The sequence below is a fragment of the Rhipicephalus microplus genome, chromosome 7 (genome assembly GCF_043290135.1).
Source record: "Rhipicephalus microplus isolate Deutch F79 chromosome 7, USDA_Rmic, whole genome shotgun sequence".
Classification (NCBI taxonomy): domain Eukaryota; kingdom Metazoa; phylum Arthropoda; class Arachnida; order Ixodida; family Ixodidae; genus Rhipicephalus; species Rhipicephalus microplus.
This window is the reverse complement of record NC_134706.1, coordinates 104,275,442-104,347,352: the sequence shown is the minus strand read 5'-3', so window position 1 is coordinate 104,347,352 and position 71,911 is coordinate 104,275,442. Positions and strand designations below refer to the sequence as shown.

Genomic DNA, 71,911 nt, shown 5'->3' with positions numbered 1-71,911 from the left:
GTTTTTCTGCTCCTTCAACTTTCAGCAAACGGTTATGGGAGCCAAAAACCACATTTCCACATAACGAGCCTCGTCAAGACAAGCATGAAACGCTGTGTGGGGCCTTTAAGTCATTAAAACTTCATCCATCAGAAGGGACGTACTTCTTCTGTCTACATTTTCCACCTCATTAGTATTATTTACCACGCGCCACACTGCACAGTTCGCCGTCGTTCAGCACCTTCATTATTCAGAGACACGCACCACCCGGGAAATCAACTACCCATCCCCGTTTCTGAAACGATTGTCCTTGTTTCCTATGAACACTAAAAACAACCCACGTCTTACAATCGCACTCTTCATTTACCTGCAAATCTCCATGCAAACGAACACAGCTTGCATGGGCGTTCACTAAAGTATAAAATAGAGTATCAGTACGCGCTAAGCAGTATTCCATATTGTACTTACTAAGAGCACAGACAAGGAACCCACACATTCATTTGTTCGTTTGTTTGTTTCCTTCCATAAATGGCATGTACCCACTTTGTGTGTTGGCAAAGATTGAGACGTTGAGATTTTAATTGTTATTTTAGGTGAGGTATGTGAATAAAAACTAAAAATAAAGAAATGAAATGGCAATAAGACGTGAAATATCCAATTTAAACAACGAGTAGTTTGCTTTTTAACTTGTACTCCAGACGGGCGTATAAACCTGATGAGGAAAAATTTCAAAAATTAGTTAGGTTTTATTTTACTGAAATGACAAATAATAAAAATACCGGATCAAATAGAGTTTCTCCAGTAGTTTTGTTAAAATTACAAACGGCATCAAAGGCATTCGTGTGTCTCTATCCCAAATTATAGGCAACGGAGCTTATAACAATTTCCTCCACTAAGGACAAATCATTTCTTACGAAAGGAGTATTTAGAAGTCAAGTTTTAATACGAGAATATTTTGAACATGACAAAAAGTAATCTGCATTATTTTCCAGTTCTCTGCATAATTGGCAGGGAAGTGATATCGTCAGACCAGCCCTGTACAAGTAAAAGTTTATTGGGGGGACAGGACTTCAAAATTTGGTGATCGTCAGTTCTTATTATCGGGATTGGGCATTTTGTTCGACAGGTGTCACGACGAAAACGAGCTCATTCGGCGATAATAGCGCGCGCTGGTCCAATCTACTGCGTCCCTGTTTGTGTGCGTGCGTGTGTATGTAACAAAACATAATAATAAGTACGCACTTAGCATTTGCAAAGTGCACTAGGGGATGAATATCACTATCGCATTCAACTCCTGCAGGCAAAGCTTAAGGGTCCCTCAATTATTTCATATAATGTTAACCCACAGTGACCTGGCACAAATACTCATTTCAGGTACTTCAGCTGAGACGAAACTAAAGATCGTGACGTCGTGATGACACGAGAGGTATGAGAAGTTGTAAGAGTTTTGCAGGCCGGGAGCGAATCAGTGATTATTACTGCCCTGTTCTCATTCATCGGAAGTTTTCACCGTGGCATGATGAGCGGCACGACCTCCGTTTCAAAAACTGGAGCGAAATCGGGTAACTTTATGACAAACGACCAGCAAAATGATTAGGAGACTATTCCTACGCCTGCGCTTTTCTCATTGATGGAAGCATCTGTACCTAGTATGTAGCGTGTCTGTGTAAGCTGCAGAAAATCACCAACCGTTTAATCAAACCAAATGAAACGAAATGTTATTTCAACATTTGAACAATGTTCAGCACCATGAACCAGCAGGTTCGAGGAAGCTCATAGCCCCCATTTTTCAGGCAGAAGCAAACTACAAATGACAGGAGTAGTTTAACACTGAAACAGAACTTATAAATTATAAGGTAGTGACACAACTCATAATACACAATATACAAACCTATAAACTTTACTCGTCTATATACAAAATAAACGCTCATAAGTAAGAGATGTAAAATTTCATATTGATGACATTGCAAAAGTCGATGAACGGAATACACAACGAAAGTGGAAAAAAGTTTTAGACAAAAATATATACCGCATTTTGGGAAGTACCACTTAGGTATTTGCATAGACAGCATGTGTTCACTCTTTGACACAAGCAAACAAATTGTTATAAGACGTTAATCATGTATAAGTGGTATAGAAACTCATACCATAATATTGGGTAAGTATAATTTGTTCTGAACCTTGGTAGTTCCCACATATAAGAGATCATTGTGTTGATTGTTTGCAAAGTTCCTTGTGTGCACGAGATGGTCTCGCTATATTTCTGCATTTCATATTTCTGGTCAAGCTCTCCTTCACCTTGCTTCAATTGTGTTGTGTTGAGAGTCTAATTATTGCGTTTGTTCAATACACGAACAATTCTTAGTTCAGTGGTCACATCATCACTTGTTCTGTATGACTTCTCATTTTCTTACGCGGGCGTGCACTTTTCAATAAGTGACACCAACTTGCGCAACGTCGTACCCTTTTAGAGAGGATGCTATTACAGATGACTAAGTATGATTTTCTTGTAAGGCTAGAAAAAGTACTCTTTCTTGTTGGGTAAACATGCGCTTCTGAAAAGAAAAAGAAATTCAGATAAGGCGGCCTCAAGCTTACTGTGAGTGCCTTATAAAAGTACACTGCCAGCGTTGTTATTGGCGAAAACAAGATAAGGGTTACCCAACTCATGTATAAATGGTTGAAAATCGTGCTAGCGTGGCTGGTAGTACGGTAGTATATATAATGAGCATATAGCAGCGAGTTTAATTTTAACTACTCTCGAATACTGCCTCCTGTACCGTTCCGGGTATAAAGTACTGGCATCCTACGTCTATGTGAAGTATGATTGCAACACCGCCAGATGAGGTCAGAGCATCCTAGTTGTATTTGCGGCAGAAGGCTTACTGACGAAAAAAATTTGTGTGTTTATGAGTCACCTGTGTCTCCTGACCACGCAATATCATTGGAAAAATTTAATAAGCTTTTCTAGTATTCTACCTCTGTTGTGAACCGTAATCAAACGTACCATTGTGGTATTGTGTCCATGTTGAAATTGTTCGTGTGCTAGTAGTCCCAAAGAAGAAAAGATACCTTTTTTACACCACCATTTTCAGAGTCTGTTATCGAGGCTCTCTATTTTTTGAGACAAAATCCCAACTGCAGGCACCAGCACGACGAAACTTTGTCACAAGAAGAATACCACTAGCACCACGTAGAAGCTACAGAACAAGCTATCGTGGAACCAGGGCCGTGACCTAACGGCAGCGACAGACAATAAACTAGCATGCTAGTCAATGTCATCGACAGCAAATATAGTCATCACTCCCGTCTACACCAAGGCCAACTATTGCGTGATCTATGGGCCATTCCCCGCCCATTTAAAAAAAATAAAGACCGCTTGAAATCAACCTTACAAAGGGACACCTGAAGACCAGCTGATAAGGGCAACTAGATTCTGCACGCTAGAGTCATGATTGACTGCCAGATTTATCCGGCGTGTGGTACTGCAGCATTTGTCGACGGTCATCAGTCTAGTCATAGGTTATCTACATCAACACGGCGCTGTCATTAACCCACGATCCCAGTTGATAACGCTTTCCGCCGACTATGTGATTCTGCTGGACAGAGAAATTGGTCACCACACGTTTAATGAGATTGAAGAGCATCCCACCAGTCTGACTCTCTTCAGCGTCGTAATTTCCGTCGGTACCAAAGAACCCGCACATTTTGAAGGTGTCAATGAAGGCCACCAGCGCTTGCTTCTGAACAGTCAGGTATGTGTAAAAGGAGGCATCGTCGAGCTTCATAATAACAAAGATAGAGGAATGCATCGAAAGCTTCAGCCACGATTACAGGCACCTCAATATTGGTACGATGATCACCAACGTAGATGCTTTCGGGGACGTCATCAATGTTTTCACCCTAATTGACTCTACGAATCCTGCCTCCATGACTTGAGATTCCAAACCACATTTCGATGTGATTCCAAGTTTTCCGAAGCAAAAGCAACATCAGCTCGAAGCCTCTGCTCCTGCGATTCAAGGAATAAAGGAATACTTTTTGTCCTTATCAAAAATTTGACATACCCGTGTCGCAAAAATGCCATCATAACAAAAAAAAAGTGTCTGGCCAATACGCCAGCACCTGTATCGAGCGTTGACACAAGAAAGCGAAGCAGTAAAAAAACGCAAAATGATCCGTGACGATATAATTAAGCCATTCAAAAGTCCTTGGTGTTGGTGAACGAGGACCAAATCTTTAGTGTTAAGTAGCAGTTCATTTGCAGGTAATCGTTTAAGTCCACGTTTAGAAACAAATCATGAGGCAAGTAATATTACGCATTTCATAAGTTTCCCTTCTGAAGTTCACTACTCCGCCACTAAATCAGTGCACAGAAGCAACTTTTCCATAGTAAAAACAGAGTGTCAGGCCTGGGAGGAACGCTCAGCACAGTAACGGCGGAAGCTGCTAGGGCGTCCTTTCAGAACTTTTTTTAAACAGTCAATGGGCAATTGCTACAAGCACACTTGCAGGGTATCCACTACGCCAGTAACCATTATGTTGGAAGATATTCACTCTGCGAACCTTAGTCATTCTTTGGAGAAGCGTGGTACCCACTACACACTTGGAAGAAATTTCGTTTAGTATGTTTATGCTATGACTGACGACGATAAAAAACATGCCTGATGTTTTTGTAAGAGATGGAACACTTCACAACCCCCTCCTAGGCAATCCACATTGTGTAACACCTGGTTGTTCTTTCGGTTGTTTGAAAACGCTCATTTAATCGTATTGACATGATTATTTTCCTGAACATGGGCGTGCCTATAGGCCAGTTTGTAACGGAGTTGTAAGCAACGGCATGGCTTCATTTTCTCTATTTCTGGTTTGAAGTCACACATAAGGGGACCAGATAAATCTAATAGAACACTCAAAAAACAAGCCAGAAGAAACCCTACTACGTCTGCAAGAGATTCTAAAGGACATCACACCCTAATATTTCTTCATAGAGAGCAGGGCGTCTACCCTTTCTAACCATAAAGAAACACACTTCGTTCTTACTACCCCGCCAAACTTTCATACACTTTCCTTAAGGAAGTATGGTAGGGAACCCCTCAGCCCCAAAAGTGTCGAATTCGCAAGTCTGAGAATGAAAAGTTTACAGCACTTTGAGGAACAAACTTGTGGAAGTGGCACGTCGAGAGGCCACTTTACGTGGTTTGAATGCCGCGCCACTGGTTCCGCCATTGGGAACGTGACGACCATGGTGATCGTCACGTGCCCTTTGATGGAAGCAGTAGCGCACACTAAACTTGCTTATTTTCAAACTGTGTTTTTATTACATTCTTGAAGTTCTATGTGCTTTTCAAAAAGTGCCTAGTCAATCCTGATAAAACTATGCATACTGATAAAACGCGTACTTTGCCCCGCGGCGAGAACAGGAGTGGACGCTCACTCGCACTCACTTATCTCGCGGTGTACTTTCACCAGAACAATTATGTTGCAGTTTCTGGGCACAAAAAGGTTACTGCAAGTGTTGCACAGTCTCCGTATCCGAAAAAGGCATGTTTTTTCAACACAGCGAAGTAATAACTAAGGCGATTGTTCGCGTTCATCTGTACTTGTGAGTACGTTTCGTGCGTCATTTGTGCTTGAAAAACGTGGGGCACGTTTTGTTCTTCTTGTCCTTCTGCGTGTGACCTTCCAACTGGTTGCCATTTCATTCATTGCTTAAGCCCCGCCATGGTGGTCTAGTGGCTCAGGTACTCGGCTGCTGACCCGCAGGTCAGAGGATGAAATCCTGGCTGCGGCGGCTGCATTTCCGGTGGAGGCGGAAATGTTGTAGGCCCGTGTGCTCAGAATTGGGTGCATGTTAAAGAACCCCAGGTGGTCCAAATTTCCGGAGCCCTCTACTACGGCGTCTCTCATAATCATATGGTGATTTTGGGAAGTTAAATCCAAGATATTGTTACGGGGAAGATTTATTCACCAACAGCAGGTCTTGCTAACGGCTTAAAGAGCGCAAAGTCATGCAGGCCAATGGGGGAAGCTCGAGAGACCAACCCAAAATAACCACGTTGTCTTCTTCTTCCTTTCGGGTGTCATTTTAGCTATGCCGAAGTGACAGTTCCATACACGTATCATTACCCCGGCCGGTAAGTCACCGTCTCGGTGCCTGTTATATGAGCGAGTCCGCGTTGTAGGGCTTAAGACGGGAAACATGGATTATTTACGTTCTCGGTGCAGCAGCCGATAAGTTTGTGGTAGTGGTAATCTCATAGGTCACAGGTGTGACCTGACGAAGGACTCGGTAAGGCGCAGCGTATCGCAATAGTAGTTTCTCGTAGAGGCCGACACATCGAGATGGGAGCCACAGGAGAACAAGACATCCCGCAGAAAAGACGGCATCCCTATGTCGACTTTCGTAAGGGGGCTTTTGTGCTGTCTGCGACGTTGATAACCGAGCGCGGGCTACCGTGCGTGCCATGAGAGCATGGGTGATCGCATCCTGAGCGTGCGAAGTGGAGGATGGTTGGTCTGATCAAAGCAATGTGTCAAAGGGCAGTAAGAGATGACGTCCGAGGAAAAGATAAAATGAAGAGTAGCCTGTTGTTTCATGACGCGATGAGTTATTGGCGAAGGTGAGAAATGGCAGAGCTATGTCCCAATCAGTGTGATCGGTAGATACGTACACGGAAAGCATGTCTGTCAATGTGCGGCTTAGGCACTCTGTAAGACCGTCAGTCTGAGGGTGGTAAAATGTGGGGAAGTTGTGACGGGTAGCATAAGTTCGAAGTAGATTAGCAACCACACGAGATAGAAAGTAGCGACCACAGTCCGTGAGCAGGTAAGACGGAGCGCCATGCTGCAGAATAATGTCGTAGAGCAGGAAGTCGGCAACGTCTGTTGTGCAGCTGGTTGGTAGCGCTCGAGTGATTGCATACCGAGTGGCATAACCTTTGGCCACTGCAATCCATTTATTTCCAGTTGCACAAGTAGGAAAGGGACCTAGCAAGTCCAACCCCCCTCGATAAAACGGCTCGACTGGAACTTCAATAGGTTGAAGAAGGCCGGCAGGGAGAGTCGTAGGCTTCTTTCGGCGCTGGAAGAGGTCGCAAGGGATGACGTAACGGCAAACTGTGCGAGAGAGACCCTTCCAGAATACTCGTCATCGAACGCGGTCGTAAGTTCCGGAGACTACTAGATGTCCAGAAGTTGGAGCGTCGTAGGATTGTCGCAGAACATCCTTTCGCAGGTGATGTGGTACTACGAGTAACACTTCCGTGCCGTCGGGGTGTAAGTTGCGGTGGTACAAAACGTTGTCTTAGAGCTGGAGTATGCTAAGGGAAGGGTCAGTATGACGCGATTAAGGGCGATCAATGATGGTGAGCAGCGATGGATCTCAGCGCTGTTCATAGGCCACGATGAGAAAGTCAGTAATTGAAAAACGCACGCACCAGATTCCAAGTCAGTGGAGTTAGGTGAATCAACAGGATTCCAGGATAAGCAGTCAGCATCGCTCTGCAGCTTTCTCGATTTGTACACAACCGAGAACGTGTACTCCTGTAATCTAAGTGCCCATTGGCCGAGTCTTCCTTTAGGGTCCTTCAGCGTAGAGAGCCAGCAAAACGCATGATGGTCTGTGATGACTGTGAACGGACGTCCGTATAAGTACGGACGGAATTTTGCAATGGCCCAAACGAAGGCTAAGCATTCCCGCTCAGTGATAAAATAATTTTTTTCCGCTTGTGACAGAAGGCGACTAGCGTAGGCTATCACACGGTTGGTGCCATTCTGTATCTGAGCGAGTATAGCACCAATGCCATGGCCGCTTGCATCGGTGCGAAGCTCTGTTCGAGCGGCTGGATCAAAACGAGCCAACACAGGTGTTGATGTGAGGGTGGTAATCAACGATGCGATGGAATGTTCTTAGTCCTTCCCCCAAGAAAAAGCCACGCTCTTTATGAGGAGATCCTTGATGGGCCTAGCAATATCCGCGAAGTTGAAGACAAAGTGGCGGATGTATGAGCAGAACCCAATAAAACTGGAAACTTCTTCTGTGGAACGCAGAACCGGGAATTCTCGGACTGCCAGACATTGTCAGGGTGCGGTTGAACACCAGTGGTGTCAACAAGGTGCCGGAGCAGTTCAATCTGCCGGTGTCCAAATGATCGTTTCAACGAATTCAGAGACCAGCGTTATGAAAAACATCAAGAATTGCCGAGAGACGAGTCAAGTGGCTTTCGAATGAGGGCGAGAAAACGATTACATCGTCCAGATAGCATAGGCAGGTTTACCATTTGAAACCGTGGAAAAGAGCATCCATCATACGTTCAAAAGTAGACCGAGCATTGTACAACCCAAAAGGCATGACCTTGGATTGGTAAAAGCTGTCGGGTGTATTCGATGCTGTCTTCTTGCGGTCGTGGTCGTCGACCGAAATTTGCCCGTATCCGGATCGAGGATCAAGGGTCGAGAAATAGTTGGCGCCATGGAGGCAGTCGAGCGCATCATCGATTCGGGCTAGAGAATAAACGTCCTTCTTGGTGATCCGATTCTGGTGGCGATAGTTTACGCAAAAGCGCCAGGTATAGTCCTCTTTACCTAAGACCACAGGAGATGCCCAACGACTCGATGAAGGCTCAATGACGTCTTTCCTCAGCATTTTCTCGACCTCCGTCTGTATAACTTGGCGCTCAGCATGTGACACGCAATAAGGGCATTTGTGAAGTGGACTGGCGTCGCCGGTGTCGATGCGGTGGGTTACAGCACTTGTGCGGCCCAGGCGACAGTTGCCGACGTCAAAGACATCCAGGTAAGAAATTAGAACATTCAGGAGTGCTGCAAATTGGGAAGGTAAGAGGTCGCTGGATATCATTTTGTCGAGGAACGCCTTATATTGCGAGGTGATGACAGGATTCGCCACGGTCTTAGTGTCAGGGTTAAAAGAACAAATCGAACAATCATCAAGGGTAGAAAGATTGGGAACATTGATGCCTTGGGGAAGAACTTGGATCGACATAGAGTAGTTCAGAACTGGAAGTAGCACCTTGTTGTTAGCAACAACTACTGTAGTATGTGGCAGTGCGATGTGGTACTTAAGGGTCAAATCAATGAGGGGAGCCACCAGATTGTCTCCATCAGGAACGGACAGAAAGGGCGACCCAGGAATGTACATAGCAGCCTAGAGCGGTAGCCGTAGAGACTCCACGGATCGCCGCCGAGTGCGACTTGGAGGAGGGAAATTGGTGCACAAAGGCAATTCGAGCCGTAAGATACCTGTCGAACAATTGATGAGGGCGGAGTGGGCGATAAAGAAATCAATTCCAAGGATGATGTTGTGTGGGCACGCCTCAACGACTGCGAAGAGAACGGAAGTGTGGTGGCCGGAAACAGTAACGCGGGCAGTGCACATGCCAAGCACCGATGTTTGACGTCCGTTGGCCACTTGAACAGTAGAGAACATAGCAGGTGTGAAAACCTTTTTCAGGCAAGATTGAAGTGTTGAACTCATAACAATTACTTGTCACCAGTGTCAAGTAGAGCAGTAATGGCGTGGTCATCAACGAACACTCGAAGTGAATTGCGTCTTGAATTTGTAGCCGTTTGAGTGTTCTCGTTTTGAGTCGTCAACGCAGCACCACCTTCAGGAGCTGCACTCGTCGGCTTCCTGGGGGATGACCAGAATAAACCGGTGACGGAGAGCGGCGGTATTTAAGGGAGCGTGACGGCTGACGATGAGGTGACGGCGAGCGGCTAGACCGGTTTTTTTACGCGACGACGTCAGCATAGGACGGTTCGGAGCGTGAAGATGAACGGCGAGGTGAAGGGTCCAGAAGATGGTCATCCAGAAAACCGGGTTGCGAATGTTGTCCACGGTCCTCACGGCGGTTGACATTAGGAAAGCTTGGCCAGAAATACCAACTGTTGCGGCAATGGCGGGAGATGTGCCTAACTCGAGAGCAAGAAAAGCAGATGGGTAGATCATCGTGCGTACGCCACTCAGATGGATTCCGGTAGCGTGGTGGAAACTGAGGAGTCAAAGCTGCCGCAGCGACAAGTGGAGCACAGTGGTGGTCAGCGTTGTGGACGGGAGTGCTCATGGGCTGTGGCATGATCCTGGCAGGCTGGGAAACCTGGACGCCCAGGTTAGCAAACTCCTGACGTACGATGGCTTGCATAAGCGAGACTGTTGCCCAGTTGTCCTGTGCAGAGGGCTGATAGGAAGCGGGTGCCATGGCCTCCAGCTCCTGGCGAACAATCCTTGTGATATTGGCAGGAGCCGCAAATGAACGGGGTGCTGCAGCATCCTCGCAAGATGAAGTTGCAGCGGTGTTTGGTAGTCTCGTTAAGTGGTGGGTTATTCGCCTGCTTTTAGCTTGTTCACATCGTCGGCAATCAGATATGATGAAGTCGACAGTGGCACAGTTCCTTCACATTAGTATGTTGAAAGCATCATCAGCAATGCCTTTTAACTTGTTGCTGATCTTGTCTGCCTCGGACATGTTTTTGTCAGTCTTGCGGCACAGGGCCAGTACGTCTTGGATGTACGTGACGTACGAGTCCGTCGATGATTGAACACGCGACGCGAGTTCCTGCCTGGCTGCTATCTGACGAACAACTGACCGACCGAACAGGTCGCGAAACTTTTGGTTCAATGTGTCCCAGCCGGTTAATTCTTCTTCAGCGTCTCATACCAGGCGCGTGCAGTATCCCATAGGTGAATAGAAAATTTGCCAGCATAACCGTCTCATCCCACCTGTAGTGATTGCTGACACGCTTAAATAATGCGAGCCAATCTCCGACGCTCGTGCTGTCCGTCCCAGAAAACGTGCCAGGGTCATGAAGGTGGGGGGGGGGAAGGATTGCAGGTGATGGAGCCGGCTCGGATGGCAAGGCCTGAGTGCCGGTTTCAGGCATCGCGGCTTGACATAGCTGGCGTCCACTGCAGAGTTCCAGAGCCAGGTTGTGTGAAGACCCCGCACCTTCCACCAAAAGGTGTTACAAAGAAGATTCATTCACCGACAGCAAGTCTTGCTAACGGCTTAAGAGCACAGACATGCAGGCCTACGGGAAGAGCTCGAGATTGGTTGGTTGGTCCCAAGGAGAATCGCTCAACCCACCACGGGAGATCAGCCATGAAACGCGCGGCAGTTGGATACAAAATGAATAAATACAGTAAAATATATGAAATAGACTAAATACGAAAATGAAAAATCAGTTTGTACCTATGAGATTAGCATCATTCTTTTATATAGTTATCTATGGCTCCATATGTGTCCCTGTTGCAATGACCTAGTTCTGAAGCCCCTAGGGAGAGTAGTACTGTTTCAGACAGCTCAAGCCCGTGTTTTTGGAAAACTGGTATTAGAAACTTTTTTTCTTAAATTTGGATACCAGCGGCATTCTGTGAAAAAGTGCTCTATAGTTTTTGTTTGTGTACAATAGTGACAGTGAGAGGAAGTAACAAAACCAGGTCTGTATAAACAAAAGTTTAAAGGTGGAATCCTGCATCGCAATTTAGTGAATGTCACTTTGATTCGTCTTGTTGCACACCATTCACTGTACCACTGAAACCTAAGGGGCTGAAAATCTGCGCCATTTAGAACAGAAGAGTTTGTGTGTTCCTGGCGTATACAGAAATGCTGAAATCGCGCGATTGTATATAAGCAGCAGGGTCTTATAATATTGAGAATGGGGCCCTGAATTGGTTCTGCCGCCAGTGTGTCCGCCGCTTCATTTAGTATTAGTTCAGGGTGACCTGGCACCCAAGCTAATCGGATAACACGAACGTGACTGGGTATGTACGTATGGAATGTTTTTGTGGCTGTCAGAGCCGTGCAGACTGATAAAAAATTTGTTAGTATAACATCCGAAGAGATACATGTTGGTAGCTTGCGTAAGGCCAGAATCACTGCCATTTTTTCTGCCCAGAATATTGGCCTAAAATTGGCAGTCGCAGTGAATAAGACCAATCTAATGCTGTTGAGTAGATGCCCACTCCTGCTTTCTTTGCAATAACGGAAGCAACTGTGGCTATACCTGAACTTATCTGAGATGGTTTCGGAGCAACCCATTCCACAATTTTATCGGAAAAAGTTCAGCATTTTTTGGAAATATATTGTCAAACCCCATTCTGACCGTAGGATTCCGTACCTGTGAGAAACTCATATTACGAATTTTTACCCCTAATTGGTGTAAGAGTTCTTGCACATAAATTATTTGAGGTCAACGTTGCCGAGACACCTCGCAATCAATAAATATGGAAGGCTCTCTTATAAATACATATGGGGAGCGTCTCTGTGGGGAGGCGTAAATGTTCATAAATGTTTGAACAGTCACTATGCGAAACCAAATTCGTAGAGAGGGCAGATGTGATTCATGATAAACAACAATAATAGCGACAAACTTAGGGAGGGCTAAACATAGGCGCAGTGCTTCACACTCTATAGAAAGAAGCGGACGTAATTTATAAGTCGGTCCCCCACAGAACAACACACATCAAAACTCTAATGTTGGGCGCACATACATGCAATATGTCAACAAAGCTCTTCTACGCATTCCAATTCGACCATTGCTGATGCGCTTGAGCAACCCAATGGCAGTAATCCCTTAGACGCAATATACCTAATATGTTAACTCCAATTAAGATTCGAAGCGTATATTAGACCTAAATATTTTAATGAGTCTACCTGTGGAATGAAGTCCTGTTCGTACATCGATGCTATCCAGACAAGAGAACTCAATGGAAATGTAAGAAGAGCACTTTTCTTAACAATAGGAGACAAGCGCAGGTCACTAAGCCATACTTTATTAGCATTTAATTATGATTGTAAAATGTTGTACAACGAGTGTATATCATTTGAAGCTGAAAAAAAGGCTATATCATCTGCGTATAACATATACTTGCACTTTATCGTGGGTAGGGTTACAGCTTAATAATATATTGAATAAAATGGGCGCAAGAACCGATATCTGAGGAACTCCCCTTGTCTGTTTGCAACGTTGTGAAGATAGCCCATTCTGCGAACAATAAATTGTACGTCCATAAAAAAATTTTGAATCCATGAAATTATATACTCGGGAACGTTAACGCTTCAAAGTATACTAATCAAGATGGCGTGCTTCACACTGCCATACGCCTTAGCAACATCTAAAGTCACAAGAGTGGCGTATTGCTTTCTGTGCCCAGCCAGTTTATTTCTAGCTTCCAGGTCAACATGCGGACCCCATATAGAGCAGCCAGGTATAAATCCAATTTGAGATTCACTCGATACATCATTTTGCTCTATCCATTTTTCAAGATGTCGATATAGAACCCGTTCTATTAGCTTAACAATATTGGAAGTGAGAGAAATGGGCCTAACGTTGTCTATAGCATAACCAGCTCCCTGTTTTTTTAGTAGTGGTGTTACTTTAGCAACTTTCCAGTCTGGATGCACACAGGCATTTTCAATAGAAAAAATTTCAAAGTTAACAAGGTCGCTGGGAGACAAACCAAATATAATTTTTGTCATCGCTGTTGTTATGTTATCGGGACCTGGAGGTGAAGCTGGTAGTGATTGTACTACCTCTTATATTTTTTCTAGTGTTGTTGCATTGTATTCATTAGCTCTTCCTGAGTACCGCAAAGGGTGGGGTAGTACCGATGTAAATCAATCTTCTAAGCCTTTCCCGATCGTTTCCAATGACTGCGACAATTCTGCAGGTGATAAACAAATGGATTCTAGATTTATTGGTGTCGGAACAATCTTTCAGAATCGTAATAATCTAAAAGGGGCTTTCTTATTTTTGTCTGGGACATATAACTGTAATGTCTAGAGTTGTACTTTTCTTTTGCCCTCTCAACCGTTTGCCTGAATATAGCAGCAACATATTTATAGTCTTTCCAGTTACATGGACAGTGGTTGTAGATTAGTTTTTTCCACGCTGCCTTTCGTCGCCTATAATCGCGATCGCAATCAGTGTTCCACCATGGTGAATGAGTAGAACTGCTAGTTGACTGTTTACTGAATTTAGATTTATTCACAGTGGCACCTAATAGCTGACTTAAATTAAGGGTCTCTGCCTGCTCCCTTTGACCTCCCTGTTCAATTAGGCGTAATTGTAATGTACCTCTAAATTTGGTGTAATAACGTAATTTCGGACATAATTATTTGTCGAAGTAAGAGGGCATATTATTTCAAAGAATATTAAAAGGTGATCACTATTTGTGGCTGCTGTGATGGTGGACCAGGACGAAAAGATTCAACCTGAGTTAGAAAAAGTCAGGTCTATTGCAGAACGTCGTAGGCCAGGTATATAAGTAGGGCATCTTGAATTCACACACTGAACGCAATTCAGACTGGCCCATTCTAATAACCGTTTTCCACCACCATCGAATCTATAACGCCATGTTAAGTGGTGTGAATCGAAAGCTTCTGCGATGATTATATTTTTTTACACCCGGCTAATGCAGAATCTAATAAACTAGTATTCGCAACCCCTGTGGGGAAATAAGAATTGATTATTGAAAGTGATGTACAACCAGAAATAGGTATATCTATTGCTAAAATTTCACACTCTGCCGATGTAAGCTGATATGCTATTACGCTCTGTGTGCAAATCTCGTAGAGATGAAAATCGCTGACCCCCCTTTACATGTACGGCGATCTAAACAATAGCATTGATAGCGTCTAAGATTAAAACTTTTTCCGTAGATTACCATGTTTTTTGTAGTATAATTATTTTAAAAGAAAATTCAGTACAAAGATGTAAAAGATCAGTAGTTGCAGTGAGAATTGAGCGACAATTCCACTGAAGCATTTTCAGTGACTCTATGTTGAAGGTATACCAGCGGTCTCAACTGCCTTCTGAATGATGTTTTCCTTCAAGAAATCATCCTTCGTCAGCGGACTGTTGTCCTGGCACTTTTTACCTTCAATTTATGGAAGATGGTGGATTTCTGTGAGTAATGGGAAGCCCGGCGTTTTGTGGCTTTATTGTCCAAATCCATATTTTCAGTAGTTTGTGAAGTGGTCTCGGAATCACTCCCATCGTGCTGTTCGCAAGGAGATGGAAGAGTATCAGTGTACTCCAACACAGTTTCTGCACCAGACGCAGTTTCTGGCGTGGTTTCATCTATGCCTTCGTGGGTAAGCACGATACTTGTATCGATAGTAGGGTTTACAGCACTCTGTAAGATTTGGCTCATCTGAGTTCTCAAAGCATGCCCAATTGTTTTTGACAGGGTAGACAACAGGGCATTCAGTGCTTTCGACATGGCCTTTTCAACAGCATTTGCCACAACTTTTCCTATAGAGCTTTCCATAGCTTTAGAATGTCGAGCAGCAGCTTCCGCGTACCCGCACGATCTATCTAATACTGTGGCTAGAGCTTCACGGCGTGAGCATCGCTTCCTTTCTATTATCTCTAAAATTTGGAGTTCTTGATCTCCAGCCGGGCAGTTTGAATGATCAGCGGGGTATGCATCATGACAAAGACAGTATCGTTCATTTTGCGAGGAACATGTTTTCGGCTCATGCTCTTCTCCGCATAAGTGGCATCGAGGAGACGACCTGCACCCTTTAACAGTGTGACCATATCACCAGCACTGGATGCATTGAAGCGGGCGGGGAGTGAGAGCCTCAACTCTATAAATAAAAGCCATTCCTTAATATCTGTTGGTCTGTGTACGCCTGCAAATGTTACAATGACCGACCCTGCGGGGACTCTCTGTTTTTACACAACTCGTGAGCATCGGTAGATTGATGTGGCGCCTGCCGCTGAAAAACATTTCTAAGACCTCTGAGGCGCACAGGCTCGAATATACAAAACGGACTAGGCTTTTTACGTAAGGAAAATGAACAGGAATAAATGGGCTCACCGGTTGAGATGCAAATGCGGTGCACTTTAAAAGGCCAGAAATGCAGGCCTGTTCCGGAGAGCAGCACAGAATGCCACACCTGCCGAATTGTCGGACATCAGCGATATTCTGGTAGAGTGGAGTCACTTTCCTCTGCTCTTCCTGCATAACCTTCAGATTCTCGATACGGATAACTCCCCCATTCCCCAGTACTAGGGCAACAGGAACGCTATAGACACCACTGCACAAAAAGGCCTCAATGGACATGTCATTAGTGGGAAGAGAAGCCGTCCAGAGACCTCTGGCCAAGGGAGGAAAGGGACATTAGGTACTCACAGTACTATCGGGTCAGAGAGTAGAGCAAAAGAATGGAAATCGAACAACTACAAAACACTGCCGCACGACATACAGCCGACACCCCACGGACAGGTCTTACCAAACCACCGGACACTAAAAGGCAGACTCGGCAGATTCTGGTAAAAACAGGTGTGCCTTCGTTGGTTGGTTGAATGGTCCCCAACCTAGTTGACTTGGAGAGGTGGAACTTCACAGGCCTAATTCAACAATTACACAATTAAAAGCTCGAGAAACCAACCCACAACAACCACGGTGTCTTTTTTCTTTCGGGTGCCATTTCAGCTGTGCCAAAGCGACCGTTCCATACACATATCAATATCAAACATTCAATAAATCGTTGCTCCGCCTTTACGGCAAAGCTGCAACTTTTTTTAGTTGTTATAACCTACGTGTATCTACAATGACACGGCTGAATATTAATACAGTCCTTTTCCGTGGTTGCTGAGAAAAGGTACATTGAATAAGTGCACCAACTTTAAAAGTTGCTAGTTAGCCGTACGAAGCATTGTCAACGTAGGCATAAAAACCAAGATGGCACGTGATACCCTGTGCTACTTTTCCTCAGGAAGTGCAACTTCACATAGATATTTGCAGCCACTCCAATATTCTTGCGTTTAGACTAACATATGCGACTTGCCTTTACATACCCCTTATTATACAGTCTATGCTTTCTCATCAGGACCGCAGTAAAATCCAGCAATTCAAAAGCACCTTATATTTTGCAAGGCAGCCTTCTAAATTATTGCAAAAAGTAATGTGACGTGAATCTGTGTTGCTAAATACCCAATTTTACGAGCGTCTAACGAAAATCCTTAGCTGGTGCACTGGGCATCCGGTTTTGCATCCGTTTGCGTCATGCGTAATTGCTAGTTTCGATTGATTGATATGCGGGGTTTAACGTCCCAAAACCACCATATGATTATGAGAGACGCCGAAGTGGAGGGCTCCGGAAATTTTGACCACCTGGGTTTCTTTACCGTGCACCCAAATCTGAGCACACGGGCTTACAACATTTCCGCCTCCATCGGAAATGCAGCTACCACAGCCAGGATTCGAACCCGCGACCTGCGGGTCAGCAGCCGAGTACCTTAACCACTAGACCCCCGCGTGGGGGAGATTGCTATTTTTATTCAGTGCGATACTGGTTACGGACACCGGCGGTGGCGGAGAAGTACGGTGCATGCGCCGTATATTTTGATCTCATTGCAGCTTTCGCTGTAAATATTGCAGGCGCTACATTTTTCATAGAAACCCGAAACTTGGCTTATAATAGCGCTGCACTATTGTTATGCTCCAATACCGGTTACTTGTGCAAAAAATAAAAAGATCCACGCAGCAGAACGAACCAAACGCCACGGAAATATAAATATTGAATTTGCTTTACTCTTCAGCAAGCAATGTGCTTGTTGTCGTAGAAAAGTAGCATGAGTATTATATAATTCATAAGCACAAAATATTTTTATGCAGTATGCCTGATAACGCAAATGCCGAAATTCATGGGCACAAAAAGTAACGAGAAGCACTCAACACACTTACCATTCACTGTTCTCTTTATTTCACACAATTTAACAGGACAGGCATTTATAGACTTAAAAAAATGAAGAAGACGCGAGTCGTGTTGCTAAGGTACAGCACGGTTCGCGTCACTATCCTCTTTGACGGTTCATTGGTAGTTCGTCCACATCTTCTTCTTCATCGTCTAGTTCCTCCTCCGCATCTTCAGCCCCATAAAGCTTGACGGCACCGATGAGACTCAGCACGAGAAGAGGTGCCGTCCAGGTCACGGGAACCCAAAGCGAAGTCATTCCGCGAAACAGGGGCACGGCCTCGAAAAAGCTCAGGACCGTTTCGCAAAACTGGAAAGCGCACAACACAATGCGTTGACTCCAATTCTCGTTGATACACACACACACACACACAAAACATATATATATATATATATATATATATACATATATATATAAATATATATATATATATAAATATATATATATATATATCAATGCACATTGAATTGATAGTGGTGAACAGAGCGCAGAGCGTCAGCTGACGATAGGCTAACAAGTGGTAGAGCGAATTGGCTTTTATAGATGCGTAATCGCATGCTCCAGCTCGGTGGCCTCGTAAGCTCTCGATTAAACTAGACGATTCTCGTCCTGCGTGCAATCTTAAAATAATTATCCAAAACACTCCGGTAGATTGCGAAACACTGCTGCGCGGTCGGCGCCAAGCATCGCATAGTTCATGGGTGAAATCTGAATACGGCGAAATAACACTTATGGCAACATACTGTCACGCGCACTATTTTTATTTTCACGTGCTAGATACCATCACTGTATATAGCGCAAAAACGTGCAGAATATTTACGTTTCCTTTTAACTGATCTGATAAGCTTGATTGCGCAAGGCGAGCAACAGCTTTTTATTTTGCTTATGCTGGAGCTAACTTGTTCACTAACGACAACACTGGAATCATCAATCGTTTTTTTATAAAAACCAGCGTGCTTCAAAACAAAACAGATTAATCGACCACCGACGACTGTTCATACCGCATCGTGGTCTTCAAGTGTACTACCTTTTTTCATATGTTTTATTTTTGCAGGTCTACCGTACATACGATATTTTATTCTCATAAATCTATTAGTAATAATACTAGTAAAATATAACTAGATAATTATGAATATTTATACAGAAATATTAAGGTTATTTTTAGCAGGTAAGCGGCCGCATATATCGATTAAATGCAATAGTGTAAAGCCACCCCACCTAGAGGCCATTTGGCCTCTAGCTGCGTATACACGTGTATTTAACATGAAAGGGGACGCTTCACTTTCGAGAAACAGGTGGCATAGGCCGCCTTTTTCAACCCATTTCGTTCTCACAACGGTCCCTATAACCGATAATAATGGCACCGGCAGTGAACAGTGCTCACTGAGGGTATGCGTCTCAGGCCTCTGTGGATGGAGAAGTGTGTTATGCAGAGTAGAAATAGGGGCGAGGGAGTAGCAGGACAGGATAGCGTCCACTCTACTTCCTCTTCCGGCACGCTAGACATCACGGCTCTCAACACGCAGCTCATCGTGCACTGGCGCGGAGCCACCGTGTGTGAAGTCCTCTAGAAATATTGGACAATATTGTAAAATACAAGCAAATAATATTGTAAAATATATTGTAAAATACAAGAAATATTGTAAACTACAAGACAATATTGTGAAATACAAGAAATATTGTAAAATACAAGCAAATAAGCGTTGCTCGAAAAGGTAACGTCTTAAGAATGCCGACTGAGATAGCTTCAAAATTTTTCGTACAAGCACTGAGACCCCACAGACCTTGCAGTCAGGACTTCAGCGGCTCCGGCGTGCTGGCGGGTGGAACCACTACATATCTAAATGAATCAATCAAGCGCACGAGCATACGTATAATAAAATTGAGCATTTCCTACCACCCCAAAAAATTTCTGGGTCAACTACTGTTTCTAGAGGAATTTAGGCGACGTACTGCATCCAAAAGTGTTTGCGGGTTCAAGAGTTGAATAAAGCTTGAAAAGAGAGTGAATTGCCGTGTCAGCCTAATGGCTTTGGGTATGTATGAAGTGGTAATATCGAAGATGCAGGAACGATTTCCGAACGCGACCTTCTCATAACAACTGCGTTAAAGAGCAAGAACATTCGCGTATGCAAATTTAGGAAACTGTTAAAACACCACTCACTGTCAGTAGTTTTGAACCTAGCCCTTAAAGCGGAGTTCATGATTACACCTTGCATTTGGCACGAACATATATCCACAGAAGTTCGTATTCACATAAACCTCACATCTGCGAAGCTACAGTACACTTAAGAGCCTCATGGGCGATTGCGTACGGGCCACACACAGACAATCAAAATAAAATAATTCATGGCATGACTTAGGAGAGACAGCTTCAGATCTGACAATTGACAACATGCTATTACTTTCTTTGCACTCAGGTAATGGATGTGCAGCATATCATTTCGTGTAGCGCCACTGTCACTGAGCATGGGCATAGAAAAAAGGTTCAATCTCACCCGCCCCCCTTCTTTTGTTCAGACTTTCAGGAATCTGTTCTGTTCAGGAAACTGTAAGTCTGGTACTTCTCTTGACCCAACTGGAGACATACGTCTGATATTGAAACCTACACTACCTTTCACAATCGACTCCAAAATTTATAATTTTAAATGAACCATTTGGAAGGTTTCTATACACATAACAAATACCTTCACTTTGTCAAGGTGCAATTTTATTACTCATATATTCATGGGCACGTAAAGCAAGATTACTTTTAAATTATTTTTTCCCTGTAAGTATTTGATGCGGCCATGAGGGTGCATTGTAGTATGTTTTCTATATGTTTTTGTTCGCTTCAAAAAAGTAGCCAAAAGGAAAGCGTGTTAAAGACTGCGCAGTGAATATTGCTTACCGCCTTGCTTAAGGCATTTGCTGCGAAACGCAATAAGATGAAAATAATCGGAAGCAAGGTGAGCGGTGCCATCAATTGATACATGGCCAGCAGCCGCTTGCTTCGCACCAGAGCGCCAAAGAAACCGATCACTGCGACGAGTAGGCCCACAACGGCGATCCAGCGCGCTTGGATTTTGTGGTAGAGAAACTGCACAGGGGTCTGCTGAAATCCCTCGAGGCAAGATGGGTAAGGAGACGGATCCTGAAAATTTCAAGTTGATATAAGTGTTTTGCTTGTCTATTCCTATGCATAAAAATATACACCAGGAAGCACAAGTTAGGTATTCAGCAAGTGGATAACCAATTGAATGAGGGTGTAATACAACAAGTGTATTTAAATAAAAGTACATCTGTAGGCGCTATTTACACCGCAAACTAAAAATCAACCCCCTAAAACACTAACACACACAGAGAGAGAAAGAGTGAATACATAAAAAATTTGCTACGCATTGTATTGTGCAGAAATACAAATTTGAATGTTTCATCGTAAGCAAGACCTTATTGAGAAAACTTTTACATTATTACTGGTTGTTGAGCTATTCGGTGCACGTAGAGAGTAGTTGAGAATTGTTAACATATTTATTATGTTACTTTCAAAGTTTCTTTTGTGTTGTCAGAGAGATGTGAAAAAAAAAACAACCAGCTGGTGCTACGCGAAACTTTTGAGACCACTATTTAGTTGGCCTCGAGATCTTCGACTGATGTCCTCTCGCGTCTGACGTAAGTTTGTGGACTTCACCCTCAACTGCACTGCAGCAGCCGCTGGTGCTGTGCGTGGATCGTCTGAACAGCCTTGCGAGGGTCAACTACCGTTACAGAGCTCGTGTCGTAGAAGTTCAGCCGTCAGCGTCGGCACCGTTTGTTGTGAGCGAAAAATCGTGCGTGAGCGAAAAATCGCGAACAAAGCAAATAAAATGAAGAATAAAATTTTTTGATTTTATTGAGGATAGAACCTGGGCTGTTCGCGTGGAAAGCAGGTGTCCTACCAGAAGGCCGTGATGGTACTTGCAGGTGGATGGGGATAAAACAGAACATAAATGCCGTGTAATAGAATGATTCATCTTGCCGCATTTGGTTCTACAGGTATCATGACGAAAACGAGCCCATTCGGTGATTTGTAGGTGCATTTTGAAGGCCATCAAACTACGTCAAAAAAATACGGGGTAGTGCAGGCATTGCCGCTGAAAACACACAGAAATTTTCAAATAGCTCTAAAGATGAACAAATATGTCCATCTAGCGGAAAACATATCATGCTTTTCCAGAGGCGTTGATCAAGCAAACAGCAAACGCTAGAAAATGTGCTGCCATCTGTGAGGCTGCGTGACCTTTTCAAGACCGAAATGGCAAACGCGCGGCGCCTACTTGGAGGCCATGCGACTCTTCCTTTAGATGAAAAACAATTCGCGCGCAAGTTTGCTCTCTGTCTCCCTCTCTCTCTCTCTCTCTCTCTCTCTGTGTGTGTGTGTGTGTGTGTGTGTGTGTGTGTGCGTGTGCGTGTGCGTGTGTGCGTGTGCGTGTGTGTGTGTGTGTGTGTGTGTGTGTGTGTGTGTGTGTGTGTGTGTGTGTGTGTGTGTGTGTGTGTGTGTGCGTGCGTGCGTGTGTGTGTGGGGAGAGGGACCTTGGGGCAAACGGAGAGACCGCGTCTCCCGGCAGCTTCCTTGGCCTGCTCGACTGCCCAAAGTTGCTTGTGCAGGCCCGAACAGAGCAGCGCAGTACGCCAACGCGTTCGAAGGCCTTCATTGGAGACCGCGACCCCAGAATTTCAGACTAATGCTGGACATTCCCATAGGATATGGTCAAGGATGGCTTTAGTGGTAAAGCTTAGGGGCTCCAAATTTTCCATTTGCAGTCCAATCGAAGGGGCCTGAAGCCTCGCATATGGCCGATGAGCATGCCGATGCCGCCCACCACATTCCTGGTAAGAAAGTGGAACTATGTGTGAGTGTTCTCTCCTGTTATCGGCAGTTTACGCCTTGCGATACTACTTGATTCGGGTGTTTCAAAATTTCAATGAGCGTGCTTCTTTCCAACATCCGCAAGCATGTAGACGCAGCTAGCGAAACGTCATGCTGACTCATCGACGGCGCGGTAGTGTATGACGCAGGCAACGTTATTGAATGCGCGCAGCAGAAGCCGTCAATAAAGATTGCATCATTGTCGCTGATCTGTCCCTGCAAACAAGTGGACTTGTGAACTTCCCACAAACGTCCCTGTGGCGATAGAGTGCTGCGCAATGATGAAGTACTACTCTAGGTCTTAGTGTTATTCATCTGCCCGTGAAGAGAATGTTAGGTTTCATGACTATCCTAAAGAAAAGGACATGCCTGCTCTTTAACTCTGCGTATTTTTTATGCAGTGCAACGATAGTGACAATGAACACAAGGATAAGTGTGAGAGTCACTGCTTTCTGCCACTCTGGCAATAGAAAAGAACACATGAGGTAATTACTGCATAGCAGCTGTTTAAATTGCTGATTCGGCAGTCCATCGACCGTCCATGGGATCTACTAAAAACGCAAAGCAGTAAAAAATTACCCATTTTAAATATTTGCGCTTGGATTGCAGCTGTCAGCATAAGCAGGTGCGTTGTATCGCAGTAAGAAAAGCATTAAGGGGGGGGGGGGGGTTAGGTGCTTGTGTGACTCGGGTGTAGTGGGCAAGTTCCGACTTTAATGCACGCCCTGACTGCTGTTTGTCTAAGTAACGATTGTCCTGTGAGGCGGACATCCCGAAGTATTTCCTATTAGTACCGCACAGGGTCGCCGCTTGGGTAGGATACTATCACAAATAGTTCTCACTGATTTTTAAAATTGAATGTTTAGAGGAGATGATGGTGCCAATACGCGGCACTGGATACTCCTTTTTTGCACAATAGCCAACATCGCATTTTAGGTAACAAACACAAGGCTATACACGCACGCAACACTTGGCACAATACTTGGGCGCTGAGTCCAAGTTTTTCAATATATACACCGTCACGGCCGGACTAGAAACGTGTGTTCTGTCTTACAACCTTCGCAATGAAGTTCAGAGCAATGGTAGCGTTTCTCCACAGTTAGAGCCACTGCTCAACGCGAGGGGCACAGTGACCCTGTCATAGGTGAAAGCGTTCTTGCCTACTGCTTGGCGTATGAAGATCTGTTTTTTTACCGTTGCACGTCTGCTTTTGCGTGGCCTGCAGTCACGAATGCAACGGGGATCAATGGCAGGGTCGCAGCGACAACACGGTGCTGCGGTGGTATGTGGAAACAGACGCACTGAGAAGGCCGTAATACGGAACGCTCACGTGCCTTTCCAGTCCGGCCGTGATAACGTGCACAGCGCCACAAAAATTTTGTGACAGCCTTTAGTGAATGTGCACTAAACAGCGACAGCAGGTTTCGCTTATGAATTTATGGTAAGCAATTCGCTAGGGGCGTGCTAGTTTTGGTTAGTAAATTACGCGTTTATTAAAGTACACCAACCAAATAAAGCTGTAGTTCCAGATGTTCTGCGCAAAATAAAGCTGTAGTTCCAGATATTTTGCGCCGTTCAGCTGCCCTCACGAGGCGCGCTGAGGCTAGGCGATTTGGAGGCCACATCTTCGGCTTGCTGTCTTGGGGGTTTTCTGGTAAATTTTGAGACGCAACTCACGTGCTTTGTGTCGCCTATGACAGTAGCCTGCGTGCAATGAATAGCTGAAGTATGGGCGAGGCGCTGAAACATGGTTACAAGCTTACCAAAGAGTGCACGTTAGGCGGGTATAGCAAAAGTTCCTGTCGGCGAAGGTCTTGCCGCACATGGTCGATGAAGACGTGCGCTGCTCTCCCTCTTTGAGTTTGACTATACACTCCTTTCTCAGCTTCGGGCCCTTACGATAGTTTTGAAAGCTTACCCACCCTTTTTGCGGGTGGTTGATCATGTAGAAGCAGGAAGCAGTAATCCACCATCGCACAGTACTCTACGTGGAGACAAGCGGCAACAGTTTTAAGAAAATGGCAGCATATCCACGGAGTAAATGATGGAGAATAGGGCGAAGCATCCGTCCGTCCATCCGTTCTTGCTTCCGTCCATCCATGAGTCCGTCTGTGTGACCGTCCGTGCATACATCCGCCCGTGCGTACGGGCGTCTGTTCGTGCGTCCACACGTCCACCCATGCGTCCGTCCCTGCGTTGGTCTATGCATCCATCCCTGCGTCCGTCCATGCGTCCATCCGTCCGTGCAGCCATCCGTGCGCCCGTTCATGCATCTTTCTGTGTGTCCGTTGATCCACATATTAAACACTCCAAGTACCACCATCCCGCATCTTTTCATCATATATTTTCCACATAGAAGCACCGGCATCCAACGGACATTCCAAATACTAAAGAAGAGGTGGCACACGCACACTTTCTTATGACTTGCGCTCCGCGTCTACTTCGCACCTTTAACCACCTCTAGTTTATAGTATATACTAGTTCACCGTATTCATGGCACTGCGGCCCAAGGCTCACTAAACCTTTCTAAAACCAAAGAGTTTACGCACAGCGAGTATAACGTAGCACACTTTTCCAGTAAGATAGTGCTCAATGTACATGCCAATGGCTGCAAATGGGGAATGAGAGACAAGAAAGTTCGGCTTTTAGTTAATGCGCACGCTGCGACATTTTTGTTGTTCAACAAAGCACGGGATAAATCTCCCACCGGCACCACCTTGCAAGTCAAAACGTAAGAATGGTTGCACACTACGACTGCGACTACTACTAGCGACGAACGCGTGCCGCTTCAAGGAGCTTCGCCAATAAACTCTTTCAAAGGGGGCTTATGTGATGTTTGGTGCGCGATTCAATAGTGCGCATTTCTGAGTGCCTTGAAGAAGTGAGCAAAGCGCACGTGCATTGTTCAGCATAAACGACGATGATGTTGTAGACATTGTTATGCCAGCGAGTCCTCGTCAAACGTCCGTGCCTCGGAAAAAGGCAATCTGGGTCAAGGCCAGCCTGCAGTCCGCCTGGCGCGATCAACTCGACGGAGTGAACACGCGCGGCGCCTCCCTGGCCCACGTGCATTGAGTCAGCTGCGCGCGTGACAGCGAGCCGGCGTCCGCGTGTCTGGTGGTCTGACGCATGGCGCGGCGACCCCCATTGGCGGAATCTGCCCTGACGACCAGCGGCGCTTCTGATTGGACATTTTGGTTGGACCCGGTGTAAATAAAAGAAGCCCTGCGGCGCGTCGCGATCGGAGGTCCTACGAGAGAGGAGTCCCCATGTCGGAGAGCCGACATGTGTGTGAGTCAGCGGTCTTAGGCGAAAGGCTGACCTATGTGTTAGAAAAGAGAGCTCGGCTCTTCGAGTCTCTGTCGGCCCCAGTGCCGAAATTGTAACGCCTCTGTATATATGCTGTACATAAACCTTATTTAACTCACCGTCGTCTCGTCCGCTCGTCTTATCAGCTCTGCGCAGAAGCAGTCGCGAGCTGAGAAACATACGCTACCAAACGGCTGGTGACCTTCCCGGCGGAGTTGAAAGCAGTGGCGCCTCCGGGGCCGTGTTGGCGTCGCCGTCTTTCGCAACAGTGGTGGCTTCGGCGGGATCGGTCCGTCCTTCGCAACAGTGGTGGCAGCGGTGGGATCGGTCCGTCCTTCGCAACAGTGGTTGGCAGCTGCGGGATCGGCCGGCGTCAGCGACATCGATGCGGTGAGTGCCTGATGTTTTCCCCTCAGTTCACCAGACTACTCTAGCTCAGGTTGTAGTAGTTTAGAGAAGGGCTGTGTGAAGCATTAGAGTGAGCTTTGATCGTTTCAAGCAAAGTCGAAGTGCTTTGAAACCAAAGTTAATGCGGAGGGGGTAAACACGGGAGAGTGAAAAGTTGCTTGCGCGTCTTGCTAGTTGACTTATAGTGGGTACGGCAAGTAGATTCTTAACAGGGGCAACCAGCAAGAGGCTAGTGTGAACGATGGAGAACCTTAAAGTGAAGGAACTCATCGAAATTTGTGAGGAACTCGGCATTACTTTGGGCCGTGCGAAACGAAAGCAAGCGATCCTTGCGATCATGAAGGATGAGGGAGTGTCGGCTGAGGAAGTCGATGAGGCCTGGGTGGATATTAAAGCACGCCGTGAGGAGGCTGAAAGGCGAGAAGCTCGCGAACGTGAAGAAAGGCGAGAAGCTCGCGAACGTGAAGAAGCTGAAAGGCGCGAAGCTCGCGAAGAAGCTGAAAGGCGCGAAGCTCGCGAACGTGAAGAAGCTGAAAGGCGCGAAGCTCGCGAACGTGAAGAAGCTGAAAGGCGCGAACGTCGCGAGGAGGCCGAGAGACAGGAGCGTCTCGAGTTGAAACGACTAGAATTGGCAATCCTACAGTGTTCGCAGGCGCCTAGCGTAGCTTCTCCAACAGTTCAGGTCAGCGGTTTCAGAATTCGGGACCAACTGCCACCGTTCGTAGTAGGCGAGGACATGGCGAAGTATCTCGTCAAGTTTGAACACGTCTGTGAGCGAAACGCTTTGGAGCGGTCTCTTTGGGCGCAGAACCTGTTAGCTCTTCTTCCCGGCGAAGTGTCCGACGCATTAACTTGCTTGTCTAGGGAAGCGTTTGAGAGCTATGACGAGGTTAAGGAAGTGCTCTTGAGACGATATAAGTTGTCACCCGGGGCTTTCAGGCAAAGGTTCCGGTATGCTGAGAAGGGGAATGAGTCACACGTTGACTTCGCGTTTCGTCTTAATGCCGATTTTATTGAATGGCTCAAGGGCGAAGGGGTTTATGACGACCGCGATAACGTGGTGGAATGCGTTGCACTGGAGCAATTCTACCGCTGCATCGAGGAGGATGTCAAACTTTGGCTGCAGGACAAACTTGGTGAAGTACAGTTAAATAAGGCAGCTGAGTTAGCTGAGGAGTATTATACTCGCCGAAAGTTGCATAGCAGGGCAGTGTGCGTTGAAAAGGATGAAAGGAAAGAGGGCTTTTCAAGGAAACCTGATCAACGGAAACCCGTTCCGCACCGTAATTTCAAAAAGGACCCGTCTCTTTCGAAGGACAGTGTAGGGGAAGGGCAAACAGAAGCGGAGAAATCGAGTGAGGTTTCTACCACACAGTCATTTGAATCGGAAAACAAATGGAAGCCGCTAATCTGCTACAACTGCAAAAAAATTGCCCGCAGCTTCCCTCGGGGGAACACTGAGGAGGATGCGGACCATATAATTGGTTAACGGGGTGTTAAAGTGCGACTTACTTGGGTCGATGGCTAAATTGGTTAACGTGGTTGTGAAATGGGGTGTTAAATTGCGACTTACTTGGGTCGATGGCTAAATTGGTTAACGTGGTTGTAGGAGGGGGTGTTAAATGAGTAAACACGTACACACGTATGCGAAAGGGCGGCGCTGGTCGAAGGGACGTCGATCATTGTGTTTGAGGATTCGTTGGAATTCATTTCACCGCGACCTTGGACGTCGACGCGCCGTACAAACCAACCGACGAGCGGCAACTGAGCGAGCGAGCGCCGACCTTGAGTATATATACAGCACGACGGCGCATGCACTGTCAGCTGTTGAATGTTCTCGAAACGCGACGCCACATGCGCGTCCACTGGAGAATCAGGAGAATTGTAGATGTCGAACGCGGTGTGTAGAGGAGGAAGGGTGCACAGATGGTGGAGGAGTGAAGCGCGCGCGGTGTGTAGAGGAGGAAGGGATGCACAGATGGTGGAAGAGTGGGCGACGGCGCGACGGCGCATGCGCGCGCGTCAGCTGTCGAATGTTCGAGAAGCGGTGCGGATGGCGCGGACGGCGCGGACGGCGCACTACAAGGCGCGAGTATAAGATGCTCCGCATCTAAAAGGAAGGGCACATCGCCAGAAACTGTCAGGAAAAGTTTGCCTTCGCAACGATCCGAGAATCAGAAAAAAACATTCGGTTGTTGGAGCCGTATCTCCAAGAAATTAGGGTCAATGAGAAAACGTGCCGAGCACTTAGAGACTCAGCGGCAACCATGGACGTTGTCCATCCTTCATTGGTGTCTCCGGATGACTTCACAGGAGAATGCGCGTGGATCAGGCAAGTCGCCGAGGAGCAGAGTGTTCGCTTACCAATCGCCACGGTTGTCATTGAAGGCCCGTTCGGTAAGCTTCGCACCGAAGCGGCTGTGTCTGCCGCGCTAAACGATCGTTTTTCTTATCTTTTCTCCAACAACTCGGAGCAGCTTCTCAAAGAGCAGGGCAAATCGTTCTTCCCCAACTTAGCGTGCATGGCTCTCACGCGATCGCAAGCGCGAAAGCTTTCGCGGAAGCTTGGCTTGGTTCCATGCGGTGAACTCTCAAGTGACCTTGTCGGCGGGTCGACGGAACCCCAGAAAGGAAAGTTTCCGCATGAGTCATGTGAGCAGTCACGCGAGCGGCCCGTCGCCGAACCTAGCTGCGCGGTTTCCGGAGAAAGGGGAGACGACATGGCGCCATTGAATCAGAGCGAGAGGGCTGCAACGCTCTCGCCTGTAGCGGAAAGTTGGAGCGAGCTGCCGAGAGTTGATCGAGAGACGCTCATTCGAGAGCAGCGTGAGGATCTCTCGATTGAAGCGCTAGTGGAAAGCCAAATTGAAGCGCGAGTGGAAAGCCAGAGAAACGTGGCAAAAGTGCTGTCGAAGGAGCACTACGAGAAATCGGGGAAGAAGCGCGCTTTTGAAGTTGATAATCAGGTAATGCGGCTGCAGCCATCCAAAAGGAACAAGCTTGAGGTTGATTGGGAAGGGCCCGCCAAAGTATTATCGAAGCCTTGCGATACAACTTATGAGGTGCAAGTAGGAAGGCGGCAGAACAAAATTTACAACTTGATGAAACCCAATGTTCAACATCAAGCGGTCGTAAATCAGCTGTTGAAGGCTTCAGAGGAAGAGGAAGCAGAAAATTTGAGTTCTAGTGAGGTGATCGAAGGGGGATCGAAAGTAATCCGGGAGCAGATAAACCTAGAGCCTAGCTTAAGTGAAGGAGGACCTAAGAAAGAGGACCTAAGAAAGATTGTTTCCGAGTTTGGGTATGTGTTGTCGGACCGTCCCGGAGACACGACGGTGATCGAACACGATATCGAGCTAAGCGGTGAGGAGTCAATCAGTAGCAAGCCGTATCGTTGTTCCCCTGTGCAACGTCGAAAGTGTGAGCCGCTCTTGGTGCCGCATAGGTATCGTCGCCTAAAAGTGGCCGGTTACTGAAGTGGAGCATGTTGCTCCACAGCGCAACTTTGACGTTCGCTATCAAAAAAAAAAATAAAGGAAAGGTAAACGCTAATGCAGGTGCATTGAGCAGTGCGTTCCAGCTAGTAACTTCTCAACCTTTCGGTTTCTGGCTGGCGATTCGGGGCAAAATTTTGACCTCATCACGACCTGGGCCGAGCGCTCTCGTTCAGAGTGCTCTCAAGGGGCCAACTTTGTGGTATTCTAATTCGTTACGTTGTTGTACGTGGGAAAAAAAATTTTTGAGTTGTCATTTTAAGGGTCTTTTGTCCCACATGTGCCTCTTGATGTAGAGGGAACCAAATTCCGATAAACACGTAGTTAGGTATATGTTGTACTATACTTTGTCTGGTGTTCTGTCGGGTGACCGAGAGAACTTGCTTGTGTCGTGTGTTGTCTGTTGTCGAACCGTTCTTAGCAAGTTGCAGAACCATCGACAAGTGCTGAAACCGAAGATGGTCAGAAGAGACGAGTGAAGCTGGTCGACAAGTTGTGGCGACAAGACATTGGAGCTGGGATCCGTCGTCAAAAATGGGATGTGTTCCCGGAACAGTCTGGAGCTGTATTCTCCCCATGGCCCTGGAGGCGAACCTGGAGGGACCTGGCGAACGAGCGCACCTGACTTCCGAGCCCCGTGGAAGCAGCTCGTCTTTCCGGTGCATTGTCTGGCGGCGGGGGTGCTGTTATGCCAGCGAGTCCTCGTCAAACGTCCGTGCCTCGGAAAAAGGCAATCTGGGTCAAGGCCAGCCTGCAGTCCGCCTGGCGCGATCAACTCGACGGAGTGAACACGCGCGGCGCCTCCCTGGCCCACGTGCATTGAGTCAGCTGCGCGCGTGACAGCGAGCCGGCGTCCGCGTGTCTGGTGGTCTGACGCATGGCGCGGCGACCCCCATTGGCGGAATCTGCCCTGACGACCAGCGGCGCTTCTGATTGGACATTTTGGTTGGACCCGGTGTAAATAAAAGAAGCCCTGCGGCGCGTCGCGATCGGAGGTCCTACGAGAGAGGAGTCCCCATGTCGGAGAGCCGACATGTGTGTGAGTCAGCGGTCTTAGGCGAAAGGCTGACCTATGTGTTAGAGAAGAGAGCTCGGCTCTTCGAGTCTCTGTCGGCCCCAGTGCCGAAATTGTAACGCCTCTGTATATATGCTGTACATAAACCTTATTTAACTCACCGTTGTCTCGTCCGCTCGTCTTATCAGCTCTGCGCAGAAGCAGTCGCGAGCTGAGAAACATACGCTACCAAACGGCTGGTGACCTTCCCGGGGGAGTTGAAAGCAGTGGCGCCTCCGGGGCCGTGGTGGCGTCGCCGTCTTTCGCAACAGTGGTGGCTTCGGCGGGATCGGTCCGTCCTTCGCAACAACATCACGTGTGAGAGCGTAAAGACGTGTGACCCAACGTCAACAAGAAAGAAAGGAAGATATCCAATGGTCAAAGAACACGACTATTCCGGGGGCCAATAGTTGGGCTCTATGAAACTTCACCGTCGGCAATCATAAACGGACAAGTGGGACAGAAAGAAGAAGCCCAAAAAAGAACAAGGGGAGTTTGAACAGGACGCTGGCACGGGAAGTTCATCATGGTACTTAGCGCTGAAGATGGGCCAAGGGGTGTCCGACTAGAGCCTCCAACATTTCAACCCGCCGGGGCCTCCTGCCGCCGCGTTCCCTTTCGAGGGGACTACAACCAGCTGGTTCTGAACTCCTGCACAGGGCCTGCAGAGTTCAGTTCCGACAGGCAAGCAACAGCCGTCATGCGACAGGCCCTAGCTATTCATCCATCTGCCTAACCAGTTTGACCCTGAATCCTCGACGCGTCACCAACAGCCAGCATTCGCACATCACCAACAGCCAAGCTTGTCCACTGCTAAAGGCAGAGCCACCCCGTCCCAGTCTGGTTTCAGGACGCACCGCCAGTAGCCAGTGTTTCCTCATCACCAGCCACCTTGCGTTCTGAGCCGGAGCTACCACGGTCCTGTTTGTTAAGCGTCGCCAAACACTCAGTGAGTTGGTTAGACTGAACTGCCGCCTTTCTCTGCTCCGCCGCTCAGCCGCGTCAGGACTATCTTCTTGAGATAGTTGTCTTGAGGTTTACTTTTGTGTGCCACATGCGTATTTCACCGCGTGTAGTGAATTTTTAAGAGGGAAGCATTTCTTAGGGAACTTCGGTGACATTGAGCGTATCCATGTATTATCTATCTATCTAGCCGCCTATGACTTTTAGCTCTCCCGGGCGTTTTGATTTTGATATCAATACCAAACTTAATATAGAATAACATGACTGTATAAAGAGTATAATTTACTAGTTACTAGTCATAACATGAAAATCATGACATGTATATCAGGAATGTCATGATTTATATTTTATGGTCTTGCTGCTCCAGTGGTGGTCTTGTTCTCATGAAATGTTGCAAAACTGGTATGGTATGACATGATTGCATGGCGAACGAAATCGACTGACCCTAAGATAGAAATCATAACATGCATGTCATTTAAGTCATGAGTCATGACTATACGCCACGCGCATGATGGGCTCGCCGCCGTTTCGCTAGCTTCACATATACCAAATTCGTCGTTACGTGATGTTATTGTATTATGAAGGTATGTGACTGGTGCAAACATGATAATCGTGAGATGCGTGTCATGTGACAATATGAATACAAGCCACACTCATGATGCCCTCGCAGTCGTTTTGCTAGCTTCATATATACTAACTTTGGTATTACGGGACGTGAATGGACGAGAAGGAATGTGACTAGTTCAAGCATGATAATAACGTGATTCTCTCACCCAGCATTGTTATTAGATGCGAAGCGTCTTATCCTCGAGCATAATCAGGTGTGTGACGTGACCTCCCTTACCGCGTATGCGCGTCTACTTCATCTCTCTCCCATCTTTTATGCTCCTCTTCCTTGCCTTGCAATGCCAACGCAGGCAGCGTCTACGCTCGCTCCCCTTTTTCTCGCCGCCACGCTTACACTCCCACTGAGCGTGCGCGCCACCTTTCGCTGGTCTTCTACGCGATAGTTTCCTGATATACACTAGTGGGAATTCTGGTGCTAGTGTCTATGGGAGCTGCAACTCACGGCGCTTATGCGAGCATGTGAATGATGGGTAATGCACGTATTTGTCTAATCTTTGTACTTCTTGCCTGCTTCTGGCTCCGTGTGTGTTCGTGTGGCTTAAAGCTGTTTTCTCACGACACGAAATTAGCCAATGTTCAGAGATGGCGCTTCAACCTCTTATTGTTTAGGGTTTACCATTTAGAATCAGGTCAGATAAAATTGGTTAGTACTTTTTTTTAAAAATGAAACCGAAACCAGCAATAAACGAAGCCACAAGTACGATTCTTCCCCTTGGAGTACAAAGACTAGGCAAATTCATGTACTACTTATCATTGCCACGGTCGCTCAACAATCGCAGCGCGAGAGAACCCTCTAGCTAATTTTAAAAATCTCTTTGCCCTACGCTCCAACCTTCTCACATCTCGCAACGCTGACACAGGCAGTGTCTGCCTGTCTACGCTTACTCCCCCTCCGTCTATAATTGGCATCCATACCAGCAGCGTTCGCACCTCCATTGTGCATGCGCCCCCTCCTCCTCCTTCTCCTCTCCTACGCTCGCTTTCTATCACCTCGCAACGCTGACGCAGGTAGCGTCTGCTAGCGAGTCTCTTGACTGAAAAAAATTGGCAGATCCCACGTGTAGTGGGAATCATTGATATGCAAAGCATGAATGAGAAATGTTGATATGTCAAATTAAATTAAGCACAACGTTACGAGGTGGAGGTAATTAATGCCGTACGTGACTTCCATTTCATGATTATCATGTTTGGTTGTGTCGTTTACCTTCGTCATCTATTAACGTCACATGATACCAAATTTAGTATATGAGGAGCTAGCGAAACTGACGCGAGCACGCTATGAGCACCGTATCATGTCCTTACATGACACGTGTGTCAGTATTATGTTCGCACCAGTCATTCATTTCGTCATTCATTAACGTCACGTAAAACCAAATTTATTATATGCGGAGCTAGCAAAAGAAACGCGAGTGCATCACGAAGAGCCCAATTTACTCGAATGTAGCGTTGACGCCCACGCACGTTGGGCACAGCGACGCTATGTTATAAAAACGCGAGCACATTACAGTCTGACGACAGGCGCGGCCAGCGTCCATCAGCGCGGCCCGACGGCAATCGGTGCGAAATGCGACATGCTGTATTTCACGCCGATGCGTTACCGAGACTACACTGCGTCTCCTTCTCTTCGTGACAGAAGGACGCTGGACGCGCTGAAACGTGCATGAGTCAAAACAACACCACGCGTCACGCGCGTGCGACTATATGGCAGGACCGGCGCCTGGCGTGACAACGCCGGCGAAACGCGACAAAATGAACGCCGGAGAGCTCGCACACTACGTCACGCCGAAATGTATAAGCGCTTTGACTGCAGCATGTAGTCATGTTCTCACATGGCACGCGTCTCGTGATTATGATGTTTGCACCAGTCACATAACTTCGTCATCTATTGGTGTCACGTAGTACCAAATTTCGCATATGTGAAGCTAGCAAAACGGCCGCAAAGGCATCAGCAGTGTGGCTTGTAGTCTAGTTGTTACATGACACGCATGTCATGATTATCATGTTTGAATGTGTCATTTACCTATGTCGTCCGTTCGCGTCATGTAATACGAAGTTTGGTGCTAGTGAAGCTAACAAAAATGCCTGCGAGTGCTTCATGAGCATAGTATGTAGTCATACTGTTACATGACACGCATCTCATTTTCATCCATTTTCCACCAGTATCATACCTTCATCATATATTTGCGTTCCGTAACACACAAATTTGGTATGTAGTGGTGTTGTTACATGACATGCATCTTATGATTATGATGTTTGCATCAGTCACATACCCTCGTCATTCAATCACGTACTGTAATACCAAAGTTGGAAGCTACCGAAACGGCCGTGAGCGCATAATGAGTGTGGCATGTAGTCATGTCGGTACATGACACATATGACTTCAATTTCAGGTTAGGGTCTGTCACGTGTGTTCGTCACACAATTATGCCATACCATAAGAGTTTTGCTACATGACATGTCAACGAAATCATAACAGCAGCTCCAGGACCATGAAATGGGAATTATGACATTCATGACATACATATCATGATTTTCATGTTATGGCTAGTCAAATCTGTTCTTAATACAGTCATCTTATGTCATACCAAGTTTGGTATTGATACCTTTACTGAACCGGCCAAAAGGGCTAAAAGTCGTGGGCGGCTAGATGGACAGATAGATAGATAGACAGACAGACAGATAGATAGATAGATAGATAGATAGATAGATAGATAGATAGATAGATAGATAGATAGATAGATAGATAGATAGATAGATAGATAGATAGATAGATAGATAGATAGATAGATAGATAGATAGATAGATAGATACGCTCAAAGTCGCCGAAGTTCGCTAAGAAATGCTCCGCCTTTAAAAACGGACTGCTCGCGCTGCGCAACCTTTCGCTACGAGCCCCGTGTATACAAGCACGCGATCTTGACCTCCAAGGTAGTGAGTGCCAGTGAAAGATTTCTCCTTTGCGATGTTGAATAAGCATTCGCAACTCGCGCTTAATGTGGACTGGGGGTCTCTGTTTTTAACCTGTGTCGTCTCCCATTACCCATTAAAAGCTATTCTAGTAAAAAAACCCAGGTCCATCAGTGCGTGCTTTGCCTTCCCCAGGTTTATCTCTTGCGCAACGATGAGATGAGCACCCGCGTCAACGTCACCGCCAATGTAAGCGTTAGCAACCACTACTTCGCGTTTGCATAGAGTTTCCTTTACTGGGAGTTGGTGTAAGTTTTCGTTCCACGCAGGACATAAGGCGCCAGTGTTTCGAACCTATAATATTTAGTGTTGGAAAATACGTCAATGTCAATGTTACCCTATTTTACCCCCAACTTTTTTGTTACCATACGTTTTATCCTACAACTAGAAATAGCGCAGTGTAACAATAATGCCGTACATATAACGTGCACTCTATGACGTTCGGACATTAGAGGTGCCTGTAGAATAGGCCCATCAATGAAGCAAGCGACGATGACTTCTGATGACTTCATCATATTTGACGTCACAATCACTTCATGTTGACATTCAAACTGCAGATGATATGACATGCCACAATGGCAATATGACATGGCGCCGTTATATCATGGTACTTTTGGCACCCTAATATAACGACACTCGTTGACGCTGGCCCTTACATTTCATGTATTATGAGGCGTCTAGAGCTTTCATCGTAACACGCGGCCTGGTTCATGCCTGGCCTCGAGATCTCAAAGTGGCGGCCTCTCACGTGTTACGTAAATTTGAGCATTCCACTTTGAAACATGCTGCAGCCGCCGCACCTCCTGCACACAGATTGCCCGCTCCTGACGAAAACCTAATCACACTAACAGCCTTGCGATGGTCAACGAACGCCTCCAGCGGCTGTTTTTGAGGGCGATTATAATCTTGTTTTAGTTGCAGCCCAATCGAAAGGGCAAGCAAATCCTCCGGATGTCCACCACGTGCGCCGAAGCCGCAAACCGCTAAGTGGGTAAGAATGTGAATTTGTGTGTGTGTTCTTGCTCGTTACCACACTTTTCGCATTTCGGGTGGTTTTTATTGTTTTAGTAATCGCGCCTTCCTCCAGCATTTAGAAGTATGTAAACAAAGGTTGTGAAATGTCGCCGTATCTCATCGAGGGTGAGGTGGTGTACGACACAGGCCGCCTTGTTGAATGCACTGTCGAGGCGGTCAATGAAGACCGCATCACCATTGCGGTTCTCGTCCTGCAAACATGTGGACTTGCAAGCCCGCCACACAACGTCTTTGTCGTGATCGATTGCGAGGACGTGGCGAATTCTCGCTGTTCATACAAATCAGGATGAGGCAACATCTGTGCGTGTAACTCGACATGCGTGAAGCAGCTTGAGGCAATATTCTCTAGTAACCTAATATAGAAGCCATGTTCACTGCTGGTGTGTAGTTGCTGCCGAGCTCATATTGCATTTTGCTCTTGATAATGCTTCTAATTGTAAAACGTAGTTACAAATTCTAACAAGTTTAAATATTTAACGTTTCCACTATGCTTAACCTTATAATAAAATTTTTAGCTGCATCGCCAGAACTTTTCAATATTTCTGGTAATAAAAAGCGACATTATATAGCTTACAGCTCTATAGTTTCCATTGCCATCACAATGCACGTTCGAATGTAGAGAGAGAGAAATAAATAAAAGGAAGAGAGAGGGAGGTTGACTTAGACGAACTGGTTTGCTACCCTGTACGGGGGCGGGGAAAAGGGTCGGAAAGAGGATAGATATAAAAAGATATGAAAGAAATTAGAAAAAAAACACATTCGCACACATTCAGGGAGTTCCGATCACAGTCGGTTGGACAGGCCGGCTGAACGCAAGAAGCGCAGGAGCGCCTTCACAACCTTCTTCTGCGACATGAAGTCCTGTCGGCAGCGCAGGATTCGATCTTCCGAAAGAGGCTGGTTGTCCAGTTCATCTAGTGCATTGAAGAGTGACTGTCTCTGCGAGCAGTATTGTGGGCATTCACACAGAATGTGCCAAGTTGTTTCATCACTGCCAGAATGGTCGCATGCAGCTGTGTCAGCCATTTCTATGCGGAACGCGTACGCATTGGTAAATACGACGCCCAACCATAACCTGCACAGCATAGTAGCGTCTCGTCGGTGTAATTCCGGAGGAATTCGAAGACTGTGAGTTGGGTCTAAAGTACCTAACCGTGCATGGATGAAATGTGACTCGCTCCATTGTTACGTGGTGCGCTTGCGAGCAAGCCTGCGGTGTTTCCGTGCCGTGTCAGTTCTGGAAAGCGGAGTTGATATTTCATTGCTTTAGTACGGGCAGAACGGGCAGCTCGATCAGCCCGTTCGTTGGAATGTCAATTCTATTTTCTGCATAAGCCTGGGAAGGCGATTAAAATTGTAGTAGAAGGAAGTTAACATAATCAATACGTGTCTTTTAACATTTAACTTTGCTCATTACTTTCCACGGTGACAAGCGGCCACATGCAGTTCAATGAAACAAAGCGCTGTACTTGCAAAATGACATAGAGCATACACCCAAAGTTGTTCTAACAGCGTTGGTAGCAACCGCACTTCACATAACCAACTAAACTGCTTCTTTGTTCAGCTTTATCAAACACGGTGGTTTCTACGTGACGTCAGGCCTCAAAAGAAGAACGCGCGAATCTCTAAAGTGTTGTCATAAAAGCGCTATTCACAGTACAATTTGGAGTACCACCATCGGTCGCACACCAGAGCGATACGTGAAGCAGACCACCGTCGCAAAATTTAGAAACCAGTCCACATAATGGTCAGGTAGGAGAGTACAGAGAAAAGAAAATAAACCAAGAAAACCAACAACAAAGCTAGTCTAATGATGTTGGGCGTATCATCTACCGTTTTTCGGGCTTCAGACATTAGAATTAAGCCAATCACAATTCAAATATCTCCAAGAATGTTCTCTTCAGACAAGTGGCGCAAATGTTCGACATTTTTCACTGATAGATGACTCTTAGACATATTTCCCTGATAAATGACGAGCGAGATGATGATATTATCCGATGTCACAGCCTAACTACCCTCAGATGTCCGAAAAATGCCCTACTTTCCCGGAGGTAATCATGAGAAAATGTGAATGAATTGCGTAACGTTCATAATTGCGTTTCGTATAAGAGAACGCAGAGTTATCAGAATGTTTTCTTTTTGAAAGATGATAGTCTTTCTTGGGGACCATCAACGCCCTAAATTTGGTCTATCTGCCTGTACATTTGTCTGTTTGTCCGCGCTAACGATATTGTCACGGGGCCGTGACGTGGCCGAAGACAGGAGACTTCGTGTTGGGATTTAACTGTTTATTTGGGCGAACCTGTGCCCGGTAAAATGAAAGTCCAATTACAGCAGCAGTCTCGCACAGACAGCAGTCTCGGACTGATAGCGGCGAACAGAGCGTCGGCCTTCGATCAACAACTACTGACAAGTGGCGAAGCGCGTCGGCATTTATACTCTTGCAATCGAATGTTCTAGCGTTATCGCTGGCGGTGGCGTAGGTTCCAGAACAATCTGTACCATTCGCACAGTGGGCGTGATCTTATCGAAATGATCTACTACAGTCCGGAACCTTCTGGAAAACTGCAGGCGCGGTTTGCGCTGAGAATCGTGTGGTGTTTTGGGACGATAACGAAAACTTGGGAAATGGAACGTGGCATTGCCCCCCTCTGAAAAAAAGGCATCGTCCCAATGATTTAACTAAAGATGAAGGTACAATAATAATGCAAGAAAGTACAATGAATAAATTACAATGAAACTGTAATAAAAAAAACACCGTTTCAGTTAGTTAACGCGCATGAAACGGCTTGAGGCGCGCGACATGCACGACTTCAGGTCGCGATCGGCGTCGTTGAGAGTTCGTGATGCCGTCGGGGACAACCTCGTAATCAAGTGGGCCGAGACGTCGAACCACCCTGTATGGTCCGAAGTAGCGTCGCAGAAGCTTTTCACTTAGTCCACGTCGGCGTATCGGCGTCCACACCCAAACACGTTCACCGGGCTGGTATTCCACGAAGCGTCGTCGAAGGTTGTAACGGTGGCTGTCTATCGTCTGTTGATTCTTGGTACGGAGACGCGCAAGTTGTCGGGCTTCTTCTGCACGTTGAAGGTACTCGCTCACATCGAGGCTTTCTTCGTCGGTGACATTGGGTAACAAGGCATCGAGCGTCGTTGCCGGGCTCCTTCCGTAGACCAATTGGTATGGAGATATCTGCGTCGTCTCCTGCACCACCGTGTTGTATGCGAAGGTCACATACGGAAGAATGGCGTCCCACGTCCATGTTCGACATCGACGTACACTGACAGCATGTCGGCGATCGTCTTGTTAAGCCGCTCGGTGAGGCCGTTGGTCTGTGGGTGGTACGCTGTCGTCCGGCGGTGGTTTGTTTGGCTGTATGCCAAGATCGCTTGAGTTAAGTCGGCAGTGAATGCCGTTCCTCTGTCGGTGATAAGGACCTCCGGAGCGCCGTGTCGTAGGACGATATTTTCGACGAAGAACTTAGCTACCTCGGATGCACTGCCTCTTGGCAGGGCTTTTGTCTCGGCGTAGCGGGTGAGGTAGTCGGTAGCTACCACGATCCACTTGTTTCCGAAAGCCGACGTCGGGAACGGCCCTAGTAGGTCCATACCAATCTGCTGGAAAGGTCGACAATGTGGAACAATTGGCTGCAGAAGTCCCGCTGGTCTTGTCGGCGGTGTCTTGCGTCGCTGACAGTCCCGGCATGTCCTCACATAACTAGTGACGTCTGTGGTAAGACGTGGCCAGTAGTACCTTTTTTGTATCCTCGCGAGCGTGCGAGAAACACCGAGGTGCCATGCCGTCGAATCGTCGTGTAGGCCCTGCAGGAGTTGTGGTCACAGAGCTGAAGGCACCACAAGGAGGTACTTAGCTCGAAGCGGTTAAAAGTTTTTCTTTTGTAGAAGACCGTTTCGTAGGAAGAACGACGCAAGTGCGCGCTTGAATACCTTCGGGACTTCGGCGGTCCTGCCTTCGAGGTATTCTATTAGGGCCTTAAGTTCCGGGTCGGCCCGCTGTCGTTCAGCGAAGTCGTCTGTAGTTATCGTTCCCAAGAAGTAGTCGTCATCCGGGTCGTCAGGTAGCGGTTGGTCGACAGGCGCACGAGAGAGACAGTCGGCGTCGGAGTGTTTTTTGCCGGACTTGTAAATGACAGTAATGTCATATTCTTGAAGTCTCAGGCTCCATCTTGCGAGGCGACCTGAAGGGTCCTTCAAGGTGGCTAGCCAACACAAGGCGTGGTGGTCGCTCACAACTTTAAAGGGCCTGCCGTAGAGGTAGGGGTGAAATTTCGACGTAGCGCAGATGATGGCGAGGCACTCCTTTTCTGTTGTGGAATAATTTGCTTCTATTTTGGATAGCGATCGGCTGGCGTAACCAATAACCCTTTCAAGTCCGTCAGCCCTCTGCACAAGAACGGCGCCAAGACCTACGCTGCTTGCGTCAGTATGTATTTTTGTCTCGGCGAATTCGTCGAAATGGGCAAGTAACGGAGGCGTCTGGAGGCGATGTTTAAGCTCCTGGAAAGCGTGTTCCTGTGGCGTTTCCCACTTGAATTCCACGTCGGCCTTGGTAAGGTTAGTGAGAGGATCGGCGATGCGGGCGAAGCACCTCCACCACCTACACCAGATGTCACGGGGTCGTGACGTGGCCGAAGACAGGAGACTTCGTGTTGGGATTTCACTGTTTATTTGGGCGAACCTGTTCCCTGTAAAATGAAAGTCCAATTACAGCAGCAGTCTCGCACAGACAGCAGTCTCGGACTGATAGCGGCGAACAGAGCGTCGGCCTTCGATCAACAACTACTGACAAGTGGCGAAGCGCGTCGGCATTTTTACTATTGCTATCGAATGTTCTAGCGTTATCGCTGGCGGTGGCGTAGGTTCCAGAACAATCTGTACCGTTCGCACAGTGGACGTGATCTTATCGAAATGATCTACTACAGTCCGGAACCTTCTGGAAAACTGCAGGCACTGTTTGTGCTGAGAATCGTGTGGTGTTTTGGGACTATAACGAAAAGTTGGGAAATGGAACGTGGCAATATCCTGAAAGGCACTGAACGATACGTCGAACGGTTGACCCCATCCACAGCGCCAAGCAATATTGCTCAAGTTTCAGCGTTCATACTTGTGAGAGGTTCCATTCAAAAGCAACTATTGCGCATATCTGAGGCACCATAAAAACACGTCGATATTTTTAGATGCGGAGCATCTTATACTCGCGCCTTGTAGTGCGCCGTCCGCACCGCTTCTCGAACATTCGACAGCTGACGCGCGCGCATGCGCCGTCGCGCCGTCGCCCACTCTTCCACCATCTGTGCATCCCTTCCTCCTCTACACACCGCGCGCGCTTCACTCCTCCACCATCTGTGCACCCTTCCTTCTCTACACACCGCGTTCGACATCTACAATTCTCCTGATTCTCCAGTGGACGCGCATGTGGCGTCGCGCTTCGAGAACATTCAACAGCTGACAGTGCATGCGCCGTCGTGCTGTATATATACTCAAGGTCGGCGCTCGCTGGCTCAGTTGCCGCTCGTCGGTTGGTTTGTACGGCGCGTCGACGTCCAAGGTCGCGGTGAAATGAATTCCAACGAATCCACAAACACAATGATCGACGTCCCTTCGACCAGCGCCGCCCTTTCGCATACGTGTGTACGTGTTCACTCATTTAACACCCCCTCCTACAACCACGTTAACCAATTTAGCCATCGACCCAAGTAAGTCGCAATTTAACACACCATTTCACAACCACGTTAACCAATTTAGCCATCGACCCAAGTAAGTCGCACTTTAACACCCCGTTAACCAATTATATGGTCCGCATCCTCCTCAGTGTTCCCCCGAGGGAAGCTGTGGGCAATTTTTTTATGTTTGTCTTCATACTAGAAAAGGCACACATAAGTATTTCTAAGGATGGTAGCGTTTATCACGCTGCGCTGACAGTACAACATAGTGCTCAAAAAGGCAAGTGTTTCCAACGCTTTGCTAAGATGACATGGGGGTGGCAGCTGCCCGTCTCTTTGCTTTCTACACTTTATCGCCTCTGAGACAGGCACGCATCTTTCTCCGTGGGCGCGCACGCCTTCCTTTGTTTTCGGAGATAACTGCCAGATGGCGCTCGCGTCAAACGTGTCTCGATGCGGTTGTTCGTCTTCTCTGAACGAATCGAGACTCAGGAAATGCTGTGAATCGACGCAGCGCTTCCCGAATACAATTCACCAATTTTCTCACGCAGAACATCAAATAAACGTTGTGTTCACTCTCTCTGCACGCAAGACCATCGCCTTTCAACGACATTTGCGGTGAAACCTGCTGATACGGGGCCAATTTCTATTCTTGCACCGTGGAGCCACGAATGGCGTTTTCTATAGCGAGAAACATGATGTGCGTCTCCAGTTCTAGTAGCTAGCATGCACGGTTAAAGAATACTATGAAGTGAAGAAAACAAAACCATATTTTTTGCTAGACGTTGGCGTTTCACAGCGGCGTCTCTTGCACATATTTCCGGTTGTTCTTGAGAGGCATCCAGCCAGTGCACGGTCAATAGTGCGGTGCGAGCGGACGGGAAAGTGGGGCGCCGGGAACAGGGAGAGTGAACGGCAAGAGAAAAAGCAGCGAAGCACAGCACATACCCTCTCATAGATTCTCTTGCACCACTTGCTCTGGTTGCTAGGGGCGAGGATAAGTGCACGCGCCTTCAGCTGTTCCTTTGGCAGATTTATTATTATATGTGGGGTTTAACGTCCCAAAACCACCATTTGATTATGAGAGACGCCGTAGTGGAGGGCTCCGGAAATTTAGACCACCTGGGGTTCTTTAACGTGCACCCTTTGGCAGAGGGCGGTGGACGGATCCCGATGAACGCCTGACATAGCACAACTAAGAATTGCATTCGCAATAAAAAGTCGGAAATGGAGGAATCCAATGAAAATGGCGAGCCCGGCGTCATGCCAGGGGCCACCTATCTGTAGGAAAAAACTAAAATTATGCTGACGCGCGCAATTACAACGCGACTAAATGCACGTTGCTCACCGTTTCCTGGAGTTAGACTAATATTTTTCTGTTCAAAATTACTAATTAACTAGATCTGCTTAAGTAATTAACTTAAGAAAGAACAAATTTGGATAAAAGTTTTAATGAAAAAGTTGTAGATCGGTTTGCAAAACGTCCAATTCGATAGTTTCAAACTTTTATATGTTATTTAATAGTGTTTTTGCTAACTGCAAGTGCCAGCGCATAACCAACAAAAACCGCGTGACAAACTAACTGGCATGCCTACGAGCGTGGTGATTTTGGTTCTCTCTAACGTTCCGCATATGAACAATATGCTTTCCTCGCACCGGTTCATGACAGCGGTAAACAGTCACAGCGGTTATCACTTTTGTGGCCGATAGAAAAATGGGTTCATCGCAAAGCGCAAAGCCGCCACTATTGTTGCGGCCCTGTCGAGACTGCGCAATCGGGCAAGTGCTATGGTCGTTGGTACGTGGAACGTTAGGAAGCACTCGAATCATCGCGCGCACTGGCGCACAGGCGAGTGTGTCACGCGGTATTTTTTTGTATTTTGTGGGCATTAGTAGTTAGCAGAAAAATTTTTAATTAAAAGACATGAAGTTTGAAACTGTCCAAGGTGGTGTTGTGCGAACCAATCCACTACTTTCTCCTTGGAATACTTTCTCCATGTTCGTTCTTTATAAAGTTAGTAAATAAACAAATATAATGTAACAATATTTTAAAACACAAAAAATAGTCTGACTTAATGTCACAATATTTTGAAACACAAAAAATAGTCTGACTAACTTCAGGCAACAGTCAGCAACATGCTTTTGGTAGTGTCGCAATTGCGTGTTTCGGATATTTTTAAACTCTGGTTAAAAATAAGTGGGGCACCCTGTATGCTGCTGATCGTGGGCCGCATGTGGTCTGCAGACTGGCGGTTTGAGACCCTTCTCTAGTATAATAGCACCAAAACTAATGCTCCAATTGGTAAGAAAGTACTACTTTATGAAGCCTTTTCAACCTCTGTTCCAACAAATGATATTAAACGCCAGAGATACTGAGAGCAATTCCCTTGAAATGTATTTCAGTATAACTTCTTAGACCACCCTTACATTTTTAAAGCGTTCCTACAACCCCACCTGACGTTTTCACGAAAATACCTTGCTGCTAACTGCCCTGCTTCAGGATCTCCAGCTGCACACGTTTTCCGAATCCCTCCATAAAAAAACGTGCCTCGGGAAATTCATGTGCTTGTTTTTCGCTTTTCGTCACAACTTGCGTGGCACAAGCTCGACAAGCATTGGGTTAGACCTATTGCACACCATGGACTTACATATTTTCATATATCATTTTGACTATCTGAATCAGCACTTCTACTTCAGATTACTCTGCCACTGGCGCGTGACCGCACCACGTGGTTCAGTGCTCTATCTATTAAATTCAGCATGTTGCCTTGTGAATTATCCATTAGCAAACTTTTCATTGAAGCAGCCATTACGCGTCTGGCCCGCTTGCGTTTACCTACCGTATAGTTAATGAAATTGATAATGAATATTGAGCTAAGAGTAGGTCTGTTTACTTTGGTTTTCGACTAGAAGTTCAAATTATTTCTGCAAGAAAAGGCGTCATGTTTTTGCTGACATGCTCACAGAAGCTTTAAGTAATTATCGGTGGTGTTTTTTGAATACCGTCAAACAGCCTTGCGGTACCCTTCTAACACGTAAAAACCCTAAATAAACGAATAAGCCTTTGAAAGTCGCAACGAATAAGCCTTTGAAAGTCGCAAGTAACAAGATACGACCGTTTCCCTAGGAATCAAGCATGTTGCATTAGAAAAGAATGCTACAGCGGCTTTGACTACTAGCAGTGACGTGTTGCATACACTGACCTCTTTACAAATGGCGGTCGTGCTGATGGCGGCCATAACCAGAGTCCCCATGATGAGGCTGACCTGACGGCGCAGGTACTTGGTAGCTGAGGGCATACCCATTTGGTAGGGCTGGTAGTGCACAATCTGCTCACCGAGTTCCAGGTTGGCCAAGGCAGGGTATATCTCTTCTACCTCCACGTCTTCCCACTCATCGTCCTCGTCACCGTCGGCCTCAAGCAATTGAGGGTCCACATCTGGGACAACTAATTGTGCATTCATCTTCCAGAACGTCCCGTCGGCTCTTGCTTGCTTGCTTGTTCCTTTCTTTTGTGGCTCTCACCCACTAAGGGGGATTGGCCAAGAAGCCGGTGGTTAATGCAAGTCAATACCTTAAGGTTTCCTAGACTAGGGGAATATGATTACTGTGTTTTTACTGTGAAGTTATTTTGGCGCATTGTAAAAAATGAAGAAAAAAGGGGAGAGGAGAAAAATAATAGAATTTGTTGAATATCTGAGGTGGAATCGTTATACGAAATTCTCCTGCAGGTTGAATCATTGCAGTGTATCAGCTAAATAATAAGTGGTAGTGTGGCTAGTAAACTTCGAGAGCTGATCACTGACTCAGCAAGGTAATCTTCTTGTGTTATATATGAATTCGCAGAGAGCCCCACAGATGTTTCTGTCGCTGTGTCCCAATGAAGTGGCCCCAAAAGACAAAATATAGGGAGTAATAAGTGGTATTCCTAGTTTGCTGACTAAAATTTTGAAGAAGTTTTTTTCTTTGATTTTTGAAACGGTGACATGTGATAAGAAAATGGTCAATATGTTCAGATTCGTTACAGCTTGAGTCAAGCTCTTCTCAAGACCTCTCTCAATTTCTCGTTCTTGTCCACCTTCTTTTGTGGCTGATACCCACTGTCGGAGAATGTCCGATAATTGAGTGATTTCTGTGGAGAATACAGAGATCATAATGACATCCACGTTTCTATTCACAATTAGGAGATGTATTTCCACAAGTTCGAATTTGCAAAAGCATATGCAACAGAAGAAAAACAATGAAAAGGCGAATACATACATGTTAACATGTACTGCGGAACGAAAAAAATTCTTTATTGCGTAGGAAAATAAAACAGGCGTCAATTCATGTGATACCACAATTCAATTTCAGAATGCATAGTTTATGAATGCTAATAAATGGCGGTGCTTAACGTCCCAAATCCTGGGCATCATTGTTGAAGATGCCCTAGTGGAGGGCTGCAGACTGAACTTCCGACCGCCTGTTGTTCTCCAACGTGCTGATAAGCCTAACCACATGGGTCTATCGCATTGTGCCGATATCTAAAAGCAGCCTCCTTAACCCGGGTTCCGTCCCGAGACCTTTTGGTAAACATTCGCCTGCTGTAACTACTACACTAGTTTTATGGGCAAACTGTATGAAACTATGACGAAGAAAAAAACTAAACACACTTTCTCTCTCTTTGTGTGCTTGTGTCTGTGTGGGGGGGTGCACCATATGTGCTTTTCGACTAGTATTTCGGATTCCTTCTGCAAGAGAAGGCATAATTATTTGGCTGACATGCTCACAGAAGCTTTAAGTAATTATCGCTTTAAACAAACATTGACGAAAAAGAAACTAAACACACTTTCTGTCTCTTTGTGTGCTTGTGTGTGTGGGGGGGGGGGAAGGAGTGCACCATATGTGTGGCGAGCCAGGTGTCCAATCATGCAGCCACGCGTCTGCTTAGAACTTCTCTTAAAAATATCTTCCTTTGATAGTAAACGCAGTGAGAATAATGTGCACACTTTTACACACTCTCGCATCGTGTAAGCAGGCTTCACAATACAACACTATTATCACAGTAATATATACTGGTACAAGAGTACATTGCACCAGACGTCAGAACATGTAATTATCATACCGACTTCTGTATTTAGAGCCGGCCACTTTGCACAAGAGGCGAACACCTTACCGCAAGTATCCACTTAAGCGCCAAGAGGGGGGGGGGGGGTATAAAGCAAGTTCGAAAAAGTTTCACGTGCACAATTGCTCGTGTTTCAAAGCTATATATTCCCACACCGAACACACCCTTATGCGAAAACTTGTTCAGCAAAACCCACTTTCAAATTTATCGAATGCATCGTAGTAGTCCACGATTTAAAACTGCCGAGTAACATCATACAATGAAAAGAATTCTGTAAGTGGTTAAAGTACGCACTACACAAATTGTGTATCGCTGTCGCATTGAGCCTTTAAAATCAAATTTATTAGTGCCAAATTTTCGTAGGGACTCATCTTGAATGACGCTGATGGAGCTTCCCTAAAGACCCCTGGGTGCACCTTACCGTACAATAGTCTCGGCAAAATGGCGGAGCATTCGCCGCGGATGTGGGCTGCATCAAATAGCTGCCGCCATGTATCGGCCGATAAAATAGGCACAAGCGCTCTTGCGACCTCGTGCTCAGTAGGACGAAGCCCATAGTGATTACGGAGAGCATCCACTCTATGAGAAACTGTCAGCATGGTACTGCTAGACCTAAAGAAAATAGGTCATATTGCTTTTCAATGATAAATGTTGCAAAATTAAAATGATAAGATTTATAACAAAAGTGAACAAATACAGTTGAGCAGCGCAATTCTCTGTCTTTTTGTCTCTTGTTTTAATACTGCGTCTACGATTTTCTTCCCAACTAGACCAACAATCTCCTCACCAGACCTTATTGAAGAGGAGACTGCGCGCATTGTATTTTTAAGTGGGCGTGGCTTACCTACTGTGCATGCGCGGCTTGGCCAGGTGGGGCTGTATAACTGGTCGCCATAACATGCGACGCTTGCTTCCTTTTTCATTGCATTTTCTTATGTCCCTGTATTTCTTTCCCTCTTTTTGTTCTGCATTCCTTTCCGTCTCTTTCTTTTTGTCTCATTTTCGCTTTGGCTACACTTAATGTGCTGCCAGCCCTTTGTCATACTACTCCTTCCTCCCAACTTCAGTGCCTCTCACTCCCCTTTAATTCCTCCCTAATGTTTTTCCTCTTCTCATCCAAGTGTTGTGGTTGTGGTGTCCTCCCGTGAGAGACAGTTACTGCGTCGCTTAACCCCACCCTTCACCCTCTTTCATTTCAAGAATCTATTCCCCACTCCCCTTCTCCTTTCTCTTTAGCTCAGCCTTAGTTCTTTCCCCCTCCCATCGCTCAGTTTAGTATAGACGGCTATGCTAGGAATTCAGCTCTCACCTCCTACTATACTTACATCGTGCTTTAGAGTATACAACTCATGGCTGTGCTCCGATTTCTTTCTCGCTTTTTAAGTTTGAATCTCTCCGTTTTTCACTTGCTTTTTTCTTATCATTTTCTTGTGTATCTACTCCTTGCCCTCTCGCATCTATCAGTGGAGTCATAATACAGTCTAAATATATTGAGCGAGTATTTGGTTGCCCCTTGAAACAGAGGCTCATTGTCGTTCTTGGATGTTCTCGCAACCAGAAAATAAAACTGCAAACACACTTACCCTAACTGACTTCCTCAGTTCAGTTCAGACCCACTGAAAATCCGCGATACATCAGTAGTAAAGACAGTAATGAGAAGACTCGCAATCTGTGCAGCACACAACTAAAAAAAGCGAACAAAACATAATATATGAACAATCCCGCCAAAAATCATTACCCAAGATTGCTTATTAAAAATCAATTATCTTCCAAAAATAAAACAATACAATTCTTGAAGTGTAGCAACAGTAATCACTCTATCCACACCACAATAGAGAAATATCACTCTCCCTTGTCCGAGGCGCCAGCATAACCATCACCCGTTTAAAGTGAAGTGAAGACCACGTGCCATTTGTTGAAGGCTGAGTCGGGGCATAATAAGAACGCGAGTGGCCCGCTGACTTTCGCTATGGTCACACACACTCGCACTCTGAAGCAGGAGGGAAAAAGTTCGAGCTAGGGCAAGTTCTAAACCGGAAACGATGCTGCGCACGCGACTTCAAAGTGAGACCACATGTTCTAAGAACTGCTTACGTACCCAGCGACTGAAAAAAATCCAGCAAAAAAGCCCCGCTGACTTCTCCCACTCCGAATGCGTTGCACGCAGCCAGGGATGGGGACGGGTGGTTCGTGCCTCTCCTCTTTGAACTCTAATTAGGAACCGTATGAATTTCGAAACGTTGGGACAATGCCTGCTCAAAGTTCTAAATAAAAAAAGGCGCTTCAAAACACGTGTTTTCTGTTTTCTTCGGGGCTTGCGTTTTCTGTAGCCAAATGGTGTCTCCAGAAGGCTGGTCGTGTATTTTCTCCTAGGGAGGTAAATTGAGCGCTGGAGCGGCGATAAGAAAGGCGACCTTGCACACGGCTCGTTCATCAAAGCGACCACGAACTGTGGAGACTTTGCAGCAGAAGCACATGTCGATATTACTTTAAGCAAATACGTACGCTGTGGTTCCTGTATTTCTGAGCGAGCCTTAGAACGTGTGCGCCGCCAGCCTGGTCACCAGCCCCCCTGCAATATCACACACATGCAGGGACCCCAAGCAAGCACGACTGCTCTGCGAAACATATAGTTGCGAAGAAGGAAGCAGTGAGACACCGTTGTGTAATGAGCGAAAAATGGCTTTGGGAACTTGCAAAATGTATATTGGTAGAGTTCACATCTTCTTGTTTTTTTTCAGGAGCTGTGCGCCATGCTCTCTTATTTCACCTCTTCTTTTACGTGGTAAATGGGACGAAAGCCACCCATACGTGCATATGGTCATTTAGCTCACTACAGCTTGCACTCTGCGTCTGCTGCACAAGGTTCGTGAGCAGTGTGCTCTCTAACAGACCACAGGCATCGCTGAAGTGCCAGTCGAACACGATCCTCACTGTCTGCTTGAGAAACGATTCCGCATTGAGATTCAAGGCCCGCAGCAACAGCCCCGGAATCCTTGATTACAGCCAAAAATGAATCGATTACTCGACACATACCGCAGTCAGATGCGTCCATCGATTAGTCATCACTGAGGAGGCTTCAGTCACCAAACTTGAGCACCCGAATGACGTTGCGAATTGGTAAGCATAGTTACAATGAAGTTGATCTGTAAGCTGAGACGTGTACTACAGTTCCACAGCGTTCAGCTGTAGATACTCTATATAATCAATACCGCAAAGCTTATAATCAATATCTCGGGCGCAATTTCATACTCGTTGTCTGACGTGGCTCAAAAGAAGTGAAATATGTAAGATATTCTGTTCGCATTATCCAGAAAATCCTTAGTTGCAGTTGTTGAACTACTACAGTGGCCAATAGAGCTTGTTTATGTGGCATTTACTGATTACTCAGGTAAAAAGACGAAGCACAATAATTGGGAAACAAGAAAGGCACACTGCGCCAGGTCTCGCCGTGTGTCTTTCTTGGGTTCCTTTTGTTTGCTCTACCATAGAAGTCATATTCCTTTTAAACACCACTGTTCGACCACCAGCAAGCCGACACGTCCACCCTAGAATCACTACACGGTGCTGAAAAGCTTGAAAGAATATGTATTTGTGTCACAAAACAAGCACTCAAAAAAAGGGCGCGCCGCCAAATTCTCGCGACGAAGCTACGGAGAGACACCTCGAGGTCAACGATAAAAAAAGAAAACAAGCATCCAAAGGCTCCCCGGGCGCGCGTCCCTCTTCCCTCAGAAGCGTAGGTTCACCGACGAACCTCCTCACTTCGCGGCCGAGCAAGCCCTGGAAATTTCTCGATGGAAAGGGGCGTGGTGATGCCGGGTTGCGTCATCGATCGCGGACGGCGGTCTAACCGTCTCGCGCTTTCCCCCAGCCTTCGCTGCGCATCGCGCCGACGAAATGATGAGAATTTTATGGAATCTCGCGCGGAAAGTATTTAACCGAGCAGCAGAGATGGGAGACCAGGAGAAGAAGGAAGTTAGCGCCAGTGTGCGTGTGGTTATTCCGCCGCGTCTGTCGGTGAAGGTTTTGTCCTTAGTGACAAAACAGGAGAAGAAGAAAGTATGCGCCCGAGTGCGTAGGGTGTTCCGCTTTGTGGGCGAAGCCTTTTGTCTTCCGTGACAAAGGAGGAGAAGAAGAGGATTTCCACCTGAGGGGTGAAGACTAGAGCTACAGGCAAGAGTGTGTGTCTACCGCTATCGAGCGAAGACGCGTGGCAACAGCTGCGTGTGTGAAGCCGATGAGTTTCCGGCGAAGAAGTTTGGAGCCTGGAGAGCAGACAACTGAAGACGCGAGGTTTCCTGGAAGAGATCTTCGGGGGCAGCGGAACGACAACCACGCTGGACTTTGAGTGAGTGATTCTCGGAAGAGTGTCATCCAGACTTTTGTTCCAAGAACTTTGGACTGAATAAGTTTTCTAACTCTTTAGTGTTTGAGTGTCTTGATTGTTCGATGCATGCGACTGCATTGTAGTGCGTATTGTTGTCTGTGTCCGTTGTTTCGAGTGTGGCTGATCGTACTGCATAGTACGTTGTTTGAATGGTGACATATTGTATTCAACTATACTCGAGCATGTGTACTTGTCTATCGTTTCGATCCGCCATAATTGAGAATATAATTTTGTTTTGTTTATCAACTCTGGGCTCTGACTTGTTCTTTGGACCACAGCCGGCGTCCGCTAGCGCACCAAATAGGACCACTTCTAAATTGTCCAAGCTTTCGTGGTGCGGTTCGGGGAGCCGATACTTAAACCCTTGAAATTAGCCCGGCGATCGCCTCTCGAATTAACGGCACTCGTGACACTTTTCCAGAAATCTCTGTGTGTAAAAATATGTTGCGCCTTGTTTTATTTCATTTCCTGTTTATTTTCTACGTGCACTGCTTGGTCAAAGGGTTTTTTTTTTGCCTTCAGGTTATTCAAGATCTCACGGTAAAACCACCTAGAGACCTGCTCATTTGTTTCCGAAGCATTCGTTTCGTAGCCGTCTTAAGTACCGACAAATTAGAAGCGGCGTGACCATTTCCCCACGTAGTCTCGTGTCCATCATCACATTTCGAAATTGGCACTAGGAGTTCTTTTCTTACGTCAGCAGCGGCCTTATCTTCACAGGTCGCCGAATCAAGTTTTCCCGAAGCGGGCTTTGGGGAAGTCACCTTGAAGAGTTCTAAGACGGGGGCGGACTTGGTGACCAATACCTCGGTGGCACTGTCGACTGAGACTGATGCTGCTACGACGAACGAGTACCTTGACGCGTTGAAAAGTACTCCTCAATTTCAAAAGGTGGTTACCCATTCCTCGGACGAGCAGCGTTTATGGGAGAACCTCGAAGTCCTGCTCGGCAATATTCACACATCCGATAAAGATGACCAGCTTCATCTTAGTGATGACAAAACGCAATTCGATGAGGAATGCACCATATGTCAGGTTTTCGGACCCTTGTTTCAACTGGGGACGGTGTGATTTGAGGTTTCGGCAGATCTGTGGTTGCTGCGGTGAAACGGGGTCAAAGGTCGACGAAAGAAGATCTAGAGGCGCTTATCAGCACCTCGGCGCACGAGACTGCGGTTTGCATCAATACCGACACTTGAACTGGCTCTCCTTATGGCTGCTGCTAGCGGAGTATACCTGTCTCACTTCCTCCCGAACAAGTACCACTAACGACGACACCGTTGAGAGGTCGCCGTTGAGTTTCTGGAGCTCTTCTTGAACCACAGTTCGAATGACCTCACGTAACACGTTGATCTCATTCCTGAAGACTGCTGACACCGAGTCTACAGAAGTGACGTTCACATCCCGATTGTAGTTCCTCTCTAGCTGTTGCAGAGTCTTTTCAGCCGCTGCCGCCTTGGTGCTAAGTTCGGCGACGTTGCGTGGGGGGCATCGAAACAAACCGGGAAAAATTCCCTTAGTCACCCCACGGATCAGGTGCCTAAGTTTCTTGTCCTCCCTTATATTTTTATCAGACCGGCTTTAGAAGCGGCACGTATGTTCGACATGCATTGCGACGCTTTCATTGTTTTGCTTGTTTCTTGCTTGCAAGGCAGGTTCGGCTCTTTCTTTGCGATCCGTGCTCGGGTATGTGGCCAGTAGATCCCGTCGGAAGTCATTCCACGACCGAATGGCGCCTTCATGGTTTTCGAACCTCGTTCGTGCGCTGTCCTGCACAATGAAATAAACTCGAAGAGCTTCTGTTCTTTGAGGCATCTATTGCAGTCGGTGACGCGCTCAAAACCCGCCAGATAATCTTCGGTGTTTTCTTGAAGATCGCGATGAAGAGGGTTGGGCATTCGTAGCCCATCGACAACGACGTGCGTAGCAGCGGTTGGGGATGACATTTTGGTACTCTCACAGAGAACAGCTGGAGACACTCTAAGCCTTGGTGGCAGGTGAAATTCTGGTGGCTCACCACGTGGACGACGGCTGGCGCACTGATAGACTGGCTTGAACTTGGTTGATTCGAGTGTTCGTGGTTCCCGGCTGCTTCCCCAAAGTTGAACCTTGTTTGCGATCATTACCCAACACCTGCACCAGAATTGTTGCGCACAATCTAGATAGTTTAGGAATAACTATTTATTGGGGCGAAGTCGTGCCCGAAAACTAGAGAAAAATGTAGCAGCGGTGTTAACAGGCGATCCGAAAATGGAGTCAATCTCCGAGAAGTTTGTTTGTTTGTTTGTCCCTTTTATCCTGGCGTAATCCATCATAGGGGATCGGCCATGAAATGAACGGTGTCTTGATATTTAGAAGAAAATGTTCGTGATTTCTAAATGCTATGTTTTTTTGGATATGCTTGCTTTTGATAATTTTTCAACGATGCACTTAGCATTCAATTCTTCTCGTCTCCCGAAGGAAATCGCAAAGGGCTTGGCAAACACTCCTGTGGCTATGTGGCTAAAACACCGCACTGCAGCCCAGAAGGTAAAAAGAACCGGAAGAAATAAATTTATTCTCAACCTTCAAAGTGGTTCGTCTAAAAGTCTTTTTCTCTGATTGGCGAATATACTGCACGTTAGAAAGAAAAGATCAAGAGATTCACACTCATTGCAATGAAGGCATAAAAGTGACTGTACCGCACCAGACCTGTGTAGGTAAAAATTCAGTGGGGGGACTCGGCATCGTAATATAGCAACTGCGATTTTGGTCCTTCTGGAGGAACTCCGTTGATTCTTCCAACGATAATTGAGATGAAGGAACTCAGAAACTGACAACGCAGACTTAGGGAAGTTGTCTGAGATGGCAAATTTCTCAAAACGCACCGCATTTGCAAACACCAATGCCGGCAAAATAGACATTATCGGACCATCACATGATGGAAGTACGAGTAAATCCACTTTTTCATTTAGAGATATTATTTTGTGCCCTGGTACCAACACCAAGCGAATACTACGTATATGTCTTTGAATTAGCGTTTAAATGTTTCTTGAGAAACTGAAAAAGTTGATGCAGGTATTGAGGAACATACGGTAGGTTGTCTGTCAGAATCGCAGCTTCTGATAATGAATGGGTAATTTCCGTAGAGCTAATATAATGGCAAGTAATTCTAGATGATAAATAGAAGTGAAGGAAGGTAAGCGAATTGAAAAGAAAGCCATGCAATCAAAAGTTAATGATGCAATTACCCCCATTGCCATTTCTTCACAAACTGAAGCGTCAGTTGCTATCATTGCAGCCTTTTCTTATCTAGTTAATTGGTTCTCCAAAATGGAATTTAGGTATATACTGGGTAAATGCTTGCGATTCTCAGGAAATATGTCCTCGAGCACTGCCCCACTTCTTTTTCATCATAATCCCGTGCTGAGGAAACACCCGCCGTCACGGCCTTGTCTTGTTTCATCATCTTGAGGGGCGCACGAATTTAGACGCGTAGTTGGAATAGCGCGTCTGTGTTGCGTCAATATGCCAAAGACGGGATAATCATGACCCCTGTAGAGGATGGCAGTCCTGTTGGTTTTAACGACACTCGCTCTAAAAATCTATTCATTGCGATGAAACAGAATAGAAAGTTGGGCGAGTTGGTGCGTATTCATATTCAAAGAAAAGCGGCGCACAAAAAAGACGGAGACAAAGAAGAGAACAAAAAAAAACAGCGCTGTGTGTGGTTCTCTTCTTTGTCTCCGTCTTTTTTGTGCGCCGCTTTTCTTTGAATATCATTGCGATGAAGTCCACGAAACAGTGCACAGCACCGTCAAAACGCGTAAAGAAGGTGTTATTTCGTAGCAAAATATTGCTATACCGATAGCTTTCATATGTAGTGTTTTAGTGGCTATGTCCGAATCACATGAAGCGTTACAAGCTATAAGGGCCCAAACCAGATTGGACTAGTTTTGCTTTGCATTGGCCACTGCGAATGGATGGAGTTTTCAATTGACAAATGAATTTCAAACGAGGCATGAATATTTATCGCACTCGCTCACGTGTCACAACTATGAAACGCATTCGAAAGAAGAAAGACTCAAAGAAAACGCCCAGAGTACGGCACTTGGTGGGATGTTAATCATCATACACAATGTTATTACAACTACAACAATGGGGAAAGGCGTGAACGACGCCTTTTTTGTTGGTCACGATTTTTCGGCTTGCTTTAAATATCGGCCGAGCGTCGACTGTCAGCGCACGGCGGCGCATTAAGACGATGAGAAATGATGAGAGCGGGAAGTGTAAAGTAGCAATATTACTTACGAATTATGCGTGTTGTTCACTTCTGGTGCGTACACACTGCGTCCTTCTTATCAGCAACAACTCGAGCGCACTCTCGTATATAGAAGGGCCGACATATTTAGGCGTACTCTTTTGTGTTTGTATATCTTTGTTCTCTCTATAAATTCACATTTCGTTGTTGCATCGGTCCTAGTATTAGGAGGAATAGATGATATAGGGTATAATAAATAACACTAATGTAAAACCTATTTTTGGCACCTACTTTTACACTGGCGTTCCAAAAGCAGAACTCGGCAGGTTTCTGATTGCAATATTGGGACTTAAAGAGACTATCAATAGTTCCTCAACTTTAGCTCGAGTAATGAGAATTCACGTCACCCATGTCCCCATGCAGCTTCCCACTAAACAATATTTGTTGGTGCTTCCATGACAGGTTCGATGAAGGGAAAATCCCCCGCAGGGGCGCCTGCACGAGTAGGCGTTTGGTGTGTAGTGACACCTTGGACCCGAGCTAACGGGGAGTTTCAACTCCCTCCCACGCCTAGCCTTGCGTGGCTTTGCCGTGTCCGGGGAAAAGGGAATCCTGGGGGTTGAGCCGACACTGGGTGATTGGAACGTTAAGGCCCCCTGGCAGGGGCAACACACTCCTTTGGCCCCGGCTTCACGTAGACGGCACCCCTGGGCTGACCCACCCAGGGGAAATCGAATGTCGCCTTTTCCTATCTCTCTTTCCCTACATCTTCGTCTTTATCTCTTACTATTTATCTGTCCTGTCTTCTACTCTCTTCTGTTTACTTCCAAACTTCCTGCCAGCTAGGGTTAACCCTGTGCAAATAGCTTACCTTGGTCTAGGCCCATCGGGTTATAGTGGCGTTGTACGGCTGGCTTCTGCAGGTTTCAGGATCCGCAAACTTGTAGCGTCCCCTCGTTGGGCATCGTAGTGGGTGGCCGCCAACGCTGCTGAACAAAAATAAGACAGGAATGCATAGAGCATTCCCCTTACTGTCTGATTGTACTGGCTCAAAGCGGGTACGCACCGATGATATAAATTTTTTCAACCAGCCAAAAGAAACATATCCTCACTTTCATGTTATCCACTGTGAAAAAACTGAAAAGCAAGCCAGGACCGTCTCTTCTTTTCTAGTAGCTAGATGTCTTACCGAAACTCTTGGCACAGAATATAAGGTAACCAAAATGGCAAGCGGAGAACTTCTCCTCAAAATACGTGAGAAAGAACAATTAGAAAAGTTAGACCTTCTTTCAGATTTCGGTGGCATACCAATAACCATAACACCGCATAGGTCAATGAACACAACTCGCGGAGTGGTATCTGACATGAACTTACTTGACCTAACTGAGACTGAACTTTTGGAGGTGTGGAGGAGCCAAAATGTCACTAATGTACAGAGAATCATCATCAGAAGAGATAATAAAGAAACACCGACAAAACACTTAATACTCACGTTTGCATCCAGTAAACTACCGGAATCTATTCAAACAGGGTATACGAAGACATCTATCAGGCCGTACATACCAAACCCTCGTCGTTGCTTCCAATGCCAGGGGTATGGTCATGGCTCTGAAACCTGTCGTGGTCGCCAGACTTGTGCACAATGTGGAGTCCTAGGCCACGTGTCTGAGAACTGCAAACAACCGCCACAGTGTGTAAACTGCGAAGGAAACCATGCCACATATTCACGCTCCTGCACATACTGGATAAAGAAAAAGAAATATTTACGTTTAAGGTGAAGGAGAACATTTCATTTAAGAAAGCACGGCGAAAAGTAGCACCATTTTATGGACCTACATACGCCTATGCGGCGCGTCAGGGGGCACCGCCGCACCAGCCCTCGCCACTCCTACAACCCGCGCATACCGAGCCGGTGGTTGTGGCACCTCCCCCCAAAGGCGGCTGTAGCCCAGGCTACACCGCCTACTCCCAAACAGAGACCGGAGACTCCAGAGTCCTCGGGTCTCAAGGCCTCACCTCACCAGGGGAGGCCCGAAATTCGAACTAACAGCCTGCACGTGTGGGCATCCAGTGCCTTCGAGGAGGCAATGGATACGTCGGTACCCTTGGTGCCGAAAGAGCGGCTGGCTCCTTGGAGCGCGCCAAGAAAACAAAAAAGCAGATAACAGGGCCTGGTGACGGCCCTGTTAAGTGAACTCAAACTCCCTGTCTAAACAGCCACTCACTTTTCGTACACACAGCACAACTTTACATTCACCATGAACACTCATATTATACAATGGAACGTCAGGGGCCTTCTCAGAAACCTTGACGACATCCAAGAACTCTTACACGAACACTCACCGAAAATTCTGTGTGTACAAGAAACACACCTTAATTCAAAACACAAATTTTCTTCGTAAATACGTTACTTTCTGAAAGGGCCGTGCTGATGCCATGACATCATCCGGAGGTGTTGCCATCGTAGTGAATCAAGGAACTGCATGCACACACCTACAACTTCAAACATCCCTTGAGGCATTGGCTGTTCGAGCGGTTCTTTTTTGATAAACTGATCACAATCTGCACTATTTACATTCCTCCTAGCTATCAGCTGCAAAAACGTGATTAACACTCTTTAATTGATGAACTTTCGGAGCCTTATGTTCTCTTTGGAGACTTTAATGCGCATAGCAGGCTAAGGGGTGGCTCTCGGTATGACGTGCGAGGTTGACTGATTGAACAGTTCCTTCTCTCGTCGAGCGCGTGTCTCCTAAATCGAAAAGAACCAACCTGTTATAATCTCGCTAATAACACTTACTCCTCCATAGACCTAAGCATAGTATCTCCGTCTCTTGTGCCTCTACTCCAGTGGAAAGTCGTCAGTAATCTGTACGGAAGTGACCACTTCCCCGTAGTTTTGAGCACAGCTACAGTAACTGAGTGTCCACCACGTGTTCCCAAGTGGCTCATAAACAGAGCCGACTTGGAACAGTTTTATACCATCGCTCGTCTAGGATGGAATGACATATGTACTTTGAACACTGATGTTGCTGTCAACTACTTCTCAGCGTTTTTGAATGGTGCTTCAACAAAATGCATCCCACAAACAGACACCCTGGAAAACGGCGTGTGCCATGGTGGAACTCTGAATGCCGAAACGCGCGCAAACAGCAAAACAGAGCTTTGAGGCTGCTTCGGAACTCACCGACAGCCGAAAATCTTGACACCTTCAAGAAAATAAAGTCTCAAGGCAGAAGAACGCATCGGCAGGCCAGAAAAGAAAGCTGGCAGAAGTTTTTGTCAGGATTCAATTCATACACACAGGAGGCTAAAGTCTGGAACATGGTCGGTAGGATAGCAGGAAAACAAGCACACACACTTCCACTCGTAAACACTCAGGGTGATACCTTGGAAGATCAGGCAAACTTCCTCTGTGCACATTTCGAACAGGTGTCCAGCTCATCCCACTCTACTGACACTTTCCAAAAATACAGAACAAGAATAGAAAAGCAGAAACTCAAACACAAATGCACTAGATACGAGGCATATAACCAAGCTTTCAGTCTAGCTGAGCTGCGAACATCTCTAAACTCCTGCAGTACTTCTGCCCCAGGTTCTGACCATGTGGTGTATGAAATGTTAAAAACCTACCAATCGAAACACTAAAACCTTACTTTGTACAATGCTATCTAGTTTTTTGGCACTATCCCTACCTCCTGGAAAGAGGCTATTATTATTCCCATTTTGAAAGAGGGCAAGGACCCTTCTTTACCTTCAAGTTATAGGCCTATTGCACTTACAAGCTGCTTGTGCAAAGTCTTCGAAAAAATTATAAACTGCCGACTCTTACATTTCCTTGAAACAAACAATTCGCTCGACCCATTTCAGTGCGGCTTTCGAGAAAGTAGATTCACCACAGACCACCCTGTTTGTATCGAGGCGCAGATCAAGGACGCCTTTGTCCATAAACAACATTTTCTCTCTGTATTACTCGATATCGAAAAGGCTTATGATACAACATGGCATTTTGGAATTCTAAGAGACCTGTCCCACAATGGCGTGCGCGGAAGAATGTTTCACATAATCGAAAGTTATCTATCAAACAGGACATTCCGTGTCCGAGTGGGCACGGTTCTTTCTCAAACATTTCTCCAGAAAACACGCGTGCCACAAGGTGGTGTACTTACCTGCAGACTTTTTCTCATCAAAATGAATTCCTTGCACTTGTCCATCCCTCGCTATATGTTTTATTGTACATATGTTGATGACGTCCAGCTTGGCTTTAGATCTTGCAATCTGGCAATGTGTGAGCGGCAGGTTCAGTTAGGCTTAAACAAGGTCTCCAAATGGGCAGAGGAAAACGGATTCCGACTGAACCTACAAAAAAGCACGTGTATTTTGTTCTCCCGAAAGAGAGGCATACACTCAGAACCCGACATTGAACTGAACGGTCAACATCTGTCTGTTAATGCGGAGCATAGATTTTTAAAATTAATCTTGGACAACAAGTCGACCTTCGTAGCGCACATCAAGTATCTAAAAACAAAATGTTTAAAAGCCATGAATGTTTTAAAAGTGTTCTCACGTACTACCTGGTAGTGACAGGCAATGTCTCATGAACTTGTATAGAAGCCTCATTTGCACCCGCTTAGATAATGGGGCCGTTGTTTATCAGTCTGCGACTCTAAGTGCTTTGAAGATGCTGGACCCCATGCACCATTTGGGCATCCGCCTTTCTACGGGTGCTTTTCGCACCAGCCCCGTAAAAAGCCTTTTTGTTGAGTCAAATGAGTGGTCGCTTCATCCGCAGAGAACTTACATGTCCTTTGTTTATTTTCTTTAGGTGAAAGCAGACAAGAAGCACCCCTCATACTCTACTAATAAAGATTTGTCAAGCTCAATTTTGTTTCCAAACAGGCTTCGACGAGGCAGCCCTTCACAGTTCACCTGAAGAGTCTAGCTGAGGAAACTGAAGTCTCATTTGAACATAGTTTAATGGCTCCTGTAGCATACCCGCCACCGTGGAAATGGCAGACTATAGACTGCGATGTGTCTTTTCTAGAAGTTACAAAACATGCGCCTATTGCCCATATCCGAACATACTTCCTGGAACTTCATTACAAATACACACGTCCTGAGTTATTTACAGATGCCTCCATGTCTAACTCCTCTGTGTCCTACGCTGCTGTCGGTCCATCCTTTTCGGATGCTGGCCCTCTACATCCAGGCACAAGTATCTTCACAGCGGAAGCTTATGCGATACTTGTGGTGGCTAAACACATCAAGCAATTACAAATACAAAAAGCAGTATTTTATACGGACTCTCTCAGTGTGGTAACGGCTCTGCACATTCTTAAAAAACGAAAAACCCAGTCCTTGTCTCACTTTACTCCATTTTGTGCACACTCTACACACTTAAACAACATGTTGTAGTGTGCTGGGTGCCAGGGCACCGTGAGATTCAAAGCAACGTGAGGGCGGATCAGCTCGCTGCATCCGTCCACAAAAGCACTGCCCCTACACACATATCAATCCCGGCCCTTGATCTTAAGCCGTCTCTCAAACAAAACCGCAGGGACTACTGGCAGAGCAAGTAGAATACACACACACAAGACAAACTACACATTCTTAAGCCACACCTTGGTCGTTGGCTGCACATATCAAAATCGCGTCATACAGAGGTAATACTAACGAGACTCAGGATAGGACACACATACACGACACACACATATCTTTTGTCCGGTGGCGATCCACCATTGTGTGACAGATGTGGTGAAGCAATAACAGTCTCTCACATGTTAATCCAGTGCAAACACTTGGAAACTCTGAGAAAACAACATTTTTCATTCCCCTACCGACAACATATACCTTTATACCCTGCAATGTTCATCGGTAGGGAATCGCTTTTTAGTCATAAATCATTGTTAGCGTTTTGAAAAGAAATTCATAGTTTTCATATCAGATACCCGGGCATTCCGTAGCACGACCTCTCCAGAGAGGTTTTCGCTGCGGTGGCTACACAAGAAAGCACTTGCCTCACGGCCCTTGGACGCAAGGGTATGAACGAGTGAGGCACATGTGCTAATGCCATACATATCCACCATCGTCTTTTATTATCCCCAACTTTTGTCATCTATTCACACCATACACACCTTTCACGGCATGGTCATGATTTTATTACTTGTATGTTCTTACCCGCCTTACCGCGAGGAATTTTATGGCCCTTATACAGCCGCTTATCACAATCAATGTCCATATTTTTAGTAAGATGAACTGGCGCTCTTTGGCCGTGAATTGTCCCTTGCGCCGCAAAACAGCAAGCATCATCATCATGAAGGGAAAATCGGATGATAAGGGTGATGCCTTCAAATTCAAGCGGTGACCTGTAAGTGGCCATACTAGTAGGTACTTTATTTATTGTAAAGCCTCGCCTACATGAACAAATATGATTACTTAAAAAGAAAAAAAGTAAAGATTCATATCTTCGAAGCAAAACTCAAAGGCAATCCAGTTGGCAACGATTCACGCTTCATACGAAGCGCTTTTGTTGTGTACTTCATTGTTCTCCTCATTTAAGCATGCTGTGTACCTACGAGCATGATTGATATCTTTATTATAAATTCTTTACAGTGCAAAAAGCGTCGCTTCCACTTACTATTTACTTTTCGCTAGCATAAAGTTTATACATCTCAAACTTTTGATCGCGCGATCGAGGCGTGCAGACGCGTTCCATCGCCTGACGTTTCTTATTCTAAGTAGAAGATTCCGTTCATTACATAAACGAAATGCTGCCAAAACGTCCCTTTTCTTTTATAAATTGTCTCGTTTTCTGTTTGATTAGGCATTTAAAAGCCGTAGCTCACAAATTTATAACGTCACACTTTCGAGCGTGAAGAAAAAAAGTCACATGGTTCTCCTAATTATTTACTGCCGCGAATTCACGACATACAAACAAAACTTCATGAAGCAAGTCATGAAGTGCGTAGCGCACTTAATCAAGTACTCACGCGGAAAGTTTCAGTGGTATTCAACATGAAATATCTTTCTCTCTCTCGTCTAACCTATTCTCTGCTACAACAAATTGTTCTGTAGCTCATGCGTCGCACGTGCTGCAGCTTTAGCTTAAACTCTATTTTCAATGATTTCGTTTATTTGGCATGTAGCTCCTCAAGAGTAAACACACAAAATTTTTGTAGGTCTGAAGAATTTTTTTCGCGAGGTCTTCATTCTGCTTGCACATCAAGAAATTGCGACAAAACCAAAACTGTGCTTTAAAGTCGTATTTGACATCATCTACCAGCGGAATTGATTAAAAGTCGCTATTTAATGCTTGAAAACGAAAATCATTTTTGTTTTGTTCCGCGCTTTCATAATTCGGGCGTTAAAGGGTTGAGCAATTGTCAAAAGTGAACCAAACAAGTTCAGCCACTTCTATTGCTTTTGTGTTTTTTTTCTTCATGCCATCGCATCCAAGCTTTGTAGGTTGTTTCGGTTGTTTCGCACAGCCTCTTGAATTTGGGGTATTGCAGTCCCTGCGCCGACTGTCCTCCCTAGTCAGCCCGCTTATGAGCATGGGGCGAAGTGATTACACATCCATATGACCTCACAGTGACGTCAGCAAAACTTCTCATGGCTTTTCTACTTCAGTTCTGGACTTAGTGTAGTGGCTTGTTCCTTTGTTGAGTTAACCTTGTGGAAAATTTCTCATCCTGAGATTGATCCTAATTGTGTTCGAACGATACGCCGGTGAAAAACCTAAAGAACAAAACTGTCTCAACTTGGCTCTGTGTAGCCTTCTACACGGCTATCTATAGCGTTAGAAAATAATAATTCACTAACATAAACAGCCCAGAAAATGAGCCTTAGTAGCCTTCATAATAAGCCTTAGTAGCCTTAATAAAAAGCCCTAATAAGAATTAGTAGCCAACGTATGACGCGCCGTACGGACGTCACAGGCTACGTCTTGTGCCTGTACTTATATTGGCATGCGAGCCGCTTGCTTATGACATTAAACCTTTGCCACCAACTGAGTCCAGCGTCGCCTTGCTCGCCGGCTACAACAGATGGCGACGAGGATGGGATAGGCTGAACCGAACGACGGGGGCGGATCCTGTGAGCAACGACAGCTGGAAGGCGAAAGGCAACGTATGGCGAAGATGTGGGAATTTGACGCCTTCATAGAAGAAGGAGACGAAGATTTCGCTTCGTGTGTAGAACGGTTTGGGCACTATTGCAAAGTAGCCGGCATACAAGACGAAGAACCTAAAAAGTCAGCCTTCATCTCTGCCATAAGAAAGAAAGCGTACAAGACGCTCAAGGACCTTCTTCTACCTGCAAAACCTGAAGAGAAGACGTTCGAGGACTTGGTGAAAGTGCTGAGTGGCCACTACAAGCCTTCAAGTCAGGTCATTGCGGAGCGTTTCAATTTCAACAGGAGGTACCAAGGAGAAGGGGAGTCCGTCGCGGCATTTGCAGTCACGCTGAAGCACATGGCAGCCAAGTGCAACTACGGTGCATTTCTCGACGACGCTTTACGGGACCGGTTCGTCGCTAGGTTACGGAATTCCACCATTCAGACGGGTTTACTGAAGAGGAAGGAACTGACGTTCAAATCGGCCTGCGTTTTTGCTAAGAGCGTTGAGCAAGCGGAGCGGGAGTCGAGGGGATTCCGACCAACTGCGAATACGGATGCCAAAATTCACACTCTAAAGAAGGCGAGGAAGGAATCGGAGTTTGCCAGCAAGCCGAAGAACAGTTCCATGCAAAGCTGCTATCGATGCGGTCAAGAGCATGACGCCCGTTGCTGCCGTTATCGTAAACTCAAATGCCATCTTTGCAAGCGCGTGGGACATTTGGCGCGCATGTGCAGAAGCAAGCAACCGGCGCCTGGCACCGTCCACAACGTGAGTGACGAAGCTAGCGGAGGCACAGAGCTGCTGCTGCACGGGGTGTATCTGGTTGGCACGGAACAACCATATGAAGTTGAAGTACAGATAGCCGGCCAGCTTGTGAAGATGCAAGTAGATACGGGCGCAGCCGTATCACTCGTTCCGGATTGCGTTTACCGGCAGCTAAAGCAGCCGCCGCAGCTTGCGAAGTGCGAGATGAAGCTCAAGACTTACGGCGGAGCGACGCTACAAGTGAAGGGCAAAGCGGAGGTTTTGGTCGATTATAAGGGACAGCGGAAAGTCCTGCCAATCATCGTGGTACCAGGAGAGAAGCCTGCACTCCTAGGCCGTGACTGGATTGCGAACCTCGGATTGGACCTAAACAGCATTCACGAGGTGCATGCACAACCGTCTGTTGACAGCATCCTGTCAAGGTATGCCAGCGTTTTTTCACCTGGTTTAGGGTTGATAAAGGGTTACCAAGCAAAACTGGTGCTTAAGGAAGGAAGCATGCCAGTCTTTTGCAAGGCGCGGTATGTGCCGTATGCCATTCGTGAACCTGTCGAGCATGAGCTAGGCAACTTGCAAAAAGAGGGCGTACTGGTGCCCGTAACCCGCAGCGACTGGGCCACGCCGCTGGTAGCTGTTCACAAGCCAGACGGCACAGTACGATTGTGTGGAGACTATAAATTGACGGTTAATCCATGTGTGAAGACCGACCATTACCCACTGCCCGCGGTGGAGGATTTGTTCACGACACTGGCTGGGGGCGAGGTTTTCACCGTTCTGGACCTTTCGACGGCATATCGGCAAATCGAGGTGCACCCTGACTCGCGACCTTTGCTGACTATACACTCTCACATGGGGTTGTTCCAGTATGTTCGAATGCCGGACGGAATCTCAAGTGCGCCTGCAGTTTTCCAGGCAATCATGAACGAGCTGTCGAAAGGACTACCGGGAGTGGTATGCTACCTCGACGATGTCCTCATCACGGGAGCATCGAATACCGAATGCCTGGCCCGAGTGGAAGCAGTCCTGCAGGTTTTCATGGACCACGGCGTAAAAGTGAGAAAGGAAAAATGCAAGTTTTTTTTTAATTCTGTCAAATATCTTCGGAATATCATTGACGAAAATGGTGTGCACCCGTGCGCCGAAAAGGTTGAAGCCTTAAGGGAAGCACCCACACCTAAGAACATCAGTGAGCTTAAAGCGTACCTCAGCATGATAATTTTTACTCCAAGTTCATGTCAAACATGTCTTCGAGGCTAAAGCCTTTGTATGCACTGCTTCAGAAGGATAAAAAGTGGGTCTGGTCCGCAAAAGAAGAAAAGCCTTCGCGGAGAGTAAGAGCCTCCTTACGCAAGCGAGCGTGCTAACATTCTATGACACAAAGAAGCCTTTTGAATTAGTCTTCGACGCCTCTCCTTACGGGGTTGGCGCAGTGTTGTTTCATGTCGTGAACGGGAAAGAAAGGCCGATAGCTTATGCGTCACGCACTTTGAGCAAGGCCTAGAGTGGCTACGCACACATAGAAAAGGAAGCGTTGGCTGTGATTTTCGGAATCAAACGATTTCGCAAGTATCTTTACGGCCGTGAATTCACCAAATATTCCGATCACCGTCCCCTGGAGGGACTGCTGGGGCAAACAAAGCCAATTCAGCAAATGGCAGCAGCACACATGCAGCGCTAGATGCTAGTGCTAGCTGCATATCGCTACAAATGGGTGTACAGACAGGGAGCGCAAATAGCAAACGCGGACGCGTTATCGCGATTACGGCTTCCGAACGACACCGACGAAAGCGACTACGTTCACTTCTTTTCAGCAGTAGAAGCCATACCACTATCTGCGAAAAGGATCAGTGACGAAACCCAAAAAGACCCAGTTTCGTCTAAGGTGCTGATGTATGTTTTGAATGAATGGCCATCGTACGTGTCAGAAGACAACGCAGCCCCATTGTTCTCGCGGAAAGACGAACTGTCGGTAGACTGTGGTTGCATAACATGGGGAACTCGAGTTGTTTTACCTGAAGCGGTACAATCTGAGGTCTTATCGCTTTTGCATGAAGGGCATCCAGGCATCACTCGCATGAAAATGCTATCAAGAAGCCATGTGTGGAGGCCAAAGTTGTGCGACCGCATTGAAGAAACTGTAAGAGGTTGTTCAACTTGCCATTAACGCAGAACTCTGCGCCCCACGTGCCGATGTTATCGTGGGGATGGCCAACCCACAGGTGGCAGAGAGTTCACCTGGATTTTGCCTACTACAAGAACGACTGGTTTTTAGTGCTTGTCGATGCGCACTCCAAGTGGGTGGATGTTCTGCACATGAAGTACACTACAGCACAGGTGACAGTTGAAAAACTCCGCACTCTTTTTGCTGCATTTGGGCTTCCCGAGAGAATTGTGACTGACAATGGGCCGCAATTTGTGTCTGCTGAATTCACAAACTTTCTCAACTCCAATGCAGTGCAGCACACCAAGACACCTTCTTACCACCCAGCTTCAAATGGCACGGCGGAGAGGCTTGTCCAGACCGTCAAGCGAAGGTTCATCAAACAGCTACGGGACGAGCAGAACATGGGAGTTACTCGGACGATGCAACATCGGGTAGACCAGTTCCTGTTCACCTACCGAAACACACCGTGTTCGACGACCGGTAAGACGCCAGCCGAACTGTTTCTCTCATGGAGGCCACGCACGAGGCTGAGCATCTTGCATCCGGAGATAGCGAAACGTGCCGAAGCAAATATAGCTCGAAGACAGGGTCAGGAAACCCATACTTCATGGAGGGAGTTCGAGGTTGGTGACAACGTTCGTGTGCGAGAAAACCGATCGAGTGATCGACGTTGGTTGGAAGGAACAGTTGTGCGACGAGTTAGCAAAAGAACATACATAGTTTGAATCGAAGACCACGAGCGCTTTCTGCATGCGGACGATATTGTTCCTAACACATGCCTTGCTACTCTTCCCAGAAGCGTGTGGATTCCTGAGCAAACCCGCATGGCACAGCCGGGTTCCACTCTGTCACAAAGCGACAGCGACACCGCATCGCCGCCGGAAGGGCCTGCACCAGAGCAACGACTTCCGCCACCTAACCGAGCTAGCGTGACGGAACTGCCATCACAGCAGGCGCCTGACGCCAGCTTCCAAGAAAACGTCGCGCCTCCTGAATTGCGACGAAGCGCAAGAATTCGAAAGCCTCCCGAACGTTTTGGCTATGCTGGTAAATAAAGGGGGAAGAGATGTAGTAGCCAACGTATGACGCGCCGTACTGACGTCACAGGCTACGTCATGTGCCTGTACTTATATTGGCATGCGAGCCGCTTGCTTAACACATTAAACCTTCGCCACCAACTGAGTCCAGCGTCGCCTTGCTCGCCGGCTACAACACCACTCAAACTTTTTATCGCGTGATCGAGGCGTGCAGACGCGTTGCATCGCCTGACGTTTATTATTCTAAGTACAAGATTTCGTTCATTACATAAACGAAATGCTGCCAAAACGTCACTTTTCTTTTATAGATTGTCTCGTTTTCTGTTGGATTAGGCATTTAAAAGCCGTAGCTCACAAATTTATAACGTCAGACTTTCGAGCGTGAAGAAAAAAAAGTCACATGGTTCTCCTAATTATTTACTGCCGCGAATTCACGACATACAAAAAAAACTTCATGAAGCAAGTCATGAAGTGCGTAGCGCACTTAGTCAAGTACTCACGCGGAAAGTTTCAGTGGTAGTCAACATGAAATATCTTTCTATCTCTCGTCTAACCTATTCTATGCTAAAACAAATTGTTCTGTAGCTCATGCGTCGCACGTGCTGCAGCTTTAGCTTAAACTCTATTTTCAATGATTTCGTTTATTTGGCATTTACCTCCTCAAGAGTAAACACACAAGATTTTTCGTAGGCCTTCATTTTGCTTGCACATCAAGATATTGCGACAAAGCCAAAACTGTGCTTTAAAGTCGTATTTGACATCATTTACCAGCGGAATTGATTAAAAGTCGCTATTTAATGCTTGAAAACAACAACCATTTTTTGTTTTGTTCCGCGCTTTCATAATTCGGGCGTTAAAGGGTTAAGCAAGTGTCAAAAGTGAACCAAACAAGTTCAGCCACTTCTATTGCTTTTGTGTTTTTTTTGTTCATGCCATCGCATCCAAGCTTTGTAGGTTGTTTCGGTTGTTTCGCACAGCCTCTGGAATTTGGGGTATTGCAGTCTCTGCGCCGACTGTCCTCCCTAGTCAGCCCGCTTATGAGCATGGGGCAAAGTGATTACACAATCATATGACCTCACAGTGACGTCAGACAAACTTCTCAAGACTTTTCTACTTCAGTTGTGGACTTAGTGTTGTGGACTTACTGGCTTGTTCATTTGTTGAGTTAACCTTGTGGAAAATTTCTCATCCTGAGATTGATCCTAATTGTGTTCGAGCAATACGCCGGTGAAAAACCTAAAGAACAAAACTGTCTCAACTTGGCTCTGTGTAGCCTTCTACACGGCTATTTATAGCGTTAGAAAATATTAATTCACTAACATAAACAGCCCAGAAAATAAGCCCTCTAAGGAAGATTATGAAAAGAGCATTAACCGAACCTTTTCACTGTTTTTTCACCGTATCGCATTTTGCGCCGGCTCCTTTCAAGATAAGCCGCCTTAAAATGGAACAGTAGTGTTTAGACATCCGTGAGAAAAAGTATTCAGGGAAACCTAAAGACTAGATTTTGTAAAAAAGCAGAGGATTAACTGGCGCGCCATAATGCGAAGGATTCAGAATTATTTTCCCCACGGGGGTTTTTCAACGTACGCTTCCACCTGAAACATGTTTTTTTTTTGCTCTCGATGCATGGTTGTGGTTGGCTGGAATCGACTTATCTTTTTCGAGATTGACAGCGCAACACTGCACAATCGCCTAGCTATCACAACGTATGATTATTGAAAGTTCAAAAATATTATCTAACGGCAAATAAAAAATAAACCTCACTATATTTCAAAAGTATTTATGTACTCTGATAAACCGTGTTATAGATATTACAAAACTTTTCCTTAATTTAAGAAATTGGGCATGTGTGTCGATAGTAGTATTCAAAATGTCACCGTTACCCACTTTAGAAAGTGACCGTTTTTCGTGGCACGTAATGAACATTTCCAGAAATTGGCGTGCGCCACCTACGCTGGTCGCAATGCACTATGGGAAGTCGGAGCGCCGGCGGAGTAACGTCTGTTCAAGGAAGCATTGGCTCACCTCGTTTGCCTCTGCGTGGGGGCAAAGGAACGCATCCTTGTGGGAGTATCGCGAGTGATAACCCTGCTTCAATCTGCATTCTCAGGAGAGGCACAACGCAGAACAACATAAAGTAAGCAAACGGTAAGTGCTTTTGATTTATTAGAGACCCGGGAAAATGCTAACGTACCCGCGAAAGAGCCCATTGAAGTGGAAACATTACTCGGCTTTCGAGGCGAGCCTGTGCGCTTCGCTGGTCGCATTTCCATGTAGCGGGAGCTTTTATTTTTTCTTTTATTTTCTGCATGACCGTACAGCCTTACTTAATGATAGACACTGTCACTCGTGATATGCTTCCGGGCGATACGTTGTGCAAGACCGTGGCACTTCGCGCATGATAATCAATGTCAAAATACGACCCCTATAAATGGGTTTGAGCCCCAATATGCTGGTGGATCGGAATTTCACTTGCCTGTTACGAAGGTAGTGCCTGAGAAACTTGGAACTTGGGGCACTAAGAGTATACTAAAAACTAGCTCCACGAAGCCTATAGAGTGAACATAAAGTGAGTACTGTCGGGCGCGGAGATTAAGTAGTTATAACAGCGCCATGTCACACTTCATAAAGTACAAATATTCTGCACGTTTGACTTCACAGTACTTTTTGTAAAACAGCGTAAAACATGGTGTCTCTGTGTGGTTCACGTTAAGAATTTAGAAATTTTAGACCTGAATGCTCAATCTAACAATGGGAAGAAATATATAACAAAATGAGCGTTAGCGTGTGCAGTTTACACAATATTCCATTTCACTGCTTCAGGTCCTGTGATCCCTTGTTTCAATACAGTTTATGTTTATGCTAATTTAGTGATTGGTCCTTTCGATGCAGATGGCTCTCCAAGCCACGGAAAACATACAGCCGTTTCTGTCACCTTGGACAAAACGGCCATCGACAGAACATCTGAAGGACTCGCCTTAGGCGTATTCAGAAGGAGACGATTCGCAGAATAGGGTGTTCTCATGGTGGTAATAAACACGCAGTGTCTGGGCACAGTATGTGCAAGCTACAACACGTTGATAAGTAAAGCATTTTAAGGCAGATAACACAGAGACTGTCACTTTAAAACCATTAGTGGAAGCCTCATTCAGTGTGGCAAATGTATAGAATACCGCAGCAGCGCTTACATCAGTTGGCAATGTTACCTGGCGGCGAGTGTCGCTTTTGTATCCGTAATCAAACTATAAGTAGCACTCTTTGCTTTGACACAGTAACCTCGCCCCGGTAAAAAAATTAGGTACTGGAAGCCACAATAGGTGAAGCCTCTAGGTTTATGGTGACTAATGATCCGATACAATTGAACGTAACCAAGCAGTTATCAGCAAAATAAACACTAAGTAATAGTGCAATATATACTGCATAGTTTTCTTTTTTTAAGTATTCACTCAAGACAATTTAAAGGCGTATGCCATCTTTCTTTTTATTCAGTCAATTTATTGGCCCTTTCCACAACCATCCGAAGGTTTTCTGGCCCTAAAAAGACGTTTCACTAGTTTAATAAGCGGAGCCATTCCAAACATGTAGCACCTCGCCTTGTATTTCTCGGACTCCATGATTGGTGGGCCAATCACCCGGGCATTGTAAAGCGACGATGTCGTGTAAAGACCATTATGAACTTTACACGTTATGTGTAGAGTCCAGAATGTTGCAGATTGTGCAAGAGGTGTGACCTTACACATTCTGTTATCCGTGATGTTACGATGACGCCCTATCGTGGCACGATCACGCGATAATTTTCACGTCGCTCTTGTTGACGCCACCGACATAGGATGCCATAGCCACCAACAGAAATGTTTAGTTTTTAGTCGAAAACTGTAGGTGTCTCATCAAACGCTAACCTTGACCATTTGCGTCACGCGTTGGCGACTTCGAGTGATCCAAGAAATCAT

General features: G+C 46.2%; 3 protein-coding genes across 3 annotated transcripts; 2 read left to right on the top strand and 1 right to left on the bottom strand.

Moving 5' to 3' along the window:
* Positions 1–17,759: 17,759 nt before the first annotated feature.
* Positions 17,760–45,602, bottom strand: LOC142767827 (uncharacterized). The gene is made up of 3 exons (XM_075870065.1): positions 45,342–45,602; positions 20,600–20,842; positions 17,760–18,018 (listed from the first exon to the last, which is right to left on the bottom strand). The coding sequence occupies exons 1-3, from the start codon at positions 45,600–45,602 to the stop codon at positions 17,809–17,811; spliced, it is 714 nt and encodes a 237-aa protein (XP_075726180.1). The 3' UTR covers positions 17,760–17,808.
* An 18,411-nt stretch (positions 45,603–64,013) lies between these two features.
* LOC142767826 (uncharacterized) lies at positions 64,014–64,764 on the top strand. Its single transcript, XM_075870064.1, has 2 exons — positions 64,014–64,671; positions 64,727–64,764. The coding sequence occupies exons 1-2, from the start codon at positions 64,014–64,016 to the stop codon at positions 64,762–64,764; spliced, it is 696 nt and encodes a 231-aa protein (XP_075726179.1).
* Positions 64,765–64,825: 61 nt separating this feature from the next.
* LOC142767035 (uncharacterized) lies at positions 64,826–71,203 on the top strand. Its single transcript, XM_075868250.1, has 3 exons — positions 64,826–65,179; positions 69,894–70,109; positions 70,854–71,203. The coding sequence occupies exons 1-2, from the start codon at positions 64,872–64,874 to the stop codon at positions 70,042–70,044; spliced, it is 459 nt and encodes a 152-aa protein (XP_075724365.1). The 5' UTR covers positions 64,826–64,871; the 3' UTR covers positions 70,045–70,109; positions 70,854–71,203.
* Positions 71,204–71,911: the final 708 nt, after the last annotated feature.

Bases quoted from the DNA above. Each gene is read 5' to 3' on its own strand.
- LOC142767827 (XM_075870065.1), bottom strand. From the start codon at position 45,602: ATGAATGCACAATTAGTTGTCCCAGATGTGGACCCTCAATTGCTTGAG. The intron at 20,843-45,341 runs GTCAGTGTATGC...TGAAATTTTCAG, and splicing joins CGACCGCCATTTGTAAAGAG to GATCCGTCTCCTTACCCATC. The intron at 18,019-20,599 runs GTAAGCAATATT...TGCGCTTTCCAG, and splicing joins CAAATGCCTTAAGCAAGGCG to TTTTGCGAAACGGTCCTGAG.
- LOC142767035 (XM_075868250.1), top strand. From the start codon at position 64,872: ATGCAAGTAGATACGGGCGCAGCCGTATCACTCGTTCCGGATTGCGTT. The intron at 65,180-69,893 runs GTATGCCAGCGT...GAACATTTCCAG, and splicing joins GTTGACAGCATCCTGTCAAG to AAATTGGCGTGCGCCACCTA.
- LOC142767826 (XM_075870064.1), top strand. From the start codon at position 64,014: ATGTGGGAATTTGACGCCTTCATAGAAGAAGGAGACGAAGATTTCGCT. The intron at 64,672-64,726 runs GTAAACTCAAAT...GCGCATGTGCAG, and splicing joins CGCCCGTTGCTGCCGTTATC to AAGCAAGCAACCGGCGCCTG.